Source organism: Vicugna pacos, chromosome X, assembly GCF_048564905.1.
Source record: "Vicugna pacos chromosome X, VicPac4, whole genome shotgun sequence".
In the NCBI taxonomy this organism is placed as follows: Eukaryota; Metazoa; Chordata; class Mammalia; order Artiodactyla; family Camelidae; genus Vicugna; species Vicugna pacos.
This window is the reverse complement of record NC_133023.1, coordinates 107,371,444-107,442,198: the sequence shown is the minus strand read 5'-3', so window position 1 is coordinate 107,442,198 and position 70,755 is coordinate 107,371,444. Positions and strand designations below refer to the sequence as shown.

The 70,755-nt window shown below is 44.0% G+C and overlaps 3 protein-coding genes and 1 long non-coding RNA gene across 9 annotated transcripts; 2 read left to right on the top strand and 2 right to left on the bottom strand.

The window, feature by feature from the left end:
* The first annotated feature begins 7,714 nt into the window (after positions 1-7,714).
* Positions 7,715-8,692, top strand: LOC140691888 (uncharacterized). Its single transcript, XR_012067514.1, has 2 exons — positions 7,715-8,110; positions 8,312-8,692. It is a non-coding gene; the product is annotated as an uncharacterized lncRNA (long non-coding RNA).
* Positions 8,693-15,864: 7,172 nt separating this feature from the next.
* Positions 15,865-25,615, bottom strand: LOC140691986 (synaptonemal complex protein 3-like). Of its 3 annotated transcripts, none has more exons than XM_072956590.1 (9): positions 25,537-25,615; positions 24,477-24,661; positions 24,224-24,293; positions 24,017-24,051; positions 22,460-22,577; positions 21,495-21,594; positions 18,972-19,070; positions 17,069-17,173; positions 15,865-16,939 (listed from the first exon to the last, which is right to left on the bottom strand). In XM_072956590.1, the coding sequence occupies exons 2-9, from the start codon at positions 24,604-24,606 to the stop codon at positions 16,886-16,888; spliced, it is 711 nt and encodes a 236-aa protein (XP_072812691.1). In that variant the 5' UTR covers positions 24,607-24,661; positions 25,537-25,615; the 3' UTR covers positions 15,865-16,885. The 3 variants fall into 3 exon arrangements, with proteins under 3 accessions (XP_072812691.1, XP_072812692.1, XP_072812693.1); XM_072956591.1 differs by having other exon boundaries at positions 25,543-25,605; XM_072956592.1 differs by lacking the exon at positions 25,537-25,615 and adding an exon at positions 25,273-25,330.
* A 7,937-nt stretch (positions 25,616-33,552) lies between these two features.
* LOC140691917 (PWWP domain-containing DNA repair factor 4-like) lies at positions 33,553-43,615 on the top strand. 2 transcript variants are annotated; one of them, XM_072956390.1, is made up of 2 exons: positions 33,553-33,636; positions 39,960-43,615. In XM_072956390.1, the coding sequence occupies exon 2, from the start codon at positions 40,174-40,176 to the stop codon at positions 42,175-42,177; it is 2,004 nt and encodes a 667-aa protein (XP_072812491.1). In that variant the 5' UTR covers positions 33,553-33,636; positions 39,960-40,173; the 3' UTR covers positions 42,178-43,615. The 2 variants fall into 2 exon arrangements, with proteins under 2 accessions (XP_072812491.1, XP_072812493.1); XM_072956392.1 differs by having other exon boundaries at positions 33,569-33,655.
* A 17,223-nt stretch (positions 43,616-60,838) lies between these two features.
* LOC140692066 (synaptonemal complex protein 3-like) lies at positions 60,839-69,751 on the bottom strand. Of its 3 annotated transcripts, none has more exons than XM_072956861.1 (9): positions 69,673-69,751; positions 68,614-68,798; positions 68,060-68,129; positions 67,867-67,901; positions 67,387-67,504; positions 66,411-66,510; positions 63,871-63,969; positions 61,344-61,448; positions 60,839-61,198 (listed from the first exon to the last, which is right to left on the bottom strand). In XM_072956861.1, exons 2-9 carry the CDS (start codon positions 68,741-68,743, stop codon positions 61,145-61,147), a joined length of 711 nt encoding a protein of 236 aa, XP_072812962.1. In that variant the 5' UTR covers positions 68,744-68,798; positions 69,673-69,751; the 3' UTR covers positions 60,839-61,144. The 3 variants fall into 3 exon arrangements, with proteins under 3 accessions (XP_072812962.1, XP_072812963.1, XP_072812964.1); XM_072956862.1 differs by having other exon boundaries at positions 69,679-69,745; XM_072956863.1 differs by lacking the exon at positions 69,673-69,751 and adding an exon at positions 69,410-69,467.
* Between the last annotated feature and the right edge of the window lie 1,004 nt (positions 69,752-70,755).

Sequence of the window (70,755 nt, the reverse complement as noted above, 5' to 3'; positions counted from 1 at the left end):
GGTGTGGGCTCGGGTCAACAAGGGGGCGTCCCAGCAACCGCCAGGGCTGAAGCTGAGGACCCTGACGGAGGACAGAAGTGGCCAAACAGATCCCTCCCCTGCTGTCAGCCCTGGGAGGGCCTGCGTGTGATGAGCACTCGTGGGGCCTTGACTTCCTGACATCCGGGTCTCGGAGGGACTGTGGTCCTGGGATGAGGGGCGTGGCTTCGGGGGTTCCAAGGGGAGGCTACATGCTTCCTGAGTCAAAGTGAGGACCCCGAGGGACAACGGAGGATTCCTGCACCCGGGGACAGTGTTGGACATTGGAGGCCTTGGGGCAGGGTGAGCACCGGCGGCATTTCCTGACACCCGGGTCTCCGAGGGACTGGGGTCCTGGGGTGAGGGGCGGGGCCTCGGGTGGCCAGAGGCTAGACGACATGACGCCTAAGTGACGACCGTGAGGGAGAACTGAGGGCTCCCCGAACCCGGGAAAGAGGCCATCCCACAGACAGGGAACCTTGCTAGCAGCTGTCCGGAGGCCCGAGGGCAGGACGGGCCCACGTGTTGTGTCCTGACTGCGGCACCCTGGTCTCAGAGAGACCGGGGACTTAGTGTGAGATGGGGGGTGGGGGGACCCTCAGATCTGCAGAGGAGAGAATCCAAGGTCCCACTGGGAGTGAAGCTGATGACTGTGAGCGAGCAGTGAGGACCCTGGACCCCAAAACACAGTCGGTCCTGGGAGGCCACAGGTCGGAACAAGCACAGGCGGCATTTCCTGCCATCCGGGTCTCGGAGGGACTGGGGTCCTGGGATGAGGGGCGTGGCTTCGGGGGTTCCAAGGGGAGGCTACATGCCGCCTGAGTCAAAGTGAGGACCCCGAGGGAGAACGGAGGATTCCTGCACCCCGGGACAGTGTTGGGGCTTGGAGGCCTTGGGGCAGGGTGAGCACCGGCGGCATTTCCTGCCATCCGGGCCTCAGAGGGACTGGGGTCCTGGGATGAGGGGCGGGGCCTCGGGGGTTCCAAGGGGAGGCTACATGCCGCCTGAGTCAAAGTGAGGACCCTGAAGGAGGAAGGAGGGGCCCCTGAACCCAGAAAAGTGGCCACCCCACAGAAAGGCGCCCTTGCTTTCAGCCGTCCGGCGGCCCGAGGGGAGGACAGGCCCACGTGGTTTGTCCTGACTTCCGCATCCGAGTCTCAGACAGACTGGGGACATAGTGAAAGGGCGGGGGCCTCAGGTCTGCGGAGGAGAGAATCTCAGGGCCGCCTGGGAGTGAAGGTGCCGACCGCGAGTTAGCATTCAGGGACCCTGGACCCCAGAACAGAGCCAGTCCTGGGAGACCATGGGGCGGGAGGACCTCGGGCAGCAGTTCCTGAAATGCGGGTCTCGGAAGGACTGGCGTCCCGGAATGACGGGCGGGGCCTCAGGTGGGCTGAGGGGGGAATCTCAGCTCCTGCCAGGAGTCAAGGGGAGGACCCTGAGGGAGGAGTGAGGGGACCAGAAACCCCAGAACAGAGGGGACGCAACCGATCCTGCCCCTGCTGTCAGCCCTGGGAGGCCCCCAGGCGGGATGAGCACACGTGGTGTGTCCTGACTTCCGCATCCAGGGCTCAGAGAGACCGGGGACTTACTATCAGGATGGGGCCCTCAGGTGGTTGGAGCGCAGAATCCCAGGTCCCGCTTGGAGTCACGGTGAGGACCCTGAGTTAGCGCGGAGAGGACCTCCCACCCTAGAAGAGTGGGAACCTGCCAGAGCCCAGGCCTGCTGCCAGCACGCGGGTCCAGGGCTGTGCCACAGTGTAGACCCCAGGTCTCCCCTCCTTTCTCTCCCAGGGGCTCCAGACACCGGGAGGTGAAGGCCTAGGTCTGAGACACGTGTCCTCGGGTCACAGAGCACAGGAGGCCGGCAGTGTCAGGACTGAAGGTGAGGTGTGGGCCCTGAGTGTGTGCCCGGGGGCTCCTGGAACAGAGGGGACCCCACGACGCCAACATCCACTCCACCCACCCCCTGTCGCCCCCAAAGCCTCGGGCTGTGCCGGCTGCACCCTGAGGAGCTGCCTTACTTCCCCCGTCAGGTTCACAGACGACCGTCCACCAGGAGGAGAGCCCCTGTGAGGCCGAGGGCACCCCTGGAGAGGAGACCTGTAAGTGGCCTTTGTCAGAGCCCCCCAGGGTGGGTTTCTCAGCCCGGGCCGCTGACACTCCCTTTCTTCCCCAGGCCCGTGGGTCCCCATCTGTCACCCCTGGCCTCGCTCCTCTCAGCTGCCCGACACCACTCACCGTGCCTCCCGTTCAGATGCGTGACCTCCACCACACTGAAGCCGACTTTAAGGACCCAAGAGCGGCTGAGGATTCCATGGATGAGCAGGACATTTGGGTGGAGGAGGAGGAGGAGGACGAGGAGGAGGAGGACGAGGAGGAGGAGGAAGGCGGCGCATCCCCGTTGTCTCCCTCCTCCTCCTCCTCGTCGTCTTCCTACTCAGTCCTGTTCCTGGGCACTGGCGAGGAGGCGGCTGATTCTGGGACACCCAGTCCCACGCAGAGCCCTCAGGGTGTCTGCCCCTCCCCCACAGCCGTGGCAGCCCCTCCATGGAGCCAGTCGGAAGACAATGGCCTCAGAAACCAAGGAGAGGAGGGGCCCAGCTCCGGGCAGGACCCGGCAGATGCCGAGTCCCAGCTCCAAGATGCTGGCTGAAATGAATTTGATGATGGCTGAACGGATGGGCTTCCTGCTCCACAAGTACCGCACAAAGCAGCCGACCTCAAAAGAGGAAATGCTGAATGCGGTCCTCAGAGATGACCAGGACCACTTCCCTGTGGTCTTGAGCCAAGCCTCTGAGTGTCTGCAGCTGGTCTTTGGGGTGGATGTGAAGGAGGTGGACCCCAGGGAGCACTTGTATGTCCTGGTCCCCACCCTGGGCCTCACCTACGATGGCATGCAGGACGACGGGCAGAGCATGCCCAACACTGGCCTCCTGGTGATACTTCTGGGTGTGATTGTCCTGGAGGGCGACTTTGCTCCTGAGGAGGCAGTCTGGCGAGCACTTAGCAAGATGGGGCTGTGTGCTGGGAGGGAGCACTTCATCTACGGGGAGCCCAGGGAACTCATCACCAACGTGTGGGTGCAGGAGGGGTACGTGGAGTACCGGCAGGTGGCCAACAGCGATCCCGCTCGCTACGAGTTCCTGTGGGGTCCCCGGGCCTACACGGAGACCAGCAAGCTGCAAGTCCTGGAACATTTCCTCAGGGTCAATAGAAGGGGTCCCAGTTCTTTCCCATCCCTGTCTGAAGAGCGAGTGAGTGATGAGGAAGAGGGGGCCTGAGGCAGACTTGCAGCTGGGCTCCTTCTAGGCCCCTGTCCGGCAGCTTCTCCCGCCGGGCAGGAAGTGAGGCTGACTCTTCACTGTGTGTCTGAAGAGCAAGCAGTCAGCCTTTTAGGTAGTGAGGGCCAGGGCCGGTGGGGGGGAACACGGTGTACAGCATCTCTGGGCTCCTGTTCTCTACAATGATATGGAAATTCATCTTCATTTCCCTTAGTGATGCTTCAGATGTTATTCCTTTTAATAAATATCAATATACTTTATTTTATTATACAGTTTTTTTAAAGATTACATTTCATTTACAGTTCTGAGAAAATATTGGTTATATACCCCTTGTTGTGCAATACGTTCTTGAACCTTGCTTACACCCAATAGTTTGGACCTCCCGCTCCCTCACCCCTATATTGCCCCTCCCCCCTCCCCCCTGGTAATCACTAGTTTGTTCTCTATGAGTCTGCTTCTTTGTTATAGTCACTAGTTTGTTGTATTTTTTAGAGTCCACGTATAAACTGATATCATACAGTATTTGTCTTCCTCTGTCTGATTTATTTCACTTAGCATAATGTCCTCCAAGTCCATCCATGTTGCTGCAAACGGCAAAATTTTGTTTTTTATGGCTGACTAGTATTCCGTATGTGTGTGTGTGTGTGTGTGTGTGTGTGTATCCATTCCTCTGCTGATGGACATTTAGGTTCCTTCCACATCTTGGCAATTGTAGATAACGCTGCTATGAATATTGGGTGCGTGTATCTTTTCAAATTAGTATCTTTTTTTTTTTTGAGATATATACCCAGGAATGGAATTGCTGGGTCACTTGGTGGTTCTATTTTTAGTTTTGTGAGAAACGGCATACTGTTTTCCACAATGGCCACACCAATTCACATCCGCACCAACAGTGTAGGAGGGATCCCTTTTCTCCACATCTTCGCCAACATTTTTCTTCGCGTTCTTTTTGAAGGTAGCCATTCTGACAGGTATGAGGTGATATCTCATTGTGGTTGTGATTTGCATTTCCCTGATGATTAGTTACACTGAGCATCTTTTCACGTGCCTGCTGGCCACCTGCATTTCTTCTTTGGACAGATGTCTATTCTGTTGTTCTGCCCGTTTTTAGTTGGGTCATTTGTCTTTTTGATGTTGAATTGTATGAGCTGTTTATATACGGTGGTTATTGCTCCCTTGTTAGTTGTATCATTTGCAAATATTTTCTCCCCTTCAGTAGGTTGTTTTTTTTATTTAGTCAGTGGATTCCTTTGCTGTGCAGAAGCTTTTAAGTATAATTAGGTCCCCGCTGTTTATTTTTCGTTTTATTTCCTTTGTTTTAGGAGATGGATCGAAAACGTTATTGCTGTAATTTACGTCAGAGAGGGTTCTGCCTATGTTTTCCTCTAGGAGTATTATAGTATCCAGTCTTGAATGTAGATCTTTAATCTATCTTGAGTTTATTTTTGTGTATGGTGTTAGAGAATGTTCTAAGTTCGTTCTTTGACAGGTAGCTGTCCAGTATTCCCAGAACCACTTATTGAAGAGACTGTCTTTTCTCCATTCAATATCCTTGCTCCCTTTGTCGTAGATTCATTGACGGTAAGTGTGCGGGTTTTCTTCTCGCCTCTTTATCCTGTTCCATTGATCTGTGTGTCTGTTTGGGGGACAGTGCCGCACTGTTTTGATTACTACAGCTCTGTAATATAGTCTAAAGTCAGGGAGCATGATTCCTCCCGCTCGGTTCTTCATTCTCAAGATTGTTTTAGCTATTGGGGTTCTTTTCTTTTTCCGTACACTTTTTTAAGTTATTGGTTCTTGTTCTGAGAAAAATGCCATTGTTATTTTGACAGGGATTGCTTTGAATCTGTAGATTGCCTTCGGTAGTACGGCCTCTGGGTTGTATGGTCAACAACACTGATTCTTCCAATCCAAGAACACGGTATATCTTTCCATCTGTTGGTGTCATCTTCAGCTTCTCACATCAGTGTCTTGTAGTTATTGGAGTACAGGTCTTTGGTCTCCTTAGCTAGCTTTAGTACTAGATATTTTTATTCTCTTTGATGTGATGGTAAATGGGATTGTTTCCTTAATTTCTCTTCCTGATGCTCCTTTGTTAGTGTATAAGATGCAACAGATTTCTGTATATTAATAATAATATTTAATAAGCTTCAGTATCTTAGTTGGTGAATGATATTGATTACGCATGTATTGGTACTTACGCAGCTCAAGACTGAGTTTTGCTATTTTGTAAAACAAATTGGGAAAGCTTCCATCATACTTCGCGATGCCAAAGTAGATAACACCGCACTGGAATAGAAATTTACTTGGAAATGTGAGAGTGATCAGCACTAAACTCGGTGGGGTCAAGAGAGAGAGAAGTAAAAGTGAAAGATAGTTAATTATTGGCTCCTTATCCCTTTTCTTCTGTCAGTCTATAAAATTATAATTATGTGTGTATAACCTGGATTTGTCTGGCTCAGTTAAGAAAGGAGGAGAAAGGCAACCTGAATCAATAGGATCCCTGCTCACCATCTCAGTTCATCCGCAGACGTACACCGAGCCTCTGCTCTCTGGAGGGCTCGGTGTTAGCAGTGGGGACACTCGGAAAAGCAGGACAGCCCACACCTAGGATAGTCTAGGAGCCGCAGTCACATCGGGAAGTTGGTGACATGTCTCCTGAGTCCCATAGGGCAAAGGAAAATAGGGCGAGGGGGTGGGGGTCCGGGAGAGAGCACCCAAGTGTAAGTGCCCAGCGCCAGGGCAGTTCAGGGCTTTGGGAAGCTGGGGTGGGGGGAGGGCGGGGCTCCTTCTGTGGGAGGTGATGGTAATGAAGCTGGGTGTTGGCGGCAGGCAGACGTGCAGACGGCACTTGTTAGTGGTGAGAGGAACGTGTCAGGTGGGAGATTGCTCTGAGAAGCCCTCTGGGATCGTGGATACATCTCCTGGGCGAGAAGGGAAGGTGTACTTTGTTCAGGGATGCTTAGAGACCTGCTTATCCTGCCTGAGCTGCTAGAACACTCAGAATGCTCCAACTGCAGGGAGGAGTGGCGTTTAATGTGGCTCACAGTGTACTCAGTCTTGGCATATATAGTTGAAGAGGTTTGGAAACCGCCCCAAACTTGGGGTAGGATTTACTGGGGTGTGTTCTTGGAAACTGTCTGCTGGACACTTACACTGATGGGTCAGCTCCCCTCGATGGTCAGAATCCAAAGCCATAGATGAGGAATGGTCCTGGAAATCGCAGGGAGGAAACACCCACCGAGGCTGAATTCCAAACAGGGAATCCACCTCCGGCCCCCCCGACAGCCCTGGGAGAGCCCCGGGCACGGGGTCCGGATCTGACGGGCGCTGATGCCCCCTCCCTGGGGGGTGAGAGAGGTGAGGGCCTGGGTGAGGGAGGCCGGCTTCAGGTCTGCACAGGGAAGGAGCCCAGCGCTGCCAGGAGTCAAGGTGGAACCGTGTGGAGGGACACAGATCAATGGAACACGATAAATCCAGGTCGGTTCCGCTGTCAGCCCTGGGAGACCGCAGGCAGGGTGGCGGGGATCAGTGCCCCAACCCCCACCCCCGCTTCCCTCTCGGGGGTCCAGGCTGTGGAGGGGCCTGGGTCCAAGGGGAGCAAACTGAGGTGGGCAGAGGGAGGGGCCCAGGCCCAGCCTGGAGCCCAGGTGGGGAGCAGAGGGAGGGCTGAGGGACCCCCGGGGAATCCATCTCAGCCCCTGGCGTCCACGGTCCTGGGAAGCCCTGGGCTTGGTGGCCTGATGTGAGTCCACAGACTCCCCTGGGGGTCTCTGGGCAGTGAGGGCCTTGGTGTGAGGGTGTGGGCTCGGGTCAACAAGGGGGCGTCCCAGCAACCGCCAGGGCTGAAGCTGAGGACCCTGACGGAGGACAGAAGTGGCCAAACAGATCCCGCCCCTGCTGTCAGCCCTGGGAGGGCCTGCGTGTGATGAGCACTCGTGGGGCCCTGACTTCCTGACATCCGGGTCTCGGAGGGACTGGGGTCCTGGGATGAGGGGCGGGGCCTCGGGTGGCCAGAGGGGAGACCACATGCCGCCTGAGTCAAGGTGAGGACCCCGAGGGAGAACGCAGGGTTCCTGCACCCCGGGACAGTGTTGGACCTTGGAGGCCACAGGGCAGGGTGACCACCGGCGGCATTTCCTCACACCCGGGTCTCTGAGGGACTGGGGTCCTGGGGTGAGGGGCGGGGCTTCGGGGGTTCCAAGGGGAGGCTACATGCTTCCTGAGTCAAAGTGAGGACCCCGAGGGAGAACGGAGGATTCCTGCACCCCGGGACAGTGTGGGGCCTTGGAGGCCTTGGGGCAGGGTGAGCACCGGCGGCATTTCTTGCCATCCGGGCCTCAGAGGGACTGGGGTCCTGGGATGAGGGGCGGGGCCTCGGGGATTCCAAGGGGAGGCTACATGCCGCCTGAGTCACTCACACTCCTAATTTGTCCCTCACTGCTTCCCTTTCCCCTTTTGGTAACCAGAAGCTTGCTTTGTATATCTGTGAGTCTCCTTCTGTTTTGTATATACTTTTTGTTTCTGGATAGTGCTTTGTGATGTCTAAGCCCCTCCAGTGCTACCATTGGCTGGGGGAGAGCCTTGCTGACCAAACAAAGCTGAAGGGTGTGGCCTCTATCCTGGGGAGGGGCATATATAGGGGGTCTAGGAGGCCTGCAGTAAACCACTGGGAAGCACTGTCATGGTGAAGGTGACTAGGAAACCACAAGCACTGGGCACAGTTGTGGAACAACCTACCCTAAAGCACCAAAAGGAGGAAGAAGAGGAAGTCCACTTGGCAACACCAGTCCAGAGGCAGTGCGAAGGTGAGATGACCGCACCCATGCTCCACCACTTCTTCCACACTGACTACCCTCCCACAAGACCCCTACCCCATCCTCACCTGGCACAAACCCCCTCCTGAGACCGAATTCCTTTTCCTGAATCCCCTGTTCCCCTCCACCTCCACCCTCTCCCCCCCCGCCCCGCCCCGAATCAACGCCCTGCTCAGCCTGTTACCTTTCCAGGTGGCCCAGACAACCATGAGGATAAAAAGGTCCTTTCAAAGGAGTTCGAGAAGAAAAGCCTTTCCAAAAACCCCAAGTCCTTCAAGAAAACTTAAGAAAGCTAGAGGGTCAAAACGATGTGGCCATTATCACAGACAGAATGAGGAACTGAATCAAAATGAGCCAAAGCAGGCCCAAGAGAGCGTGGAGATCTCCACCACTTTGAGTGATGACCTGAGCAGCCAGCTAACTTCAGAACAAGGCCAGAGACCTCAGGACTATCAGCCAAGTCTCTGAGGTCTGGCCGCTTGAGACATGGCTAACTGCTTAGAGACAAAACCATGCACCAACCTTGTTCAGGCATAGTGGTGATTAAAATAAAATCAACAAGTTTGAAAACTGTGCGTGTATGTATGTGTGTGTGTGTATGTGTGTGTGTGTGTGTGTATGTGTGTTCTCTAAACGTGGGAAAGGAGGGAAGGGAAGAAGCAGGTGTGTGAGGAAGGGTGGAGGTGTTTGCAGGGTAGGGGGTGGGGGTCACAGTAAGCCAGACATCGGAGAAAAAGACTGGCTCAGGACTGAGCACTGAAAACAAAACTCAACAATATGCCATGGCTTCTTGTGAACTTTCTTCAAGGGAGCCTGTAACACTTAAACCAAGCATCAAGCTGGTACTAGAATTGTTTCCATCATCTTTACTTTGAGAGCCCTCTCTGAAACAAATATATTAAAAGGAAGTGGAAAATTTTTAAGTAAAGTAAAACCCACTAACTGGGGAAAGGTTATTTTTACAACTGAGAACAGAGGTAGTGCATATCATATTCCCATATATTAGGAACACAGAGGTCATTTCTACAAGATATATAACCCTGTATTTTTAGTAATTACGGTGTTTATCACTGTTGAAGCATAGTTTGCGAGCAAAAGGAAGAAGAGAATGATCGTTTTAAGAGGAATGAAATAGAATATCACCATGATTCAACTTCCAGTTGTTCTAACAATTCACACATAATGAATTCATTTAGTCCCTAAACAGAGATTTATTGAGCACCTACCATGGTCCAGGCACTAGGTTAGGGACTAATCGAAAGATAATAATGACTGTCATTAATGAGCGGTTTGGATATTTAATCTTTACACCAATTCTGCAAGGCAGATGAGGGTTATCTTATTTTGCAGAGGAAGACACTGAGGACCAGCAAAGTTAAGTAATGTGTTCTAGATCACCTAGTGTTGAGTCTAAGTTTGTCTGACTCCAAAGCCCACACATTCCCCACTGTGCGCCATGCTGGCAAAAAGAGCAGAGAAGGACTGAGAGGTTTTCTGAGGCTTTGAGTATATGGAGAAGGAAAATAGGAGTGTTTTTTGAAACTTGTAACATGGGACATGCACAAAAGTGGTAGCATAGTATAATGATCTCCATGTATTCGTCACCCAGTTTCAACAATGATCAAAATACAGTTCATTCTGTTTCACCTATTACCCCCCTCCAAATCTGCCACTGCCCCTGTCTCCACTCCTAGATATATTTTTACTCACAACCCACCCTACAAAATAAGAATACTATCAACATACATAAAATAACAAGTTCACTAATGTTATATAATACCTGGTCAATGTATTTCTCCAATGATTTCCTAAGTGTCTTGCTCAAATAAGACTTCTAACCAGATATCCAGGCTACATTTCTTTGATATGTTTTATAAATTTCCCTTAATCCATAACAGTCCTCCCTTCTCTTGTTTCTTGTCGTTTATTTGTTGAAGAGACTAGGTCATTGTCTCATTGGAGTCTGGAAATCCTGGACATGGCAGATCACTCCCGTGCTGTATTTCTTAACATGGTCTTCTTTCACTGGTGTACACCCTGAACTGATAGAGCTTGAGACTCCATCAGATTTGGGTTTGGCAAAAGCACGTCACACGTGGTGCTTCGTATTTCCTATTGCATACACAGCCCATCAGGAGATAGTGTCTTTGTGTCTCTTTTTATTGTGATATTAAAATTGAGCAGTGAGCTCAGGTGTTGTAAGCCTGCCCCATTCATTACAAAGTTTCCTATCACTGGCTTGATCATACCCTTTATCATCTAAATGGAAACTATTTTGAAGAGAGGGTGAAGGAAGGTATAGTATGAGTAATGATGACAGGACAACCAATGTAAATCAGGACTTGCCCCAAGAAAGTCATGGTGCAGGTTCCGTGGACATATCAACCTCTACATAATGGATTTAGCAGCCAGGGAGGGTTGCTATTACCTAGATCCATTAATTCATTAGGTGTTGGAAAATGATTTTTCCCAACTTTATTGTTTTTGTATATTTTTTGCCTGGAATTCTACTATAAAGCATAACTTTATACCTATTTGATTTTTCTAAAATATGGTTCATATAAGAAATGTAGAACTAATGCTCTATTCTTCCTCCTTCAGAATGATGGGCTGGTGATCCAGCTCCAATCACTTAAAGTGACCAAGGAATTTTTTTTTTCTGTATTGTAATGAACTCATGGGTGTTAATGCATTTGGGACTCAAAGCACTGCATTTCTGCGTTTATTACTCCTTTGATGCTCACATATTTCTTCCTTTAGCCATTAGGAGCACTTTCACTCTGCCTCTTGTGTTCTTTTGACACAACCTCAACATATATCCTAGCTTTGGGGTAACATAAGATGTTCCAGGCTCATCTTGTCCATGTTCCATCTCAGATCTGGAACCAGCTCTTTCTCCAAGGAGCTCTGGTTGGTTTTAGAGATCGTAATGTGGACACTAAGGGTACTCACTGCAACTAGATCCTTGCTTCTAGGCCTTGGCAGGGGACACAGCTAAGAAATACATTTCTGTGAGAGTCCACACTGACAGCTTCAGTTCATACTGAAATGAATTCACATTTGATATTTCACAAGATCCTGCTACTTCCGTTCGAATTTAAGATTAATTTACTCAATTTGGTATTATCTCTTTTCTTTTACACTGAACATCTAAGGACGCCCACATAATTACTTATCCCCCCCTTCATTCTTACTATATTTCTATGCATACATATCAAAAATAACAATTGCTGTTGGTGTCGTGATATCATGTACACATACACACGGAGAGAACTGATGGCTACTCTGAAGCTTTATTAAGTTACAGTCTTATATAGCAAAGAAGAATGACAAGGGAAATGGTTAACAGGCAGCGTCTGGCTCAAGGTCAGAAGACCCTTTACATTTTGGCAAATCATGTTCGTGTTGGCACCAGCAAGCCTTACAACTTATCAGGGCGGAACGTATGAGAAACGGCTGCTTCACAATATTCTTCTTGGACTCAGGCGGTTGCCCCCCTCTGGGGATCTTACCCGTCCTTGGCTAACCAGCCTTCTCACCTCTGAGTCTGCAGCTTTTTATAACTTGTTTACCATTCCGGCCCAAGGCTCGTTCCTTTGCTCCCACAGTCAGGGGCCTACAACTGCAATAGTATTACTAGCAATATGATTACTTAATATAGCTCAAGATGCACTGTGGTTATTTTTATCCTTATGCTATTTTTCCCATTTGGGATATACAGGCAACTTACCGTGTTTTAAATTCATTTGAAAGAGTTAAATTCCGCAAGAGTAATTCATCAACTTGGTACAAAACTACAGACCCATTTGTTTCATTTTGGTTTTTAATTTTTAAAGCTTGTCTTTTTGTTTTATCATTCCACAAATCACTTATTGATTCTAGAACTCAAACCACACATTAGTTACTTTAAGAAAAGTCTAGCTTCCATTTCTGTACTCTCCACTCTGATCTCTCCTCTTCCACGTTTGTAGCCATTTCCATGTGTTTTCTTCGTGTATCCTGCTTTAAATATAAATATAAATATATATACACACATTTATACAGACACACACACACTCTCTCTCTCTCCTCTTTGCCCAGATAAATGATAGCATTATATACATTGTTCTGCACTTTTCTTTTTTCACATCATAATATACTCTGAAGATCATGTATACTAGAGAAGAGAGTTACCTACCTACTATGATTCTTCAACCATTCCCTATTGGTGAATGTTTAGGTAGGTTCCAGAATTTTACTAATAAAAAAGCTAATAAACAGTGTTCCTTAAATAGCCTTGAGCATACAGCATTTTGTATTTTGCTGGTATCTCTCTGAGATGGGTAGGGGAGGGGGGAGGTCCTTACAAATAGATGATTGAATCAAAGGATAAATGGGTATATATTTTGCTGGCTGTTGCCAAATTCCCTTGCACTGAGATTGTACCATTTTGCAGTCCCACCAACAATAGATGAGACTGCCTGCTTCCTCACACCCTGGCCAGCGCTGACAAACATTTTTTCAATCCAGTAAGTGAGGAACCATCTCGGTAGCAACGGCTTCCTTCGTTGTTCCCTTTCAAGATTTTCCTGTCCATTTGTGCCATTTTTACCCCCCTAGATGGACTGTAAGATCAACTTGTCTAGCTCTGGGGTGGGGAGGCGGGAAACAGCCTATGATACTGGAAGGCCTGGATATGTTTTTTGTTAGGAGTAACATTTTCATACATTTAAAAATCATACTCATTTCTGTGAATTATTTACTCACAATTTGTATTATTCTTCTATTGTGTTTTTGGCCTCCTCTCAATTTTAAGTAGCTCTTTTAGAATATAAAAGAATCCTAGCTTGTAAAATAATATTTGCATGGTTTCATTTTTTACACCTGGGTCACTGATCCATTTAGAATTTACTCTGGTATACAGTGTAAGGAATAGGCCCAATTTTATCTTTTTCCACATGGCTATTCAGTTACTCCAATGCCATTGTTTTTTAAAGCCCATTCCCCGCCTTGATTTGACATAGACTACATTTCTATATGTATTTGTGTCTATTTAGACACGTTATCATATGTTTCATTGTTCAATGCAGGCACCAATACCACACTGTTTAGTTACACAGATTTTATCACAGGTTTTAGTATCTGTAGGTGTGGCTCCCCTCCTTGGTCTTCCTTTTCAGGGTCTTCCTGTCTATTGTTTGCTCCTTTATTTCCTCAAATGGTCATTACAATGAACCTGTCTAGCTCCAGAAAAAAAAAATCTCATGGCATTTTTATTGTGATTGTTTTAAATTTACAAATTTACTGCGGAAGAACTGACTCTTTATAACATCGAGTCTTCCGATCCAAGAGTGTAGCATGTCTTTCCATCTGTTCAAGTCTATTCCTGTGTCTTTCCGAATGATTTCGAGTAGTCCTTATTTATATTTTGGCTATTTTTGTTGTTGTTGTTGTTGTTAACTGTTTTACCTAGGTATTTCATTTGTGCCAGTGTCAATGGAATCTTCCTTCTTATTTTCTAGCTGGTTATTCTTCTATATATGAGAACATCTGATTTCTGTAGGCTAGTTTTATTGCCTGTTACTCTACTAATATCTCCCATTTTTCACAGTGTTGTTTTTTTCAATTTATACTGCCTTTCTAATATTGTGTGTGTGTTTCCTCTCTCTTGTCTAATTACACCACAAGGTTAAACAGGAATGAGATACCGAGCATCTGTTTTTTGTGTCTGACTTTAGTGACCGAGTCTCTACTTAGTGCTTCCCCATTGGGGCTGAGATTTCTACATTTGAGTAGTTAAGGTAGTGTATCCAGCTATATTATTTGTGAGAAGTCACTGAGCACAACATTCACAGAATCCAATTCCGAAAAATAAGTGGCCATTCTACAGAGTGTGTGCTATCCAATACCAACTTCCAGTGATTAGAATACCGATGTGAACAAGGACAAGTTGAGGGACAGGTATAAAGCGTACATGCTAAGTAAGGTTATTACATTCACACTGTATTTACTAGCAAACCATTCGGCAATGGATATAAGAGGAGTTTTGTGGCTAGAATTCCTTTCTTTGGGCCATTAGGTAATACAATTTAACGACAAGGATATTTTACTGTCTGTGAAGAGAAAATTTAAAGAAAAATATGTATGTGGAACAAGAGTTTGTTTGATTGGGCTAAAGTACTTACGGTTTTACTTACGCTGTTACATATTTGCCACTTAATAGTTCTCCAGTTTTCAATCCCCTTTATTAGTCAGTGTGGATTCTGCTTGAAGAGTAATAGTTAAACACACAGGCTCTGGAATCAGGCTGTTTGGTAGAATCAAATTCTGGCCCCACATACCTGTTGTGTGACCTGCAATAAGTCGCTTAACCTAATTTTCTTCACTAAAATGAAGCCACAAAATTTCCACTCGGGTTTCCATGACTTTCAAGCATTAGCATTTCAGCCTAGCACTTTTACCTCTTGTAACTTGGCTTCTGTGATTGTGAAATGCCCTGCGTATTTCATACAGCTCCAACGAGGTTCAAATATGAAATACAGGAAAGTGCTCTAAAATGTAGTATTTTCAGCCAAAAAAAATGTAGGTTAATGTTTGATTTGGGGGAAAAGCTGTTGCTTTGGGAAAGACAGGCAATCATACTTTTTATATTGTCTTTTTGCACCATTTGTTCCATGACATATTTAGTGCTTTCTGCCCTCGAACTTCAAGACACCTTCACCTTAATGTCTTCAAGATACCATGTCATCAAGCACCTGATCAGGTTCACAAACTTAGTGACTGACTAGTAGCCCACGGAGAAGAGGAGAAGCATTAGGGGAACCTATGTGTGAGGGAACTCCCCCTTGGCAGGAGGCCACAATACCATCAAGTGGGGTCATACGTGAATGTGAAACAAAAGTCCCGCATTCTGTTGCATCTCCCTCAGTTATAAAGCCCCCAGTAACCGTCAACATTTAGGTTCACACATTTAGGTATGATCAGAGTGAAAGTACGATAATCTGTACATTAATTAGAAACATGACCAAGAAAATTTTCAACCCTGAGGATAAGAAAGGGAACCACTGTAGTCAGGAGAGCAATCTCTGTGTCTCTTAGAAATCCTCATCAGACACTCAGGGTTTCGCTGCTGATGGATTACATAAGCATTCAGGACAGGACGGATGTTAGCCCTATTGAGCGTGATGCCTTCTTTGACTGCTACAAACTGAAATGTGAGGTCGTGACACTGCATGAGTGAATGGCTTATAATACTACAACTGTCAAGTCAAACGATATTAGAAGAAATGACTTCCCTGATATTAGTCATTGTTCAAAGAAGGTGTTTAGCTACAGTGGAACAAAAGGCAATAGGAGCTATACTCTACCAATTAGAGTTTTAAAGGGTTACATGGGACTTTCAGTGATCTGTATTTAGTGAAAATGCATCTGACCAGCTCAGGAGAAAAATGAATCTTGCACTTGACTTAGGGGGCCTGTTCTTTGATATTCTGAATTTAAACTTTATTGTTACAAAAAAGTGGATGTTGTTAAACATTACCATTAAAAGATAAAACATTAACATAAACACAGTACACATTTAAGAAAATTTGTCTCCTAACAAAATGGTTATCAAAAAAGAAAAATCTTGTTTTTCAACTACCAGCCACAAGTTACTTCAAGTACACGTTTACCCCTTTGAAGTGGTGACAGAATAAAATAAGCGTCAGCCGTTCAATCACTAAGTACATTAAAAACACATAAAAAAAAGAGAGAGAGAGAGAGAGAGAGAGAGACATTCACTCCTCTCCTCCAAGTAGCTTTAAAATAAAATAACACATTGAAAACAATTTCAATAACTCAGAATAAGAATACAGTTAACTGACTTATTCCAAATATATTCTGAAACAATTCCATATTCATTAAATCAAATGTTCCCAAATGAAGATTTTGAACATTGTCATAGATTTTTCTAAAATGCCCGTTACATGAGGAAAGGTACAATAACTAATCAAGTTTTTAGATGAAAACAAAACCAGTGTTCCACATATTAACCTTGAACACAAAGCACTCTAGGTAATGCATCTTTAAGACAGGTTAATGAAAGACTTTTGATCCATGCTCAGGGCAGGTGTCATTTAATAGTGGACCAACGCCAAGTAAATGACATTGTGATGTCTTTGTGGAAATGACACATTCACAAACCCATGTCTCAGCACGGACACTTACATATCTAGGTCTGCTCTCTTAAAGATTTTTAGCAGTCCACTTTATTCAAAAACAGAATCTCAGATGCCTTTAATAATTTCTATAAGGCAATAGAGTAGATTTTCCTTTCAAATCATTTCCCCCCTGGAATTGGCTCTGTAAACCACTGAGTAAAGACATGGTGGGGGCGGGCACAGATAAAATAGATTTTCTAGCCTTCATTTTTCTTTTTCCTTAAGGAAGAACACCGTAACATTCTGCACTTGTGCTTTCTATCTTTTGGGGTTGATAACAGAATTGCTGGGGCCAAAACCTAAAAGTTACTTGACGGTGTTAGGGAGAAAACAACTCCACTGCTACCACAGGGTTGAAAGCTGGATACATGTACCTGTGGAATTGCTGCCACCCACATAACTGCGTAGGGATCCATTTGGTGGTTAACAGAAAAGGATGCTTACACTCACTTAACAAGCAAATGATAAACAAGATGTGCTGACTTCAACTAGAAAATTTTAAGCCACGGCAACGTGGTTTGATGTAGCTAATGTTACACTTGTATCATATAACTAACTTTAGGTTCAAATTCTTCCTTCAAAGTCATCAGAATAACAGGGATTGAAGAGACTTCCGAACCATTGCCAGCTCTTGCTGCTGCTGTTTCAGGAAAGGAAATATTAAACACTTGCATGTTATTTAGGTAACTGTGACGTATACTTTGGCAAACAAAACACCCGAATGCTCACATCCCTCCATAGTCCTTAATATCAAGTATACACTACTTACAGCTTCCAGCAAAATTTTGTTTTGCAGCTTGGCCATTTCTTGTCTAATTTTGCTTTGCTCATCAGTAAGAAGATGTTCATGATCCTTCTCTAACTCCTCCATACTCTAAAACAAAAAGCCTAGTTCAGTGATGAAGCACCACTTTTCATCTCACGTTCTAAACATGTACCATTAAATTTCAAAAGTAACAAGTCCTAATACTCAAAGGATACTCATTGTTTATTCCAAGTAAAAACATTATAACAAATACATGAAGATCAAAATACCCACTTGAGAAATCTTTCAGATGTCGTATTTGTGTCAAATATTATTAGTATCGTAGAGGTACAAGGTACGACAGTAGTACGCTTTGCTCAAACGATGGGTCAATGAACATTTAACATTTCAAGGTGGAGAAAAGAAAAGAAGGAGGGGAGGGGGAGGGGGAAGAGGAGGAGGAGGAGGAGACTGCCATTTGCATATCATGAAATGCCATAATTAAAAAACTCTCTCATAAGCTTTCTAAACACGAGGTAACAATGCACTCATACTGGCTAATAATCAACGTAACATGGTTCCATTGGAAAGAAAAAATGATCTGTAATATGATCTCATTAAGTTACAAAAAACACACCCATGTTCTAAATCTTTACTGTTCATTCAACAAATAGGGATCTGGTGCATCATATATGAAAAGTACTCTGTTAAGTGCTGTGGAGGAATTGAAAAACGAATACAGGATCTCTTCCTCATTCCAGTGATAATTAAAAACATGCGAATAAAAAATAACACAAAACCATTACAACAATTAAGGAAGCACATCTTGCCGTGGCCATGCAGTGGAAAATCTGATTGATTCTGATTTAACTGACGAAAGAACAAGATTTCACTAGGTAACGGAAAGAGGGAATTAAACGTAATCTAGGGCAGGAGCATAAGCAAAGCCAGGAGGTAATGATGACTTAGTGCAGAGAAAGCAACCACTCTGGAGGGGTGGGAGGAAAGAAAGAATGTAAGTATGGAACTACAAAGAGAGGAGTCTTGTTATGGGGGACACGCTGACTATCTAAGGATTTAAACTGGGAAGCTAATGACTGGTTTTCAGGAGGGAAAATGTATTTGAGCGAGATGAGTAAATGGAACATCCCATCAAAAAAAAAAAAAAAAAGAAAAAGAAGGGGCATATCCGGGATTCCACTGCCTCCTAAATAAGTACAAATAAGTACATAAGTTCCTCTGTATGAAGCAGAGGACGATGTCGGGAAGACAGTCTGCTCATGTGAGAAGGGGACAGTAGGTGATCCTCAGTTCACAAACTTTTTGCCCTCCTCTGGCTTTTTCACACTGTTATGCATCCAGGCCACCGCTTATGACTATACACCCGCATATAAAGCCATTTTTAGCCACTGGAGTCATTCTAAAAGCAAATATGCCATAAAACACTCATATAATATATTCGAAAATAAAAGAGATATTCAATAATCACAATTGCTACCTCCTATCTTACATAAACCAGTGAAGCAAACAGAAGTAGAAGACATGAGAACCTAATCGCAGACTTCCTACTTTCCATGATACAGTTATCCCTGATCTCCAAAAAAGAAAAAAAGAAAAAACAACTGACTGTTGAATACAAAATTATGATTAAAGTATCGATTTTAATCACAATATGTCTATTTCTAGGCAATATTCTTAATTTACCATTTCCTATTTTAAATAATATCACAAAACTATTAACAAATCCTAAAAATAAATTTAGCATTCATGGTAAACCAGGGACAATAAATCCAAATGGAAAATGGCTAAGAATTTAAAACGTATAACCAAGGTATTGTTCCCATAAATTATGAAACAATCTAACTTCTACTTCAAAGTAGACATTATGCTCTATAAGGATGAATTGGGTTAACCCAATACAACAGACCTTTAAGAGCTGGCCATACACATTTTTAATTTTTTTCAGTCTCTGGCTCTGAACAATTCTAGCTTGTTGAAAAATCTTTTGTTGCTCACGAAACAAGTTCTACAAGTGAAAAAAGAAAAACAAGTTGGGATAAAATGTGGTTAATTCAATATTTAGCAAAACATAATTCTACACTAAGTTAAAAGGATTATTCTTTAAGTCGGTATTTTTAAACATTTTCTGTGCTAACTTTTACAACAAAGCTTAGACATTTGTGTTTACCACCACTATACAAACACATGTAATAATACTATCCATCAGTCATTTAGAAGGATCTTTCCTTCTTTCTTTCCTGTTTAAATTTACTCTTTATTGAGGTAAAATTGTCTTATAACATTAAAGGGGATCAACTATATGCTGACGGATGGAAACTGGTTTTGGTGGTGAGCATGCTGTAGCGTATCCAGGAGTACGAGTACAATGCTGTACACAGGAAATTTCCTTTCTTACCCATGTTCAAAACATGCGTCTTAATTCTTGGTAGTTTCAAAATCCACAAATGGCCCTTACAACCATCTCCTTACCAAAAATAAATTAAATTATGCAATTATCCCTATTTAAGAATTAAGAAAAATTCTTTCCTAACAATATTCAAACATGTAATAATTCTTGGTCATTCAATCAATACCCGCACAAGATAAACCTTTCTCTTTTTTTGTTTTTTGCCTTCTCATCTTTCTTTCTTTGTTGTTGTTGTTGTTGTTTTTTCTTTAATTGAAGGACAGTTAGCTTACAGTGTTGTGTCAATTTCTGGTGTACAGCATAATGTTTCAGTCATACAGTTACATACATACGTTCCTTTCCCTATTCTTTTTCATTATAGGCTACTACAAGATACTGAATATAGCTCCCTGTGCTATACAGTAGAAACTTGTTGTTTATCCATTTTAAATATAGCAGTTAGTATCTGCAAATCTTGAACTCCCAATTTATCCCTTCCCACCCCTTCCCCCCCGCCCCCGCTGTAACCATAAGTTTGTTTCCTACGTCTGTGAGTCTGTTTCCGCAGATGAACCTTTCCATAATGCAAAACTCTGTGAGTTCTTTGACCTAATCTCCGAAAACAATTTTGTCCTCTCTCCTAGTTTAGCCATTCACTTACATGTTCTTTCCCTTGATCCTGTCACCCCCAACAACTGCAATATCTATATAATACGAAAAACAGCAAACTCATGTAGGAACTATATGTCAGGTCCTGCTCTGGAAGATTTTAAGAAAAATTATCACATAGGAACTCATCTACCTCAAAACAAACCTATGATGTAGGTAGCCTTATTATGTCCCCTCCATAGGCGAGGACACTGAGACACAGAGATACATAATCTGCCCATGGCTCCACAGCCAGTAACTGGACGAATCAGAATTGGACCCCAAACATCACGGGTTCCAGAGCCCAGGGTCCTGACCACTGTACTACACTGTTTCCCCACTTTTCCCAACATGCAACCTCTACCTCCCTATGTTTGTAGCTCACTCTCTTTTGTACCACAGCTCAGTACTCTTATCAGGACCTGACATCTGCACTGAGTACTTTTCACTGCCCCCTCTCTCCACCCCCTGTCCTCAGTTTCCTCCTCCCCAGCTAGAGCCATGGTCACTCACTATACCTATACCCTTGCATTTATACCTTGCCCCCTTTTCACTCTGTCCACATGCCTGGCTCATCCTAACCCTGGAAAATCCAATTCTCCAGCTGCTCAGCCACAACCATGCAGACAAGTCTCACTTTAAATTCGTGATCACTATGGCACTCATCTAAGTTGGACTGTAATGCTGTTCGGCAATGCTATTTCCCTAGTCCACACACTGACCCGCTGTCAGGAAACAATTCCAGGTCTTCTCCTGTGCCCTCAAAAGGCAAACATCTCCTCCACCATCCTTACCCCCAAATGTGATACAAGTCAGCCCGTTGAGAGTAAACCATGCCCTGACTGCAGTGACTGGTTCAGGAATAAGCAAATGATCCAAACTAGATGAGTAAGAGTCTTCCGGAGGAATTTCCCGCCACGCTACTGAGAAAGACTGTCTCAGCCCACTGGGGGTTTACTACACAGATAGCGAATTTAGGATTACAAGACACATTCTTGCAGATCCCATGGAGAAAGCCTACTAGGGAGATGGAGACAGAGCCCAGATGACACTGCTGGAACAACCTTTCCCCAGCCCATCCAGCTATATCTGGAGCTAAACTCCCCTCGACTTCTTTGGATAAACCAGGAAATTCTTCTTCTGTACTCTGGCAAATTTCTGTCACTTGGACCTGCAAGAATTCCAACCAAGAGACGGAGTAAAACTAGGGGCTTCTGTGAGTGTCGTGTGTGCCTGTACTTCTCTGATTTTCTCTGATCGGGGCCCAACCACATAGCCAGCAATGGGAACGGGGCCCTGGCTCAGGTCTATGGGTCTAAGACATGGCCAGGCTCTCCACTATGACTTGAGACTTGGTTACAGTACATTAATTATGAAGTGAAGCCTGATACTAACAGCTAGTTTTTCCTCTTCTTCTTTGGTTTTCTGCACACCCATGTCCCACTCCAGAAACAAAGTCAAAAACTGCTGAGAATATTCGCGATAAAGCTTCTGCCTGTAAAACGTAATAATGAGCAATGTCATACTTCATATCGCTAAGCAAAAAGTAAACACATTCAAAACAAAATTGATTTCTCATAAATTATACTATAAAGGGAGAAGGGGGCAATCACAGCTCAAATCTTCAGATGGGAAACAGCAAAATAAAATGGATGTTTTACTCTCATTCCTTGAGTATTTGTCCTGAACTATCTAAGATGGATGCTATCTCATATGCCTTAGCGCTGGAAAACTAAGGAAGATTTATTGCACTACAAATTTTCCCCAAAAATGCACTTTATCTATAAGGGTTTTTTTTTTCCATTTTCTCTTACTGAATAACATACTGGTTGTGACATGGTAAGTAGACTCAAATGAGGATATCATATCCACTTACAAGCTTTCCAAACGGGAATATTTCAATTTCCCCCCACCCTGCCACAATAAAGATTTTGTACAAAAGAATGGTGAACCCAATAAAGGTAAAGTTTAAAATTATTTAAATATAAGATTCACCTTTTCTACATAAGTGAATACAGCTAACTATCCCAAGACATTTGTCTTTTATTTAGCTAGCATACTCCAAGAAGGAAAGCAAATTTTTCTTAAATACTAAGAAGACTCAATTACAATTTGAAAGGAGAAAAATAGTTGTCTTGGTTGACCTCTAGTAATAACCTCTCCTTTCAATTAATTTATGAGGTTATAAGACTAAAGGAATTATTTGCTTAGATAAAAATCAAGCCACATATATTTTCCAACAGAGACTCCAATACACAGGGGATAACAGTATAAACAGTATTATTTTAATTGATCTGTACTCACAGGAAGTAAGAAATGACACACAGGTTCTGGCTCTAATAACCAACAATGTTTGTTACCTTTGTTCTTCCTGGCTTTTCCAAACATGCTCAATTTTCTGCTTAATGGTTTTGACAGAAGCATTGGTATTCATTAAGAATCTTTTTCTCTTTGCATGAAGAACCTTTTTAATGTCACCTATATTAAACATATATAAATGCAGTTCTTAACACTTAATGCTGATTCAGCAGTGCTGGAAAGACAATTAGCATTTTAAAAAAAGGCATCATGTCAAAAATCAAGATTTTTTTCCCTTCCTTTCTTTCTGTGAAATCTTTCAGTTACTAGTACCTCAATTCAAATTTTTATAACTGCATGTCTTTAAAAAAATGTGTCATGGAAAAAGAGCAAAGAAACAAAAGTTACTATTTTCCAAAATGTGTAAAAAGGATCTCAAAGACAGTCTTCCGTTTTCTTGTGAGAAAACAGTTATAAAGGCTAGTTTTTAATACATTTATAAAATATCCTCCAAAGCGAGGGACATCCATTCAGTAATCCATGGATTACTGTTGGAACGCAATACATGAAACACACAGTATCATTCTGTTTTTAAAGTGTCCAAAAGAGAAAAAAATAAGTAAATGGAAAGGCAAGAAAATTATTTTTTAAAGTTAGCCAATGAAGATTTTAAGTATATCTGAGTTAAAGTCAAAGACCAGGGAGAGTTTAAGGAAATAAAAGGAATTTATTCAGAAACATCTTCTATATCCATTTTTAAAGAGAAAAAAAAAGGACTTTTTCTCATATCATTCTAAAAAAGAAGCTTTGCGATTTGTAAAATGTTTAATACTTCTAAAAATGCTTTCCTAAGCATTTGATTGTATGCTATGGCTCTACCACGAATAGTTACTTTCCAGGGATCGGGACAGGCTGCACTATTACACAAATATTTTAGACATCCAGTTTACCTTGAATAAGAATCAATTTATGAGACAGCTCACACTTAAGCACCTTGCCTGTATGAATGATCCATTCAGAGGACTCACACCTGACTCGGACCCTTTGTTAATAAGAGTCTCGCCCTATAACCCAGTTAGTGTATCTGATATCTGACAGAACAATCTAAAACTTTTAAGTTTATGGTTCTGATTGTACATCGCCAGCATGCTAGCAAAGTTGCCTCTAGTTCTCCACTACACAGGTAATGTAAATATAACAAGAAAGGCTTATTTTACAGTCTTCAGGGAAACTTCTGCACCAAGGAAAAGAACTGGTAAAGTCCCAGAAAATAGCTAGAGTGAGAAAATTAAAAATTCGGATTAAAAACTGATATATACCTCACTCTGAGATACCAAGTGGGAAAGAGATGATTTCATTCGAATTCTTCTAATATCCCAGAGTCCATCAAACGGACCCACGTATAAAAATAAAAGCATCGCTCTTACCTCACCATGGGTAAGCATTATTCTCTCCACATCCGCAATAGAAAGGGAAACTAAGGAAATCTCTGAAGCCAAATCCCACTAAATACTTACGGAAAATCTTGAATCTGAGAACAGGGCATTAACACTTCCTATTACAAATGTTATAAAGGTTTAAAACAACCTATTTTCACCACAGTCTCTCCTAAAGCGTACCTTCAAAACTTTCCAACATATTCTGTAATTCATTCCTGTAAAGAAATTACATTAAGTTTTTAATTAAGGGTACCTAAAATATCCTGCCTGTTTTGACAGAAATATGTCATGCCAAGTGTCTTACATACAATACTTGTTACCTCAGCCCACCTTTACTTTTCTTAAAGTATCTTACCGGGCAAGCAAAAACAGTATTAAACACATTACCCCACATCTTCCTCAAATGTCCCTGGAGAAGAACTTATTTCCCCATAGTCATCAATGACTCGGTTGTTTCCTGCATTGAAATAAAAATGGAAAACATTTTTAAAATGAAGTATGGTATTTTGATCAGTTTTCACGGAGAAATATCCTCAGTGGGGAGAGTTTCAGGCTTAGTGCCACCAAGGGCTGTTAAAGCAGACATATGAAAGCCCCCGTGCGCTGTTATCCGCAAAGGCGTCCGATGGACCATACGTACCTTCCGGAACACCCTCTGACCCACGCGGCTCTCTTCTCTCTTGTCTCCCGAAGTCACAGGCTGCCATACCCTGAGCCTCCACCGGGGCCTTCGCAGCCCTCCCCAGGCGCTTCCTCTCAGCCGGCGCCATCCCTAAGTGTCTCTTCCCAGGCAGAGACAGCTCTCCTGCACCTTGTGAGCACAAACTTAAAGAAACGGGCACAGGGTCAACGAGCGATGCCCGGCAAGGGTCCTCTGCGCACATCAGAGTGTGCGTGCCCGCGTGTCTCCGGCTGGACCAGGAGCGGACAAAGCAGGTGGTGACTGCGAGCCCCTCCTCCGGGGCTGGACGGAGGGCTGGCGCCTGCGCCCCACACACAACCCACCCCGCGCCCGCGGACATCTGAGCGCCGGGCCCCTCCGCCAGATTCTGGCCCCTACGGAGGGAGGGACAGAGGCCGCCCCTGGCCCTCGGTTCCCGGCGGGAGGCCCGGCCACGGGCAGGACCCAACTAAGGGTCCCTCGGGACGGATGGGGGATAAACCAGTCTGCGCCTGGCCCGGGACGGTCAGGTCGGGGCGGGGGGGTGGGGGGGAGGTAGGAGGGGGAGGCTTCCCCACACGCCGAGTGGGCCCCAGGACGACCTCGCGGGCCCGGACTGACCCGCCGGGCCACCGGGCAGGAAGGACGGGGGCCGCGGGCGGACGGCCCCTGTGCACCCGCCCGCACCCTCCCGGGACGTGGGGACCGTCCGACCCGCCCCCGCCCTCAGGGGCCTCGCCCCGTCCTGTGGCAGCCCCGGGGGACGCCACCTCACCGGCCAGCCTGGCCGCCCCCGCTCCACAGCCGGGTCCCCTCACGTCTGAGGAGACGCCCCGTCCCCCCGCCGCCCGGCCGGCCCAGGTCGCACAGTGCGGCCCGCCGGCCTCCCCTCACCCCGCCCGCCCCGCTCCCCCCCCCCGCCCCCACCCCCGCTCCAGGCCTCCCTGCGGCCCCTCCATCTCTCTGCCCCTCCCTCCATCCCACCACCCGCCCCCGCCGCCGGCCCCGGCCCCGGCCCCGGCCCCGCCCCCGGCCGCACCAAGACCTCCACACCGCGACCTCCGCGACGCTCCTCTGAGGGCCTCCCGACAGCCCTCAGGAGCCAGCAGGCCTCTCCTGGGCGGGAGCGGCGCTGATTGGCCGGCACAGCGCGCACGCGGGAGGCGGGGCCTCGCCCGAGCCCCCGCCCCCTGGCCGGACCGCCCTCCGCGGAAGGTGCCCAGGCTGGGGACCTGCGCCGGGGGTTCCAGGACCTCCGTTCAGAGGGCGTTTCCCGGGCCTTCTTCCTGGGAAGTCACAAGAGGACACGGGAGCCAGGAACAGGTGCTCAAGCCTCCACCCCCCTGGTGACTCCTAGTCACCCTCCTCCTGGGGTCCTCTCCACTCACCCCTTCCCCTTGCGGAGGAATAGCCCAGCCGCAGGCGCGTACTGGGGGAACCCTCCCACCCCCGTCTTCCAGGTTTGGGTTTTCGTCTTTTAAGGACACGTGTGTGCATCCTTCACCATCCTTGCTTACTCTGGCGCTGTCTGCGTGTGACGCTAAATTGCAGCCCATTCTCTCTGGTATTCTGCCCCTTGCTCTTTTCACTCAACGTGGTGTCACCAGCGCTACCTGTATTAGGACCTGGAGCCACAGTGCTTTCATTTCCCCCGCCGCATCCTAGACCGTTGTGGAACCACGCCTCAGTTCGCTCCTCCGTTTTCTGGTTCCTGCACGTCGGGATACTTTCTGCTTTAGAGCCCCGAAAAGCAGTGATGCTGGGGATATTCTAATGTCCGGCCCACGCGCAACATGTTTTGCAAGCTTAAGGGAGTGGACGGCTGGGTCGTCGTCGCAGGCTAGTGAGTACGGCGAAACTGTTTCCTCCCTTCCTCCACCGGCTGGCTGAGCGCTCATTGGCTCCCTAGACTCACCAAATACTTGGTGCAGTCAGACTTCAGGTTGCCACTTTAGTGGGTGTGAAATTCCGTGTGTGGGGGTGGGGTGGGGTGGGGTGGGGGTATTCTTTTGCGTTTCTCCAGTCACTTATAAGGTTGAGCTCTTTTTTCTTTTGATGCTTATTGGCCATTTCAATTTCCTTTTCCAGGACAGGTCTCGCTGGCTGTCATGACCTTTTTTCAATTCGGCAGGATGGCTTTCTTAGAGCTTTGTAAAAGCATTTCATATATTCCAGGTATCAATTTTGTGGCTTTGCCTTCTTATTGTAACAAAATATAAATAATGCAATTTTTTACCATTTGACCTGTGTTTTACGTGTAGAGTTCCGTGGTATGAAGTACAATTTCTTTGTTGTACCACCATCACCACCATCGTTCTTTAGAATTTTTTTCATCTTTCCCAGCTGAAACTCTCTGCCCAGTAAACACCTATTCTCCATTGCCTCCTCCTCTCAAACGCTGGCAACCACCTTTTTACTCTCTATCTCTATGAATTTGATTCCTCTGGGTACCTCATCTATACACCATTTATCCTTTTGTGGCTAGCATATTTTACTGAACATAAGGCCTTCAAATTCATCCATATTGTAGCATGTGTCAGAGTTCGCTTCCTTTTTAATGGCAAATAGTAATCCATTGTAGGCATATACCACTTTTTTTTTTGCCATTCATCTGCTGATGGACACTTAGGGTACTTCCTTTTTATCTATTGTGAATAATGCTGTAGGAACACAGGTTTTGGAGACAAAAGCCACATTTATGGATGGAGGGCTTCCTTGAGCTGTAGCACCAGCCCTGGATTGTCTATTCTTACTGCATGTTAACAGGAATAAATGAACCCCCTGTTTGTCTAATCCATGATGCAATCGAATGCAGTCGAATGCAATCCATAAGGATAGAGCAGTGCATAAATGAAATTTATTTTTACCCAGCTTGCATTAGGTATGGCAGACTAGTACAGTGACATTTAAACCCCAAACATGCATAATGACTCAAAACTAGTTCCCTTACTTCTTCTGTAACATTACCGGGAGAGTGAACAGGTCCTCCTGGTGAGCTTTATCCACAACACTTCTATAGGGACGCAGGCCACGGGAAACTCTGCCACCTTCAACATGTGGCTTCCATAGCTGTCCCGAAGGTGGCTTCCTTTGCCCTTTGCTAGAAGGGGAAAAGAGCACGGAGGTGCTCCAGGTACGAGGTTTTTACGAGCTAGGCCTGACAGTGGCACACGTCATTCTCACTGGCATCCCATTGCCTGGATCTCAGTCACATGGTCCCGCTTAACAGCAAGGAAAGCTGGGAAATGACACCTAGATGGGGCCCCAGGAAGAAGGGGAGAGCGAGGATTTAAGTGGGGAGCCAGGTGTCCCTGTAATCTACGCCTTTCCAAAATTAATACAAAACTTGATTGTGTTGGGTTTTTCAAAAGAGAAACTCACAAAAGTGTTCTAAGCGTGAACTGAAAATCCAGCACGAAATTGAACAAGGCTTTGCCACTTATAAACTGTGAGACGTTGAACTAATTTCCTGACTTTCCTAAGCCTCGGTGACTTTCTCACCATCCTAGAGGCATAATAATAGCATTTGTCTAATAGTATTTCTGGTGAAATTAAGTGAAGCAATACATAAAAGCTCTTATGACTGGGACGTGATGCTGTACACCAGAAACTGACCCATTGTAACTGACTATACGTCGATTAAAAAACAAATTGGCATGGCCACGTGACTTTCCTTGGCCAAGAAAACATTAGTGGAAATGTTCTGTATCACTCTGAATGAAAGCATTTGAAAGGTGGTATGCAATTTCTCCATATTCTTTTCTCATGCCCGAGAAATTATGGGAGCACAGTTCATAAGGAGGTGCCACAAGACGAAAAAAAGCTGGCGTTCTGAGCTATGACATAGCCCTAGAATAGACTATGATTGAGTAAGATATAAACTTTTGTCTTATTAAGCCATGAAGAAAGCTCTTGTAGACACTCAATAATATAAAGAAATCACTCAAATGTTGATAATAGTATACTAACGTTTATAATTAATTATAATTTATGTCATATTATACTTACGCTTATATTGCGATGACTATTATATTGTCATTATTGTGGCCACTTTTTTAGCGTCTGGTATACAACTTCCCGACTATCAAACATTGAGCGTGAACTGGTGCCTGCTGTATATTTCAGGGCACAAAGAATTAAATCATTAGGATTCGTATAACATCTTTATTAAGAAATGTGGATCTTGGCTGGGAACGATAACATTTATTTCAAATACAAGAATTATTTAGAATATGTCAAATATCACAGGCATTCTTATTCTTTAAGGCAATATTTCTCCAAAAAAATAGTGAAACACAGCAACAGATATTAGAACAAAGGGAAAACACCCTGTGAAGACTGGTTGACCACTCTCTCTTTCTGTCTTTCCACTCTCTGCCTTCCTTTGGCTTCCCTAGCTGCGTATTCTCCTAATACCGTCTTTCATTCTGGCAACTTCTCGTTACCATTGCTAGCTCTTTCTCCTCAAATGAGCCCTCACACGATGGCATGCCTCAGGACTTGGCTTTACTGAGTTCTCTTCTCAATTTATACTCTTCCCCCAAACACTTCCATATATGCCCACGATTTCAATTACCATTTACATCAGATGACTCCCAAGGTGTGCTGCATGGAACCCCCCCCCAATATCAGAATCATGAGAAGGGGAGTGTTAAAATCCAGATTCCTTGGCTCTATCCAAGGTCTACCCAAGCAACTCTGTGGATGGGTGCTGGGAATCTGCATTTTAAATAAAACCTCCAGGTTGCTCTCAACCCCTTAAAGTTGGAACCACTGTATTTGTCAAGGAGGGACGGCCTGGCTGACATCAACATCGTCCATCTGGCGGCTTCCTAACACCGTTGTCTTAGTTTTGTGAATGCAGTCCATGGATGTTAGAAAAGTATTTTTTTTAAAACCTGAAAAACAGGAAAGATATAGGAACAAAAGACATTAATGGAGCATCTGTTGCAGGAATAACCAAGATTGAGTTATAACATCTCTTGCCCTTTCTAACACCAAAGTTAAACTTGTCTGTATTAAACTTTTAAGGGGAAGTCAAGTTGACGCCTTTCAAGTCTCATCCAACCACGTGAAAACAGAGGTATTGGATGACTCCTCCCTGTAGGTGGTTACACCGTGTTTTGATTTGTTACAGTGGCGCCCAGAGGATTTAATGAATTTTCAAGTCATCCTTCCAGAGGTTAGCTACTAAAGAGCATTCCACTTTTCAAAAAAAATAGTTTAACATGGAGCCAGTCTTTGTTAACCTAAATTCTACTGTTAAGTCTCTGTTCTAATTATGAAAGCAATAAATAATCACTGTAAAATAATTTTTTGAGTATAAAATTTATGAAGGAAATTAATCCAAACTTCTGACCACTATGCAGAAATGCTGCCCATTTTTGGATTAGGTTGTTTGTTCTTTTCTCATTAAGTCGTATGAGTTGTTCATATATTCTGGAAATCAAGCCCTTGTCAGTCTCACCTTTTGCAAATATTTTCTCCCATTCCATAGGTTGTCGTTTTGTTTTGCTTGTGGTTTCCTTCGCTATGCGAAAGCTTGTAAATTTAATTAGGTCCCATTTGTTTATTTTTGCTTTTATTTCTATTGCTTGGGTAGACTGCCCTAGGAGAACATTGCTGAGATGTATGTGAGATCATGTTTTGCCTATGTTTTCTTCTAGGAGATTTATTGTGTCTTGTCTTATGTTTAAGTCTTTAAGCCATTTTGAGCTTATTTTTGTGTATGGTGAGAGGGAGTATTCTAACTTCATTGATTTACATGCTGCTGTCCAGTTTTCCCAGCACCGTTTGCTGAAGAGACTGTCTTTATTCCACTGTATGTTCTTGCCTCCTTTGTCAAAGATTAATTGACCTAAAGTTCGTGAGTTCATTTCTGGGCCCTCTATTCTGTCCCATTGATCCATATATCTGTTTTTGTACCAATACCATGCTGTTTGGATTACTGTAGCTCTGTAGCATTGTCTGAAGTCTGGGAGGGTTATTCCTCCAGCCTCATATAATGCCATTTGCAGCAACGCAGATGGCCCTAGAGATTATCATACTGAGTGAAGTCAGAGAAAAACAAATATGCTGCTTATATGTGAAATCTAAAAAATACAAATGAATATATTTACAAAACAGAAACAGACTCACACACACAGAAAACAAACCTATGGTTACCAAGGTGGGGGGGGTGGCAAGGGATAAATTAGGAGTATGAGATTAACAGATGCACACCACTATATATAAAATAGACAACAAAGATTTACTGTATAGCACAGGGAACTTCAGTATCTTGTAATAACCTATCATGGGAAAGAGTCTGAAATACATATGTATAACCGAATCACTCTGCTGTACACCTGAAACTAACAGAATATTGCAAATCAACTATATTTCAATTTAAATAAATAAATACGTTTTAAAAAGAGAAGTGCTGTACCGTTTGAAGTTGGGGTATATTTTTTACTTTCATCCTTCTCCCTTCCTCTCTCTCCCTCTCTCTCTCTCTTCTCCCTACATTATTTTGTTCTAATATTTCACATTTTTGTACCTACCTTAATTTGCTACCAGCTCTGTAATACCTTTTTCCTTCCTGTATTTAATGACACAGTTTACTTCTTCCATCTGAGGTTTGCAAACAGTTTCAATACTTTACTCGTCTGATCACACTCTCACACTGCCTATGTCAAGTCATAGGTTAATGCCAAGCCAAGGCTTTATGTCTTACTTCTAATTCTCTTCCTCATAAAGCTCAGCACTTCACTGGCCCTTATAAGAACACCAGTTTGTTGGGTGGGGGATGATTGATGATGAGCATGCAAAGGAGTAAGAATAGTCTCTTCAGCAAGTGCTTCTGGGACAACTGTATATCTACATGCCAATGAATGGAGTTGGACACTTAAGTCACACCATACAAAAAAATGACCCAACAGCTAAATATAAGAGCTGAAGTTATAAAACTCCTAGAATAAAACATAGGCATAAGCCTCCATGACCCCGGACTGGGCAATGATTTCTTAAATATCAGACCAAAAGCACAAGCAACAAAAGAAAAAATAAATAAATTGGCCTGCATCAAACTGAAAAGCATTTTGCATCAAAGGACATCATCAAGAGAGAGAAATGATATCCTACAGAATGGGAGAAAATACTGGTAAATGAAATATCTGGTGAGACTCTCGTAACCAGAATATATAAAGAACCCTTGCAACTCCAGCCAAATCAGAATAAACAAACAAACAATATAAATGGAAAAGGGGCCGGAATGCATATTTCTCCACAGAAGACACACAGACGGCCAACAATCACATGATGATATGCTCAATGTCGTTAGTCATTAGGAAATGCAAGTCAAGCCACAGTAATAACTGCTGGCCCCCGTTGAGAGGTCTGCACTTTAGAAAAGGGAAAACAACAAGTGCCGTGGAGAATGTGGACACATTGGAAGCCTTATGCCCTGCTGGTGGGAATTTAAACTCGTACTGTGGCTGTTGAAAATGGTTTGGAGTTTCCTCCACAGCTTCAACATATAACTAGTGTATTATATGAGGGTGATTCCACCCCCACCCCAAGTTTAAAACAGACACTCAAAAAGCACACAGACATGTGTGTCCATAGTAGGACTCTACAACACAGCCAAAGGTGGAAGCAACCCCATCTTCCATCAACAGAAGACTGGATAAACACAAGGTGGACGATCCATGCCATGGACGATTATGAAGACGCGAGGGGAAAATGTTACAACGCGGATGAGCTTGGAAATCACTATTCCAAGTGGAATGAGCCATATCTGACAAAAGGTCAGATATGGGGTGATTCCACTGAGATGAAATATCCCGAATAAGCCAGCCCATAAAGACAGAAAGTAGATTAGTGGTTGCCAGGGGCTGGGGGGAGGTGGAATGAGGAGTGACGTCTTAACAGGTACAAGATGTCTTTTAGGACTTATGGAACAGTTTTGTAAGAAGACAGAGGTGCTGGCTTCCCAATATTGTGCATTTGCTTAATGCCACAGAAAGGAATAGTTTATAACATGGCGAGTATACTGGTGTGGGAATTCCAATTAAAATTTTTTTAATTAAAATATAACACTTTCAGACCGCTGTAATAAAATCTTCAAGTAGTTTGGGGGTGGGGGAAGTAAGAAGTCAACTTTTTACTTTACTCACTTAATAAACAATGTTAACCTTAGCAGTACATGTATGTGAATATGCAGTATGGGAAAAAATACTGTACTTTTTAGAAGAAAAAAAGAGCCGAAAACCACGGCACTGTTTGACATTTTTACAAACGTATTTAATGTCTACCTGAATAGGAAAGGGCTGGATTTTCTTTCCTGCTTCTTCATTCTACCTGTTACGATCTGTGGTTTCCGTGGAAGGGAACCAAGCAATCCGGATTCACTGATACCGAGTAGGGAAAGGAAGACCTCACTGGTCCACCAACAGGTCCTCAGGGAACAACCCCCTCCCCTGCCTCCCAGTGCAGGGTTCCCAAAGTGACCACTGGGAAGTGCTGAAGTCCAGTGTACTTCCATGATGTTTAATCAACCCCTTGAGAGCAGAGACACTATTAATTGACCTGACCCAAAAAATGGAGAGTAGGGACCAGAAACGTTCGTGCACAAGGTGAAAGTCACACGACTGAGGAGAGGCAGAGCTGAGATTCAAACCCATACGTGTGTTTCAGAGAGTCTTTCTGATTAGAAAAGATCAACCCTGAGTGCACCCCACTGTTTGCCCTCCCTGAAAACTAGGATCCTAAGTGTATGCGTCTCAAGTGGGAACAAAAGCTGTTTCCTTTCACTGTCCTCTGTCCGTAAGCCACTTTGTGAAAACTGCCCTGCCCCTACGGCCTATTCTGTGAGAACACCGGCTCTTGTGTCTGAGAGTCCATTTGTTCGTCTGTCCGTTCATTTATCCATTCATTGGATCGGTCTGGTTGTAACTGACTGAGAGCAAGATCGACGCTCTGCATCTGATGTACTAGTACTTCCTGGTTTCCATAGAAAGCTAACATCAGGGAGAACGTTGTGATGACATTCTGGTTTCCATGACAACCGAGGTAAGCCACTCTGTCCTGCAGGCAGAAACAGTTAAGAAGGACATTTACAGGCTGGAGAGATGGAGTAACTGTAGAAACATCGAGCCTAGTAGGTGTCTGCTATCAATGTGAGTTGTCTGTCGTGTGTGTGTGTGTGTGTGTGTGTGTGGTGTATGGTGTCAGTGGTGTGGTCTTTACTTGTATATTAAGAGCTCTAATCCCTCCTGTTTTATGAGAGAGGATGGCAGGTCCTCCTCTTGTCGGGGGCTAAGGTGACTGAATAACCTGTCTTAACCCAGCCCTGCTTCAGTGTCCTAATGTGACATCCGCTGTGTGAGGAGCTTGTCACCTGAGCCCTTGAAAGCAGAGACCCCAAGCATTCCTCATCCTACACCTCTGCTTAGCAAGGACTGCCTGTCGCATGAACCCTTAAAGATGTGAGTTTACTCATCATTTACACCTACTTCGAGGAAAGCATGTACTGTGCATGATGTGAGGGAGAAAAGTGGACGTCAGCAGTGAAACAAATGGGTAGGATTGGAGGAGGTGACGTAGCTTTGTGTAAACCAGGGCATGATGTCGTGCTCACCCTGAGCAGCTGGTACGCACAAACCAAGACACATGTTCTCTGCAAGTCACATTTCCTGTTAGCCCACTGCTAATTACGCTCAGGTAAATTGAATTAAGATCAGTGACTGGCTCCTTCTTTGTTCTATAAGCGTAAATACAATCTCCTTCACAAAAGGTTCTGGAGTTTGGGGTTGTATGTTTGGGAGTGGATGCCGCTGACATTACTGTTTGGGGAGTGTTTTCTGTGTTCCCCCCAAAAACGGGCCACAGCAGTAAGAGGACGTACAGTTGCACTGTTTGTCAGGGATGTGCTTTCAGGAGAAGCGGATTTCAGGTAAAGGATGTCCACACCTCTCACTCAGTTCCAGTCCTGTGTGCTGCTGAGTGGTGCTGAGACCAGGCTCTGCCAACCCCATTTTCCCTCCACCCTCTGGCTCCCTGGGAGGGCGGGCCAGTGGGGTCTCCGGAGGGCGGCAGGTGGTCTGCAAGGGAGGCACCTGGCTGTACCTTCCTCTCTGTTCCTGCCCCTCTCAGGGTCACCCCGATAACGGCCCTTCACACAACAGGGACATGGACATGGGATTTCAGTAGGGACAGTCGGTCTGTAATGCGGATTACCTCCAAACTCCAAGGACTGTCTCCATTGCTGCCCACGGGAAGACCAGCACCAGCAGACTGGTGAACTCTCTCCTAAGGGATCTGGGTCCCAGGGGTGAGGTGGGCCGGGGGTGTGGGCAGGGGCCTCCCCTCAGATCCTGACCCTCTGGTGCAAGATCGTTAGTTTTTCCCATCATCATTGGGAGGGGTCTCAGGGTTCACGGACCCCCTCCCCTGACCTCCTTGAGAAGTCTCACAGAGCTGGGCAGTCCACTTTGCTCAGAAGTCTGAGCCCAAGCTCTGAGGTCTCCTCCTCCAAGGTCATGGGTTCTCAGAAGTGCCGGCTATCTTCCCTCAGTTTTTCCAGAACTACGAATGCCCTATCCTTCCTACCCTGGTGCCCTCCTTCTTGTCTCATTGCTCCCTTCTTGTCCTTTTTGCCTCCAAATAATTCTATCAAGCTCTCTCTACTTGAAATAATAAGAGGACCCTATGTAATAAGGAGGTTTCTTTTATTGTCTTTGCTTTTAAGGTGTTTCCTTTCACTTTGGTTTCTGGATGTTTTTCTGTTACTGTTTGTACGTGTATTTGCATGTCTCCTCTGTGTGTGTGAGAGAGACAGAGACAGAGACAGAGAGAAAGAAGAAGAGAGACTACATTATGCATGAAGGTTTGGCACATCAAATAGGCCACGTGATACATTTCGCGATTTTTGAAAAAGTGTCTGCTTTTTCTCTTTCTGTATGCACAATCTGTACCCCACCCCCCTCTGTCTTCTTGGACTGTGATTGAATCTCTCTTCTGTGGTTCATTCTAATAATGACTATTTCCTTTAGTCTGTATAAAATACACCTCCAAGACACGTCAAACATTTCAAACATCTCCCCCTTGCATTCTATGCTATGGTATGGTATGGTACCCCCTTTCTACACTTGCTCTCTTTTTCTTCACTCCTGTCTAACGTTTCCTGCCCTATCTCCTCGAAATCTTTATAAAGTAAGATTTGGGTGCATGTGTACATGTAACTGTGTCCTCCCTGTACCATTTTACAGCGTGGTTTGAAAAATCCCGTCTGCCCTTGCCACCCACTTCCATCCCTGCTCCTCTTCTCTTTTCAGTGGAACCACGTCGTGACCAGTCTTTCTACCATTTAGACAAGGAAACATTCTAGACTTTTCCCCGCACTTACATGTCTTCCGCGTCCTGTGATAAGGTATATGTAGCATTGTTCTCTGCGTGAATATGTGTTTTACATAAGGCACCTACTTTGGACTTTATTGGTCTCTAGGCGTATTTTTCTATCTGAACTTTTCCTATGCCGGTACATGAAGGTCTGCATCAGCCTTTGTGTTGAACGTGTAACACACCTTTGTTGGCTTAGAGTGCACAGATTTGTTAGCCTTTCCCCACTGGGTAGCAAGCCCCTGGTGTACATGCAATGTGGTTGTGACGAGCTACAATGCAAACACTTACCTTGTGAACAAGGGCACCACTTACTCTCTGTGCACGACACAGGGAAGCCAGTAGGTGCTGACATACACGTCTCGTTCACTCTCCTGGACTTTAGTAATGACGGAGGTCTCATCTGCACGGAGAGAAGAGGCTGCCCTTCCTCCACTTCTTCACCCTAATGCCGTGCATGATTTCGTTAGTGTTATAGAGGACTCTGGGGGTCTCCCTGAGGCAGGTTAATAGGGACAGAGCATTGCTGAAAGAAAGTTGTTCTGCTGGACAAGAGGAACCCCCTGAGTCTGCAAAAAGAATGGGAGAGGATTCACTCTAGTCTTAACATAAGGCCCTGGTGAGAAACCTTGACCTTTGTGTCGTCCTTTGCTCAAGTGCTCACACTTCCCCTCCTCTGAGCAGATGGCTCTTCAAGCATAGACTAGGTGCTATGAGGCCTTATTTGTTAAGGAGCAGTTGCAAGGCAGAACCTTGTTGCCTTGAAGGTGTATGTGTCTTTAGAGTCACAGGTGACCATCTGTAGGTGAGAAACAGCTCTAAGTTCTTTTTATTCCTTTGAGAAAACTGAGGGCAGTTCATGATTTTTCAGCTTGGAATATTTGCCACTTGAATAAGATGTACAGAAAAAAAAAAAAAAAACCCCAGATCTCCGGGTAGGCGTGACCTCTATGAATGTAAGAAACTAATGATCCACATAAGAACAAAAGATAGAAATTCTCACTCAACCATCCTGCAAGTGGAATTCAAACCCAATGAAATCTTGAAATAAGCTTTAAAATAGTGTATGAAAGTTGATGGTGAATTTGTCTGGCAATGAAGAGGTGCCCCCCAACCGCAAGGATGTATTTTCTTTATGGCAGAAATTTTGTAAACGGGGCCTTTATAAGAATAAAAGGAACGGCCAAGTCATCCTTTTATGGAAATACATGTTGGGGGTCACTTCACGAAACCTGCTGCCTAAGAGAAGGAACAATGAAAAGGTAGCTATTGTAGGGAGGAGGCGTCTGGGTGAAAATGAGACAATTTCTGCCTCTGGGCAGTAGTGGTGGTGGTGGGGCTCATAGGGAGGAAAGCGTCCTCATTTCGAGACGGCTCCTTCGGAAGGTTGTTTCCTCTTCATTGTTCTTCAGAAGTGATCACAGCCCTCACTGGGGAAATGAATTACAGGATCGAGCTTCCAAAACAGTTCTTCCAAACATTATGGCTGTTGGTCGGAGAAAGAAAAGCTCTATGCCATCCAGTTGTCTGGTTGCTCACCTAAAGAACAAATGGATTAGATCAAAAGTTATACCAGGACCTAGAAAATTGAAGCTGGTCCATTTGAGGACAATTTCTTGAAATTGATGATGAGGTTATAGATTGCGGGGTTGCTGTTTAGACTGTTCCCCTTCTATTTCCTTCTGTGTTTTCTCTCTCTGCAGGCGCATTGATTGGAATGTAAAGTAAAACATTGGATGCATTTTCATTTCCAAGCCCAATGAGAATTTGGGGTTACTTTACAAGTTAATTCAGTATTGTTCAGTGTTCTGTTTTACCACATTGCTCCTGGTGTGCAAAAGAGGATCAATATTTACAGGTCATTATCTATCTATCTATCTATCTATCTATCTATCTATCTATCTATCTATTATCTATCTATATCATCTATCTATTATCTACCTATCATCTATCTATTATCTATCTATATCATCTATCTATTATCTATCATCTATCTATTATCTATCTATATCATCTATTATCTATCTATCATCTATCTATTATCTATCTATCATCTATCTATTATCTATCTATCTATCTATCTATCATCTGTCTATCTATCTATCATCATCATCTCTATCTATCATCATCCATCCATCCACCTCCCTGCATACATCTTTAGAGAGAGAGAAGAGAGTTGTATTCCTGTTAGCACAAAATATGAACAGAAAACCATCTGCAAGAATATGTACCTAATCTTAATGGGAGCTATTTGGGCAACGGGCCAAAGCATTTGATGGGAGGACCATTTAATATTTATTATTTTCGTTTAACGCCCTTCCCTTCTGATGTCCCTCCAAAAGATGCATTGCTTTAGTAGTCAGGAAAAAAAGTAACTACAGCTTTCATCTTGGTGTCCTTTGAAAGGACTCCATGAAAGTGTCTCATGCTTGGAAAGATGTACACAAAGGTAAATACAAGAGAATATTGAAAAGGGCCGTACAATTTTTAAAACCTTGTTAACAGAGCACATACGTATCCATAGAATAAAAATTCTACGGTCTGGGGTCTTATATGTCTGCGTGATTAGATGAATGGTGCTGAATGTTTCCTCTTTTATACTTTTAAGCATCATTTTAGACTGTCCCACGTGTGCTTTTAAAATAAGGAATGAAAAGGAGCTGAAAGGGACATCTATCCCGGAAGCAGAAACACTTGCATGCATGTGTAGAGGCAGAGAGCACGGATGATGTGCATCTGTGTGGGGCAACTTGGTGTCTGTCCTCGAGCTGAGTGTCAGTGTCAGTGTCAGTGTGTGTGTGTGTGTGTGTGTGTGTGTGTGTGTGTGTGTGTGTGTGTGTGTGGTGTGTCTCTAAGTGAGTGTATGTTGTCCTGGGATTGCTTTCTGGTTGGGGTCGAGGTGACTCTGGCACTCCTCTTCTGTGTGACGGGCTGGCAGGGCCTGCTGCAGGGAGACTGCAGCAGCCGAGACACCTGGTTTTCCTTCTCCGTTTTGTTCTCTGTCTTCACATGACACCTGTGCTATGAGCGCTGGAACACACAGTTCTCTAGAGCACACGACTTGAAGCCTGGTCCAAGGGAAAGTTTGTGCAGCTTATGCCCAGAGTATGTCTACTTAGCCATCATACCTTTCACATTCTGTCACTGAGTGTATGTGAACAAAGTCATACGTACCTGGATGTATTAGGGAATTAATACTTCATCTTATGACACATACCATGTTTTTTATCTCATCTATAAGTGATAAAATCTATAAGTGAATTATGATACGTATTTGTACAATGTATACAGAACAGTAGAACCTACTAGCAGCACATTTCTGGGTGGGAAGAGAGAGACTGAGAGAACAACTCCGTCTTCTGCATTGCACACCTCCAAACGGTTGAAATTTACGTAAATCAGTTTTTAAATACCAGGGCATCCCCACTGTAAAGAGAGTCAGGAAAATGATTGTGAAAAGCAGGCATTCACATGAAATGGTGATGGAATGTGGTCTTGAGGGAGGAAGTGTGGCCCCTGGTAATAAGAGCAGGTAAGTGCATGTGGATGCATAGGGACTGTGGGGGAAGCCCATACACACACCATGCTACTGACAGGGGGCATCTACAGGGGGCTGTCACCTGTATATAGCAGGCGCTGACCCCCAGTGCCCGCATGCTGGAGGAGATCACCTGGGGCCCCCTGGGTGCACAGGCAGTGAGTGCGGGCAGCACTAGCACCCTAGGGAAGACCAAGTGAAGCGTCCCCCTAGGATGGGCCCCAAGGAGCACAGAGGGCACAGGACATCCAGTAACACAAATGAGATCCCTTCCCCACACAGATGCTCTTTAGACACAGTGGTAACAAAAAGGGCAAGACGTGGGGTTTGGAGGGCTACAAAATTCCTCTGGCATCTCCCGTAACTGTTCCCCACACACGTGCCGTGCCTCCAGCCCCACCCTGTCCCACTTGGATGCACATGCTCTATATGTCTTTGCTTTATCTCTTATCAATACTCTTTGTCAACATTCTTCTAATTTCTCAAAAGGCATTTCCCCCCACCCCCTGCTGACGCTTTTCTTCTTTTCCTCCTCCATATTCCAGCATGTCCACTATAATCCGTCCAAAACAAGAGCTCCAGGGCCCCTAGGAGATTCCAGTGGAGAAGGACAGGCGGCATGCACTGTAAGCGCTTTTGTAGTCCTAAGCCAGAGGGTGTGCTGAAGAACACAGCTCTGGGCAGGACCCACCGTAGCTGTGGCTTTGCAGCCAGACCCCTGAGCCTAGGTTAATTACCACTGGGCACCCAAGTCAAATCATGATGGATGCCGAGTATGTCCTGTGCAGTTGGAAAGGCCACTTTTGGCCAGCGAAGGTCTTGTCCAGGTCCAAGAACTCAGTAGGAAACAAGAGGGAAAGGGCCTTTTCTCTAGAAGTTCAAATACTCTCAGTGGATGAAAAGGTCAAGGTGAAAAGCACAGATATAAAGGCCCTAAATGAGTCTCAGATTGAATCCGTCACCTCCTCACTGGCAGCCCTGTCCAAGACCAGTGTCCCACCAGGAGAGGAGGTGGCTTACAGAAGCGCTCTGACGGCGGCACAGGAGCTTCTGAACCAGAGAGCAAATCTGGGTCCTGTGAGAGCGTCGGGCACTCTGGAGTCCACAACGCGGTCTCCAAGGGGACCGAAAAAGCGACCTCGTAAAAAGTATCAGAAGCCCAGAAGGCACTTCCTGAGGAGTCCTAGGAAACGTGAGAACCCCAAATCACCCTTGGTACGACGTTCCAAGAGGGAGGATGCCCCTGACCGTGACAAACTTCAGGTGCACACAACCATCGGCCGTATTCCAAGGGAAAGGCAAACAGAGCCCTCAGGAAGCTCCAGCATGTGCCCAAACTTCCCGCCCCTGCCAGAAGATGACCACAAGAAAGAGGGCAGGGAGGAGAGTGACACCTCAAGAGTTATGCCCTTGCCTTGCACAGTCAGGGAGGAGGGGACCGGTGCTGAAGGTGGAGGCGTCCTTCCGTCCCTGCCACCGGGTTTCCTTCCCACTGTGCGCATGGCCCGGGAAGTCTTCTGTGCACAGGCCCTGGCTGTCTCCGCTGAAGGTGCTACCTTCTCCGGGACTGCTAAGGACCCTGGACAGGGCGCCTGGAACCCAGGTTTGGAAGGCGAAGCAGCAGCCTCCAGCAGCCCTAAGCCCAGGCTGCGTTACTCACTCCGACTAGCAAGTAGAAAACGGAAGCTGCAGGTACCAGAGTTTGAGGAAGGGCTGCAAGAATCTCAGCCTTCAGTGGACTCAGAGGCTAGTAACCCCACCAGTGCCACTGAGAACGGTGTCGGCGAAGCCACGGGACAGCCACCAAGCCTGGCTTCCCCACAGGAGCTGTCTCCCATTGAAAGAGGAATGATGGTCTGGTTTAAATTTCAGAATCACCCCTTCTGGCCGGCTGTGGTAAAGAGTGTCAGCCAAACGGAGCAGACTGCCAGGGTGCTCCTGATTGAGGCAAACATGCACAGTGAGAGGAGCGGCATCCGAGTTCCTCTTCAAAGACTGAAACACCTGGATTGTAAAGGGAAGGAAAGGCTAGTGAAGAGAGCCGGGAAACTGTACGGGCAAGGTGTGAACTGGTGTTTCTCACTGATTTCCCACTACCGAGAAGGGCTCGGTCGTGGGACTTTTGCTGGCTCTTTCCTGGATTATTATGCTGCGGACGTCAGCTACCCAATGAGGAAAGCCATCCAAGAGGGGGACCTGGAGATTGAGTTCCCAAAGGTGAATTATGCCGACCTGGAAGATTCCGAGGAGGAGACCTCCCTGGGCGGGAAGAGGCCCTGCAAGAAAATCCTCCCTGACCGGATGAAGGCCGCCTGGGACCGAGCCAACCAGAAGCTAGTGGACTTCATCGTGAAAAGGAAGGGGGCCGACCACCATCTTCTGGACATTGTCAAAGGCAGGAAGCAGTCCCGCTGGCTGGCATCCTATCTGAATTCCAACAGGTATGTCATCTGTGTCGAAACATACCTGGAAGATGAAGATCAGTTGGATGCAGTGGTGGGACACTTGCAAGAAATCTACAAACAGGTCGACAAGAAGGTGCTGGCTCTGACACGAGATGACAAAGTGAGTTTTGTCCTGGAAGTTCTTCTGCCAGAAGCAATCATCTGTTCACTTGCAGCACTGGATGGATTGGATTACAAGGAGGCAGAAGCAAAGTACCTGCGAGGGCCACCTGTGCATTACCGGGAAAAAGAGCTCTTTGATGAAAACATCTTAAAGGAAATGAGAAGGAGGTCAGCGAGGAGGAGCAGGGCGAAGTAACTCTCCCCCCGCGCCCACACCTTGGCAGGGAGACTTCTCATCATGCACATCATTAGCGAGCATCCCTGTCTGTCTGAAAGGGATAATCCTCCCAATGTCTGTGGCATGTGAACACCTTCTGGAAATCCAAGGCCTCGGGAACGCGCTGAATTCCTTCTGGATCCATCCCAAGCACTTGAGGGTGGCATGGTCATCATCATTCCTCGTTCCCAGACCCCTCACACCGCTCATTTATTAAGATGCTGCAGATAACCGGACTTGCCTCTACTTGCCCCAATGTGTAGTTTTCCAGGTATCTTCATAACACTGCTTTTGACTTTTTTTTTTTCATAGTTCAAAATAGGATGCACATTCTTTTGTTATGTGAAAAAGCCCTGGTTTCAGATACTAAGCAACCGTCGTTTTCAAAACCTAAGGTGTATGTTTTACAGAAATGTCACATGGGTTTCTCATTCTTCCTGTGATGCAGTGGTACAGACGACTGATTGGATTCCTTCTCAAGATCACCCCTGACTTTTCCCGACTGTGCTTGCTCGTTTGGAAAAATAGCCCTGAGAGGTGAAGCCAGTGACAGAGATGTTCCCTATATATTGTTGCAACCTTCCAACGGTTCTTGGAAAAGCGATCTGAAATCCAGACAAGGTCAGTGGACCATCTGCACGTGGTCCTCATGGGAGTGAATGCAGTCTCAGCATGCAGTCAACGTTGTGTCAGCCTGTGCAAGACTGTTAACTCTACATTAGTTTCCCTGAGATTGCATTTCTGGGAGTATCTCTTCTTCAGCGGCTGAGTGGTTTCCCAAAACCGACAGGCTCCTGGCCATCCTCCTAAGTGACAGGGACTGGATCTGCTACACATAGCCGTCTGTCCCCATGTGGAAGACAACTAGGGCCATCGTATACACAGTCCAGCTACTCTAGACCCGGGAGTCCAGGCTGACTGTCAGGCACCCATCTACTTGACATAAATTGTAGGAAAGCAAGCTCTTTGTTCTGGACCTGTGTCCCCTAAACAACAACAACAACAACAACAACAACAACAACAACAACAACAACAACAACAAATCAGTCGTTTGTCTCAAACCAAGCAAGCTTGATCTTTGGACTTACTCGCTGACTGGCTCCGACAGGTTCTGACACTGTAAATGCAGACCAGTAAGTCATTCCAGGCTGCGTGAGCAGTGGTAGATGGACCAGGATCTGGGAAGTGGGAACTGGGTTACAGAAGAGTCTCCATTCGGCTAAACACAGTTTTTGTTGGAATACAGGGAAACGTGCGTGATTAAGAGGTAAATTCTGAAGCCCATGAACTGTCATCCTAACTTGAAACAGGAGATTTTGTTGTCGTTGTTGTTGTTGAGTGGAGAAACAGATGTTAAACAAGCTAGCTTCCTTTTTAAAAGCTGATGTGAAAATAAACATTAAAGGCTTAACGTGAACCTGAGTGTGTTTTTATTCTTAGATTCAACTGTCACTCACAGGTCCAGGTTAAGTGTTCATGTGGCCTCGTGATGTGTGTGTGTGTGTGTATGTGTGTGTGTGTGTGTGTGTGTGTAAAATTTGCACAGGTCAGCTGTTTTGATTCACGGTAAAACCATGGTATCGTTTACCTCAAACCTCTGCTTCATCATATTTCAGATTGTACAACTACATAGTTGGAATGTCTGAAAAATTATGTGTGTGTGTGTGTGTGTGTGTGTGTGTATTTTCAGGATTTTGATGGATTAGTTGCCGTCTTTGAAAGTTCTCCAGGAACTTTCTTCTCACTGTAAGGAAATACTCACTTTCATACTCATTTTTTAAATTTTAGTCAGGGCCTTCCAGATCATATGTACTTCAGGCCCACCAGAACCCGTCTGAACTCTGTCTGACAGAGGCCAAGACTCCTGGGGCATTTCTGCCTGGGCCAAAGCACATGACTTCCTCATGGTCCTGGGAAGTGTTTGGAAACACACCACCTCCACGCTCTACATGGAACTTACACCCTGAAACACCACACTTCATTTCTTCTATAACACTGTGTTTCTCTGAGTCAAATATACCTCCCAGCTTCAGCTTTCTCAGGGAGACAGATCTATCTCTACGTTTTCCTATTTTCTTCACTACTTCATTCTTACATTCATTCCCTTCACTCATTCATTCATCCATTCAAAGCATTGTGAGTTGGTAGAGCTTAAGACTCTGCTCTGAGGATAAATTCCAGGTGCCACAGGAAGAGCTCACTGTCCCGTGAGCTAGGGGACCATCTAATCTCCAAGATGATGGGGATGCACCATTCACCTTCTCAGTGAGAAATATTTATCAGCATCATGGACTGATGGCCTACATATGAAAGCAGAACCCCGTGGGTCCCCACATTGGTGAGTTCATGGGTGCCTGTTGGTTTATAGAGAAGGGAGAGTACCGGGGCCCTCTTGTGGGGTTGTCTCTCTGGGACATGCATCTCTTCTCTTCCCATTTGGACCGGGGCGCATTTGGGGTGTAGAGCTGGATTTGTGGCTGGCTGTGTGGACTCGGAGATCCCTTCCCACCTGAGTCTTTGTTAAGGTGGCTCTAAGACCGCCCATCAGAGGTGTGTGTATTTGATGGGAAAACCCAACCTTTTGGTCACCCATTGGAACCCACTGCATTCAGGAGATCGCTCCTGCAGTCAGAAGTCAGAAGGCTGAACGTTGAGCTCTGAGCCTCATTTTTGGCTGGCAAAGGTGAGTGGAGAAGGCATGCACAGCATTTACAGGCCTCTGCATCCATGGCTGAATCTGACAACAAAAGTTTGGAACCTCCCAGGCAGGTTCATCAGATCCCATCCTCAAGGAAGTCACAGCCCATGTACTCCAAATAGGAAGGTCCTGTCTGGGGCCCTAAGGGTGACCTGAGAGTCTGGGAGAGCCAGTCCAATGCCCCCGGCCCCTGGCCAGCCTTCAGTCTACACCCCACTCCCCTGCCCTTCTGCCTGACTTTGGGAGCACAGCCCCATTAGAGCGGGACCACACCTGACCCCGAGGCAAGCCATTCCCCACACTTCTCCATCACCTTCCTTGTCCTCATCAATTCTGTATCCACCTTGAGACTCCTCTGGGCCACAGAGGGCTCTCAGGGACACCGCCTCAGTCCCAAGTCAACCCAGAGCCTGCCTCCTTGCCCTGGACGATCTGCCAAGCTCACTGGCCCAGAACTGTAACCGCCCTGAGCCTCCCCTGGTCCCTGGAGGGGCCATCAAGGTCACTGCCCAAATGCCATATCCACCCTGAGCCTCGCAGTTTGGAGGGGTTGTCTCTGCCACAGCAGGCCAAAGGGCCTGCAGGCCGTCACCCCCATGCCAGTGCCAAGGCTGTGGGCTGGACCTACGGTCAGTTGCATTGCACACTGGGAATCAAACACACCCACCCTCGTCCTGCCTGGCACAAGGACTTCTGGCCTTACTGGCCAAGCCTGAGATGACCTCTGGGCAGTTTCATAATCAGTTCCCCAGTGATTGTACTAGTAATCCTCAAAGTTTGGGGGGCCCCTTAGGGGTGCTCAGAAAATGTCATCCTTCTGCAACCAGAGCACCCTGGGGTACCCAGCATCCACCTCCCCCCAACATACTGTAATTAATACTGCTTTGTGGTGTCTAAGCCCCTCCCCCAGGGCTACATTGGCTGGAAGGGGGCCTTGCTGGGCAGTCAATGCCTAAGGGGGTGGCTGCTCATTGTCCTGGGGAGAGGGAAATGAATGAAGGCCATGAACCTAGGATAGACCACTAGGAGTCTATGACATGGTCATGGCGACCCTAAAACCACAACTTACTGGCACAGTGACTGAAGAACCAGCCCCAAGCAACTAGGGAGGAAGAAAAGGAAGGTGCCCCCTCAACCCAGGTCCACAGGTACTTTCAAGGTGAGGTGACCTCACCCAAGCTCTTCTTCCTCTTCCCTGTTGACTCCCCTCAAGGCTCCTTCCTTGTCCTTCCCTGACATACACTGCCTCCTCAGCCCCCACCCCTTCACTTGAAGCCTCTGTTTCTCCAAACCAAATGGCCTTCGTGCTCACTTTGCTGTCTTTCCAGAGGCCCAAGACAACCATTTGAGTCCTAAGAACCATACCATCAAAGCCATGCGTTGTTATAAATTCATGAACACCATCCCTGTGCACTTTCTTATATTTGCATGCTTGAGACACCAGGGATCTAATGCACATGCTTGGTATAGAAAGAAGCTTGTTTATTTGCAAAAGCCATGTTAACTCTGAAAAAAAAAAGTTTGCACAGTCTCAGTGGAAACAGCTCGAAAATCATGACTGGAGACAGGTCATTTTGTGTCCTTCCATTTCTTCCTAAGAGAATCTCGATTGGAGGAAGGAGCATATCAGCCAGTCCTTTGAAGAAGGGGTGTATTTGTTCCTAGTAGTCTCTTCTCTTCATTGTTCTTTCTTCCCCCAACCCAACCCCCTCTTTTCCTACCTTCTTTTTGACTGGGTACTTTTTACAACCACTTCTTCACTCCCTGTTTTGTTTGGGGGGGTTAACAGGTTCTATGGGCCCTTGGGAAGGTAGACAGACACAAGACCAGGGAAGTGGAGATGAGTTTAGACAGTAAGAGGAGGAAAAGGATTGAGGATTCTTTGCGGGGAGAGTAGGAAGAAAATGTGCGACATTAGTAAGCAGATATCTTGACTTTAATCTAGACTGAGAGGTTTGGCTGTATCCATAGCAGATGACAGTAATGGCAGTAAAAGATGAGGAACTAAGGTTGACTTCAGTGTAAAATATGGTAGCAATTCACTCATAATGAATTCACTTAATCCCAAAACAAAGATTTATTGAGCACCCACCATAGTCCAGGCACTAGGTTAGGGACCAATCAAAGGATAATAATAACTGTCACTAACAAGCAGTTTGGATATATAATCTTCCCACAAATTCTTCAATGTAGATGAGGTTATCTTATTTTATAGGACAGGACACTGAGGACCAGCAAAGTTGAGCAACGCGTTCCAGATCACCTAGTGTTGAGTCTAAGTTTGTCTGACTCCAAAGCCCACACGTTCCCCATTCCTGTACAACCTATGGCCAAAAAGAGCAGGGAAGGACCGAGACATTTTCTGAGGTTTTGAGTATATGGAATGAGGAATTTGGGAGTGGTTGTCGAAAGCTTTCAAACAGGCATAAGCGTGGAGAGAACAGTATGATGATCACCCAGCTTCGTCTATTATCAAGATAGAGTTCATGCTGTTTCACATATTACCCTTTGTAACTCTGCCCCTGCCCCATCCCCATTCAGTTATTTTAAAGCTAATCCTAGACATCCTTTTATTATAGCCCCTTCATACACATACTAGTTTCTTAAAACAACGTCATGCATGACCAGGCATAGCAAGTCATCAATAATTCTTAGCATTATCTAATGTCTGGTCAATATTTACATTTCCCAGATGATTTCATAAATGTCTTTTTATTCTCAGCTGGTCCAAATCAGGATTCAAAAAGGGTCTGCACCCTCCATCTCTTGGCATGTTTTGTTAGTTTCTTCTAGTCTGTTACCAGTCTCTCTCCTCTTGCTTTTCCTTGCCATTTATTTGCTGCTGAGGAAGTTAGGTCATCATCTCCTAAAATTCCAGAGATCTTGAATTTGGCTGATTGCATCCCCCTTGTGTTTCTTAACATGTTCTTCTAGCCACAGTTATTTTCTGTAAACTGATAGGCTTCAACAGATTCAGGTTTGACTTTTGGGCAGGAGTACATCAGAGATGTTGCTCTGTACTTCCATTTGCATCCGTGTCCCATCGGGAGATACTTAAAGACTCCCTGTCCCATTTTTGTGACATGGGTTCAGTTGTTATTAGCCTGCCCCATTTGTGTCAAAGTTCCCAGTCACTAGGGGGATCATTTATCACCTAAATGGAGACACATTTGGGAATGAAGAAGGGCGTGGTATTAGTAACGATGCCTGGACAGACAATGCAAACCATAAGGAAAACCATGGTGTATACTAAATGCAGCACATCAACATTTCACCTAATGGGTGTAGCAACCATTGGGGATTATTGTCTAGATCCATTATTTCGTTAGCTGTTCAAAATGGTGGTTTTTTATAACTTATCATTCTTCCTGGATTTATTGGCTGGAACTCTTACCATAAAGAAAAACTCCTGGTTATTTGGCTTTCCTGCAATATAACCCACACAAGAAAGGCAGAATTACTGCTTCATTCTTTCCCTTTCAGAGTGATGGGTTGCTGTCTTCCAATCTCTTAAAGTGAACAAAGATCATTTGGTGGGTTTTTGGTTTTTTTTTTGGTTTTGCCAAAAACTCATGTTTATTAGCTGTATGGGTGATTCAAACCAGGTGTTATTCCATTTGTATGTCTTTTCTAGAGAAACGTCCCTTCAAGTCCTTTCTCTACCTTCCAGTTGGCTCATTTACCAAAAGTCACACGCCTAGGAAACAGCAGCAGTTGGCCTTGAACTCTGGATCCCATGCTTTACCTACTGTGCTGTCAAACTGCACACAAAGGCAGCATTGTAGACTGTCCTCTAGGATAACAGCGTGGGGAGCTAAGGATACACCCACTCCAAATCCCCAACATTCCACCTCTCTTGCATTTGTAAGCCTTTTTGAAACTAACTTAAAAAATCTCAGACCCACTAATAACGAGGTCCCCAAGGATATGAATTGTTACACAGAATAACATTTTTCATCTGTCGTCTGTATCTTTCAAGTTTTGACTGTGTCTTCATGGTTGGAGTAGTTGGTGAGTGATTCCACTCTTCCTCTTCCCATATCCTTCGTAATTTGATACATTTTGATAATATCGTCTCAGCTTCCTTTGTCCCAGACTCAAGATATGTAAACTCTTTAGTTCGTCCTTAAAGAAACAAAAGGGCGAATGACACTAGGAGTTTAATCTCAAATCTATTGTATGAATGATGCAAATATGAAAGGAAGGTTCCTAGTTCAATCTCTATATGTGCCTTATGGTTTCACTTAGAGAAAAGCTGTACAGTAATCCCTGTCAGAATTCCTAGCTCCTTCACCTCACTAGTCAAGCCCAATGAAAATGGGAGATAACTTCATGTATTTCCACCTTTGTTACTGAAAAAGAGTGCAAAACTCTGATGAGGAGTTCCAGGGAGGAGTACTGGCTTTGGAATAATTTTCCTCTAGCAACATTCAGCTGTTAAAAAAAAATAGGCATGGAAAAAATCATTTCAATTTGTCTCTCCAAAAAAATGGGAGTGAATTCTAGCCTGTAAGACACATTATGGATGCTCAGGAAATGTTAGTACTTTTTTCTTTTCCCTCCACAAAGTACCACACATTCTAACCTGAGTATTTCTCCATGCAGCCTGGAGGTCTTGTATTGTCTGCCACTGACCTTGCAAAATACTGGATGCTGTTATTCACAAACCCTTTTCATTTGTCGGCTTCAATTCACTTTGCTTTTCCTCCTAACTGTCCCCAAAACAACTCAGTTGAGAGATCTCTTTGTCCACGTCTGGTTTTACTCTCATCTCTAACCCTTAAATTTCTAACAGTTTCATAACAAGAGTATCCCTTTAGCATCTGAAGACTCCCGGGGCATTCAAGTGAAGCTGTAAAGTAGGTAGAAGATACAGAGATCTGTAGCTCACCCTGGGTCACTAGCGTATACAGCAGTCTTTAGCATAGAAACAGTTGTTCAGAAAATACAAAAGGAGAAGGGATGCAACTATAGACAACGGTAGCATTAAAGATGAGGAGGAAGAAGCAGTCTAGGAAAGAGCCTGAGAAAAGCATTCAGTATCATAGGACAACCCGAAAAGAGCGTGGGATAAATGAAGATATAGCAAGAAGACAGAGGCTGGTACTAGCACAGAAACAGACAGATAGACCGATGCAACAGGAGAAAGAGTCCCAAGGTAAACCCACCCATATATGGTCAACTCACACTCAACAAGGGTGCCAAGAACACAAAAAGGCAAAAGGATGGTCTCTTCATTAAACGGTGTTGGGCAAACTGGAAACCCACATGCAGAAGAGTGAAAGTGGACCCTTATCTCACGCCATATACAAAAATCCACCCAAAATGGACTGAAGACTTGAATGTAAGACTTGAAACTGTAAAACTACCAGAAGAAAACATAGGGAAAAAGCTTCTTGGCATTGATGTGGGCAATGATTTTTCTGATGTGTACCAAAAGTACAGACAACAAAAGCAAAAATAGACAAATGGAATTGCATCAAAGTAAAAACCTTCTGCACAGAAAAGGAATCAATCCACAGAGTGAAAAGGCCACCTACAGAAGGGGAGAGAATATTTATGAACCATATATCTGATAAAAAAAAGTTCATATCCAAAATATATGGGGAATTCATACAAGGAGGTAGCCAACAAGCAAACAAAGGAAAAAACTAACAACCTCCCCCCACCCCAGAGACCACCCAAGTAAAACATGGTCAAAGAAACTGAGTAGATATTTCTCAAAAGAAGACATACAGATGGCCGACAGGTATACAAAAAGATGGTCAGCCCCACTAATCATCAGGGAAATGCCAATTTAAACCCCAAGGAGATACCACCACAAACCTCTTAGGATGGCTGTTATCTGAAAATGAAAGTTAACAAGTGTTGATGTGATGTAGCTGAAAGGGAACCCTTGTGCACTGTTGGTCAGAATGTAAATTGGTACAGCTCTTATGGAAAAGGTAGGTGGTTCCTCAAAAACTTAAATATAGAACTACCATGTGATCCCACTTCTGAGCACTTATCCAAAGGAAATGAAATCAGGATCTGGAAGAGATACCTCCACTTCCATGACCATCGCAGCATTATTCACAGTAGCCAAGACACGGAACCAACGACCTAAATATCCCTTGACAGATGAATGGATAAAGAAAATGTGGTATATACATACAATGGAATATTATTCAGCCTTTAAAAAGAAGAAGGAAATCCTGCCATTCCCAACAACATAGATGAACCAGAAGGCCACTATGCTAAGTGAAATAAGCAAGACACAGAAAGACAAATACCGCATGATCTCTCTTGTATGTGGCTCCCAAAAAACTCAAACTTGTAGAAGCAGGGATTAGAATGATGGTGGCCAGGGGCTCGAGGGAGGGGGAAATGGGGAGATGTTGGTCAAAGGGTAAAAAATTTCAGTTATGCAAGATGAATAAGTGCTGGGCATCTAATAGACAGCAATGTGACTCTAGTTAGCCATCATTTAATGTATACTGGAAACTTGCTAAGAGGGTAGATCTTGAGTGTTCTCAACACAAATAAAATGGTAACTAGCTGAGGTGATGGATGTTAATTAGCTTGATCTTGTCGATTATTTCACAGTTTATACATATATAAAATTATCAAATTTTACAACTTGAACATACACAATTTTTTAATTTGTCAAGTATGCCTCAATTTTAAAAAGTAAAAATTTTAATGATGGAGTGTTCAGCATTTCAAATGTGGTAAGGAAGTTATGCAAGACAGTTAATGATATGCAGTTGAAAGTTAGTGATTACCTTAAACAACGTTCATAATGGGACCAAACTCCAGACCACATCAATATGTTAAGAAGCAAACATGAGGAGAGGCAGAAACTGCAAACGTAGGCTACTTTTCCATTCGCTTGTATGTCATGGAGCAAAGGAAAAAGGATAGCTTTGAGGGATGAGGATGAGAGAAACCAATGTTGTTGGCTGGTTCGTGGTTTTTTTGAAAGAGACTAAAGCATGTTTATATATTGATGGCGATTTGTCCATGGACACCCAAAAACTGGTTAAGAAACTTAATTATAAGTGCTACTGGAATTTTCCCTGGTTTTTCAGTGAAATTGACTTTAGAATGTTTAAGCATTTGCTGTAAGTATGATGGTTATTTTTTGTTTCCTGATTACAGGAGTAATCCGTGATTGTTGTAAAAATATTCAAACCTAACAGACGTTCATAAAGTAGAAATTTGATGTTTTCTGTAATCTCAGAGAGAACTGCCATTAACAATTTGATACACACTATTCAGAGATTTCTCCCCACCTTTGCATACACTGCAGTTTACCCATGTGTGACCCTGAGTCTGTTCCCCTAATGGTATAGTTAGATAATAATTAAGGAATGGAACTAATGGTAAAAATAAGCCATGCCTGTTGATAGCTCTGCATCTTGGATGCTTAATTCTGGATTAGCTATCCTCCATTTTCAGGAATTTTATTGACAAACCCCTCACTATTGTTTTGTTTGCTCTTCCACCTTAGAATTATCGTCACTGAAATTCAGGTAGCTTGAATGATCGTCTTTGTGATGTCTTCCTTTTGACGGGCAACCACGTGGGCCCATGTGGTAAAAATGAGTATTAAAATTTACATTTAGCATTAGCACTGGAATTTGACACAACAATGTAAAATGATTATAAATCAATAAAAAATGTTTTTCAGAAAAGCACTTTAGAAATATTCAGAAGAACAATACTGCACTGCTCACTTTCTTCAAAAATCCCTGCACTCCATTTAGTGCTAGTTCCGTCTCTTGACCCCTTTTCTTCATTTTGTAATATTATTATCCTCTGCACTGTATTATGGCACTTTCCCCTGTGCCTGAACATATATACCACATAGAAGAGAATGACGCAATTTCCCTAATACAAAATTAAATGCACTAGTTGAACTGTCTTTTACAGGTCAAAATTTATCCCATAGATTAATATTAAAACAAATATATCCACTGTAACATCTGACATTTGAAACAGGTTTCTCAATATTGGGAAAGAAAAGTTACTACTTTGAATTTTTATAAGTTTCTATAAGGTGAAGCTTCCCATACTGAGAAGTGTTTTTATTTTCTGCTTGTTTGGTGACCTCAGTGTGTTGATAAAATTTGGCTCATAGGAGGCCACGGTCATAAATTCAATCTTTACGTGAGAAGAAAACTTATGAAAGAACACATCATTCGGATGTCACACCTGAAGTCCACAGAGGTGGCTAATGGGCTCATAATTACTTGTCCGTAGTGTTAAAAAATCTTAATGAGGGCATCAGTGAGCAACAACTAACATTTCTTTAGCACTTCGCATGTGCCTACGCATTTTGCCCTCATTGTTTCATCTGGCGCTCACGATAATCATCTGGCACAGGGAACACCATCATTTACTGCTCTACAAATAAGCAAGAATGACGCTGTTTTCATGAACACAGATGGTTCTAGATTTAGTCAGCATTGATACATAATTTGTTCCTTTGCTTGTTTGGGATGAGCACTGCTGAGAAAATCCTGATTCACATGGATTTAGCCCACATATAGTGGGCTGCCTGGTAGAATTTTACACTTTAGGCACAAAGTCGGAAAGCAAAAAACAGCGGGGAGGGTGGATGTGTGGACAAGACTGAAGGGCAAAGCTACTCTCCTTCTAATCAGTGATGTGGATATTTTGCAGAATTGCCAGGGTAAGCATATTTTAGATACCTGGGCAACAGTGTACTAACTTGGCAACCCATGTGTTTGTTGATGGCCTTCCACAGAGTAAAATGTGTATGGAATAGACCCCATTGTTATCTGTCAGCTGTTCACTGGTATGACACACTGTGTGTAAGTAAGACTGGCCCAGACCTCTATGGCCCAGCATGACCTCTGAGTAAAGCCACCAAGTTCTGTGGAAATCCGGAAAGGACAGCTCTGGTCTGGTTACTCTTTAGGCCGTGTGGTCCAGCTTACTGCACTATCGCATGCTGTCTGCAGTGGGAGAGATGCAAAGTCACAGCGTGATGCTGACCTTTTCCTGTATCCCTTAGGGGCACCAGCATCCTGTCACCCAAACAGCCTTCTGGCAATAAGGAGCTGTAAGAAGTCAGCGACTAGCCACTGTGGAAAACAGTGTGGAGACTCCTCAAAAGACTAGGAATAGACTTACCGTATGACCCAGGAATCCCACTCCTGGGCATATATCCAGAAGGAACCCTACTTCAGGATGACACCTGCACCCCAATGTTCATAGCAGCACTATTTACAGTAGCCAAGACATGGAGACAGCCTAAATGTCCATCAGCAGGTGACTGGATAAAGAAGAGGTGGTATATTTATACAATGGAATACTACTCAGCCACAAAAACCGACAACATAATGCCATTTGCAGCAACATGGGTGTTCCTGGAGACTGTCATTCTAAGTGAAGTAAGCCAGAAGGAGAAAGAAAAATACCGTATGAGATCGCTCATATGTGGAATCTAAAAAACAAAAACAAAAACAAACAAACAAGCAAAACAAAGCATAAATACCGGACGGAAATAGACTCATGGACAGAGAATACAGACCTGTGGTTGCCGGGGGGCGGAGGGTGGGAAGGGATAGACTGGGATTTCAAAATTGTAGAATACATAAACAAGATTATACTGTATAGCACAGGGAATCAGAGGAAAAAAATGTGATAATGAGTGTGTATACGTCCATGTATGACTGAACAATTGTGCTGAACACTAGAATTTGACACAACATTGTAAAATGATTATAAATCAATAAAAAATGTTTAAAGAAGAAAAAGAAGTCAGCGACTAGTGTGTTTGAAAAGTTTCCTTGCCTTGGCACCCTAATGTTTGAGTGTGACTTTGCTTAAGACGTGCACAACCAGGTGGTGAGAAATCCTTTTAATTGATGACTCGTGATATAAAGCCCTTGGTCCTGGGACACCGGGCTGGAAAAGACTCACACAAGGGGTGGGTTTTCCTCTGTGATGTCATCACACAATAAAAATGGTTGGCTGTTTTGCTCAAGGGAAACTATTGAGACCCGTGATATGTGTTCATGTTGTATTCAGGGAGACCAACTACTTTCCTATAAAGGAAGTTCTTTAATTATTGCTTTAACTGTTGTTATACATGACAATCTTCTGACATTGAGGAATTTCAGTATTAGAAACCTTAATAGGCTCCTCAGTCATGAATTGGAAAAGTCTGAGAATCAGTATTCCTATATTAAGCAGCACATTAAATGCTCTCTTTATCCTTATCTGCCTGAATCTTGAATCAAAGTTGTAACTAATTCTCCGCCTTAAAAATAAAAGCTAAAACATTTAAAATTTATTAGTGAAATAAATATACAGTGATTTTTCATCAAGTTACATTCACGTGAATTCACAGATGGATAATTCACTTACTTTCTTATACGTACCTCGTATGACCAAAAGTGAACTGCATCTTCAAGTCACTGTGTTTACTGGCCAGGTTCTTTTATTTTTAGACTAATATTTTTATAATTGTTTTAGACAAGTATATTGTTCCATTGGCAGCAGTGGTAAGTAAGCAATTGCCTGCTGAGGTCTTATTTATTTTAACAGATGTCAGGTAACACTATGCTTAAGAATCATTTCATCATTATGAAATCAGCATAATGAGACAGCAGCAGCCTCAATTTCTAAAACCTGTACAGTAAATGCTTCTGAAGTGTAATTAACATTGCTTCTCATAACCTGCAAATCATTGTATTGTGTGTAGAAATGGCCCACACTTCTACACACAGTAGAAGCTCTTGGTAGCTGGAGGCCAAGCTGCCAACAAACGACAGCCTCAAAAACACAACTAGGTACCTCAAAAGGAACTACACTTTTCTCACTCCTCACCCCCCCCCCAAAAGAAAAGAAACAGTGGAAGATGTCTAAATCTTTTTACTCTGCCACAGGACTACAGACAAGCTTGTTATTACCATGATGAAATGATCGCCAGCTTGCAATGGATAGCATCAAATTTGATGGGGGCAGCGCTAGTTGAAGTGGAAATTTGATGCATCAAGAACTGTCAGCCACTACTCAGGAAACAAAGGCCATCAGACAGGACAACCAAGCACAGGGTTCTAAGACCACTCTGCGTGAGAAGCAAGCAGACCTATGTATCTGTAGGTCTCTGAGAAGAGCACATCATTTGTATTCATAATGATGACTGTGGGTCACCAAGCAAAGATTAAATTTGCATTGATTACACTGTGCTTAACAAAGGGATGTGGATTACCCATACATTTTCCAAAATGGTTATAAAATACAGAATGTTAGGGCTTAAGCGAGTAACCTAATCATCCAAGGAAGAAGAATCATCATCGGTACCACCTCCACATAGGAAAATGCAGCGTTATCCAATTTGATATTTTGCTGGGATGTGTTATCCTCATGTTTGCTCTTCAGTTCTTGGTGGTTCTGAACAATCGTGTTGCATTTTTCTGCGTCTCGGTCGGCTTTATCAATTGGCTAGTATTACACTAGCACACAAGAGAGTACATGAAGGAAACCCTGCAGTGAATCTTTTGATAATTCGGAAAATCTCACCCTGTTTGTAAAATTTAACTTTTAAAAACTCTCTGTCTGGTCTGTGCTAAGTCTGCGGACCATTGGAGCACCCCCGATTATCCTTTACTTTGGCATAACTACACTATTCCTCAAATAAATTAATAAATTTGTATTCGTTCTTAGTCCATTCAGAAGTCTTCCATTCTTCCTGTGGTGGTGAGATGTAATTATTAACCCTCTGAGGTGACCAGTGAAACAGCTTTTCAGTCAATATTCTAAAAAGTGTCCGGAAACTAGAATATTTATTTGATCTGCTAACCCCAAAAATATACTTTCAAGGCTACAAAGCAATCCAAATTTAATATATAGAGGTGATCATTCAAAATATCTGAATATCTACATTAGAATCTCCTTTATGTACTTAGAGATGTATTACCATATGGAACTGGTAATACGTAGCTAAAGTATTAGGTAGGAAAAGATTCCAAGGTCAATTTTGTAAAGGCATGAACTGGCCTGGTTTACCCCAGTTGTGGGCACTATGGTGAACTGAGGATGCAAGCCCTGTCTACATAAGTCAAATTTGAGTTTTCTGTAAAACGCCATGTCAAACAAAGGCAGTGTGCCTTTAGGCATCGCTAGGACATCTGCAGGGGACAAAGCTGTTCACTAGTTTTTACAGTGGTGATCATTTCGCAATATATACAAATATGGAATCACTACATTGTACACTTGAAACTAACATGTTACATATCAGTTATACCTCAATTTTTAAAAGAGGGGGTGGGCGGGAGGCAAGAAGGAGTCATTCAAGTGAAGTCAGGGAGATAACATGAAGGTTTGTCCCTACTGGGTCAGGAAAATCCCCTGTTCAAAAGGCAAAGGCAGGAGGCTCCTTTTTCTCCTGGACTTCAGTTGCTGGAGGAAACCACCTGCCCTCCGGTTTGTGGGTAAACTTTGAAAAGAGCTATCTTTGAGGATGCCCCTACATTTTGCATGAACCACAGTTTTCTATGTGCCTCTCCTCAACTATGGTGTTTATTTCAAGACTTTTATATCCTTAGAAATAACCCCAAAAGAATAAGATAATTATCTGACAGAATGAGATGACTACATGGTAATGACTGATGGACCCTTCGGGTAGAAGATCCGTGGCTTCTTTGCACAGCAGAAAGTTGACAGAAGCTGGAGTCAGAAGGGCTGGTTTCCGTGGCTTTCAAGCTTTAGCATTTCAGCCTAGTCCTTTTACCTCTGTGACTCAGTCTCTGTCATTGTACGGAAATGCCCTGCATAGTCCATGCAACTCCAGTGAGGTTCAACTATGAAATACAGGGAAGCACTCTAAGATGTACTATCTTCAGTGAAAGTTTGTTAGGCTAGCGTTTGAGATTTAAGGGATACCAAGAAAATAGCCACTGCTTTAGAAAAGATAGACTTGTAAAAACCTTTTACATTTTGTTTTTGCTTCTAAAGGTCATGGCATCGTTTGTATGATGGCATATTCAGGGTTTTGTGCCTGTAAAATGTCAAGACATCTTCATTTTGATAGTCTTCAAGACATCACGTTGTCAAGCACCTGATCAGGTTCACAAGCTTAGTAACTGACTAATAGCCAAAGGAGAAGAGGAGACACCCCCAGTGTAATCCTCAATATTTAAGTTCACAGGTAGGATCAGAGTGAGAGTGCAGCACTCTGTACATTTAATCAGAAATATGGTCAAAAAGTCAATTTCAACCCTGAGGATAAGAAAGGGAACCACTGGAATCAAAAGAGCAATCTCTGTGCCAAAAAAGAAATCCTCATCAGACATTTGGGGTTACGCTGCTGAAGGATTAGATAATAAAATCAGGACATGTAGGATTTTTGCCATGCTCATTTTGATTGCAAAAAAAGGGTGACACTTATTCTGATGACTGTAAATTGAAGTATTATATCATGGTACTACATAAGTGCATGGCTGCACTTGTTGACTCAAACGATATTGGAAGGAATTACTTCCTTGACATTAGCCACTTTTGCAAAGTAGGTGTTTAGTTACTTTGGAACAAAAGGAAACGTGCATTAGTCTACCAGCTAGAATTTACAATTTAGAAGCTCTAACTGCAATTGTCTAAAATTTGTATTTAGTAAAAGAAATCTGTCTTACCAGTTTGGAGAGGGAAAAAAATGAATCTTGACATTTGCTTTAGGGTTACTTTTCCTGATATTCTGAGTTAAAGTTTCTTTGTCACAAAATAGTGGGCATTTAATGCTCCCTTTTATGAAAAATCAAACAGTGGCTAGGGACAGGTGACATGAAAGACAACTGCTCACTGAAAAAGAAAAATAGTACCCAAAGGTGAACTCTACTGTAAAGTATGCACTATGGGTGATAATAACGTGCCAATGTAAGCTCATCACTGTGGGTGTTTGGTGACAGGAAGTACATGGGAAGTCTCTGTAACTTCCACTCAGTTTTACTGTGAACCTCAAACTGTTCTAAAAGATAAAGTCTGTGTATGCATACATATATACACATACATACATACATACATGCATATGCACACACACACACACACATATATATATAGAGAGAGAGAGATCTATTAGACTATATATATATGATTATAATGTACATAAATAATATACATGCTGGCACATTTTATATAAATATGTAAGTAATGGCAAAATATTTCTCCCCTTGAGCATATCAGCCAAAAATGCTTCAGGTAGGTATTTACTCATTTGAGGTTGTAATGGGATGAGAGAAATGTCAAATGTGTGATCACTAAGTACATTATGTACTGATCATTGCCTCTGCACTCTCACATAAAATTAGGTTAACACTAGAACTCCCACAAGGACCTTTGGAATACTTACTTTGCCTATGTGTCTAATGGCAAAATTCTCAAATGAAGACCTTCTGAGAAGTCCGAAATAGAGCTTTACATGTATATACCAACACATGCTTTGGGTTAAAAGGAGAGTCCTTTACAAAAAAGAAAGAAAAGAAAGAAAAGAAAGAAAAGAAAGAAAAGAAAGAAAGAAAGAAAGAAAGAAAGAAAGAAAGAAAGAAAGAAAGAAAGAAAGAAAGAAAGAAAGAAAGAAAGAAAGAAAGAAAAGGAAGGAAGGAAGGAAGGAAGGAAGGAAGGAAGGAAGGAAGGAAGAAAGAAAGAAAGAAAGAAAGAAAGAAAGAAAGAAAGAAAGAAAGAAAGAAAGAAAGGAAGGAAGGAAGAAGGAAAGAAAGAAGGAAAGAAAGAAAGAAAGAAAGAAAGAAAGAAAGAAAGAAAGAAAGAAAGAAAGAAAGAAAGGAAGGAAGGAAGAAAGAAAGAAAGAAAGGAAGGAAGAAAGAAAGAAGGAAAGAAAGAAAGAAAGAAAGGAAGGAAGGAAGGAAGGAAGGAAGGAAGAAAGAAAGAAAGAAAGAAAGAAAGAAAGAAAGAAAGAAAGAAAGAAAGAAAGAAAGAAAGAAAGGAAATGCAAAATTGAGCAATTAAACTCTCTCTGTAATGTCATATAGTGGATAACGGTGGAGGATTCACTTACTCCTATATAGATTATTAGAGTTAGAAAAAGAGAATCTATACTGGCTTGCTTTTAAAAAGTTGGAAAACCTTGAAACAAAGAGGAGAGTGGTATTAGGGGCCAGGATTAAAGTGAAAAACACACAGAAAAACAAGAAAAAGTCACTCCTCCCCTCCAAATGGGAATATTTTGTTTTGAATGATTCATGAAAGCAATTTCAGTAACTCAGAAAAAGAACACATTTAACTGACTCCTTTCAAATATATTCCAAAACAATACCATGTTGATTAAATAACATGTGTCCAAATGAAGAGAGTGTTATGTCCTTAAATGCAAAAAAAAATGCCCATTACAAAAGGAAAGGCACAAGAATTAATTATTCAAGTTTTTAGATGAATTCAAAATCAATGTTTCACATAGTCAATGAATATTAAACTTGAAAACAAGCACTCTAGGTAATTTGTATGTAAAGACAGGTGTGAAACACTTGGACTGTAAGTAATTATGTGTATGTATATATTAATGAAGCACTTTCAATCTGTGCTAAGGGCAGGTGTCATTTAATACTGGACCAACACCAGTTAAATGACATTGTGATGTCTTTGTGGAAATGACATATTCACAAACCCATGTCTCAGCACTGATATTTATGTAGCTAGTTCTCTTCCCTTAATGGTTTTTAGCAGTTCAGTTTATTCAAAAACAGAAATTTAAGATGCTTTTAATAATTTCTATATGGCAATAGAGGAGATTTTCCTTTGAAATAATTTTCCCCAGTGGAATCGGCTCTGTAAACGAATGAGTAAATACAAAGTGGTGCACAGATCAAATGGATTTTATAGTCCTTGATTTTTTTCCTTAAGGAAGAACAATGTAGCCTTCTTTCTATACCTGTGCTGCTGAAACTTTTGGGGCTGATACAGATGCACTGAGGCTAAACCTAAAATTAAATCATCTTTATTGCTAAAAGTCATTTGACAGTGTTAGGTACAGAACGTCAGCATTACTGACAAAAAGGGCTGAAAGCTTGATACATATAATTTGGGAATTGCTGATTATAGTCACAAACTGTTTCTGTTTCATGTGAGTTTAAACAGAAAGGAGGGTCTTGCACTTCACGAACAGGCTATGATAAACAGGCTATACTGACTTGCGCTACAATGTTTAAATGACTGTAATGTGATTCAGCGTGGCTGATGTTACATTTGTGTCATGTAATTTAGCTTCCACTTCTTTCTTCAAGGTCCTCAGAGTAACAGGGTTTGGAGATAACTTTCAACCACTGCCAGGTCTAGGTGTTGCTGTTTCAAGAAAGGAAATATTAAATATTTGCATATTATTTAGGTAATTGTTATACGCATTCTGTAAAACAACAACAACAACAAAAACTTTACCCCAATGCTCACATCCCTCCATAGTTCTTAATATCAAGTATACACTACTTACAGCTTCCAGCATAATTTTGTTCTGCAGCTTGGCCATTTCTTGTCTAACTTCGCTTTGCTCATCAGTAAGAAGAAGTTCATGATCCTTGTCTAACTCCTCCATACTCTAAAACAAAAAGCCTAGTTCAGTGATGAAGCACCACTTTTCATCTCACGTTCTAAACACGTACCATTAAATTTCAAAAGTAACAAGTCCTAATACTCAAAGGATACTCATTATTTATTCCAAATAAAAACATTACAACAAATCATGGAGATCAAAATACCCACTTAAGAAATCTAAATGTCGTTTTTGAGTCAAATATGATTATTATAGCGGTACAACAGAAGTACCCTTTGCTCAAAACTGTTAACAAACACTTAAGGTCACGGTGGAGCAAAAAAAGAAAAAAGAGAATGACAGTCCCACAGAATGAAATACCACAACTTAAAAACTCTCTCATAAGCTGTCTAAACACCAGGTAACAATGCACTTATAATAATCAATGTAACATGGTTCTGCTCGAGAGAATAAAATGATCTGTGATGTGACCTCATTAAGCTATGAAAAACAAACCTACGTTTTAAATATTTATTACTCATTCAACAAATGGTGATCTAGTACATCCAATCTGAATAGTAGTCTTCCAGGGCCGAGGGAGGGGGAGTTTCCAGGCCTACCTGGGTTTTTTAATTTTTTAAATTAGAGATTAAAAACATCAAACACAAACACTTTATAGCAATTAAGGAAACACAACTTGCCAAATCCATGTAATGGAAAATAAGATTGATTCTGATTTAGTTGGCAGAAAGAATAAGATTTCACTAGGTAAAGGAAAGAGAGAATTAAACGTAATCTAGGGCAGGAGCATAAGCAAAGCCAGGAGGTAATGGTGACTTAGTGCAGAGAAAGCAACTACTCTGGAGGGGTGGGAGGAAAAAAAGAATGTAAGTATGAAACTACAAAGAGAGGGTTTTGTTATGGGGGACACGTTGAATACCTGAGGATTTAAACTTGGGCAGCTAATGACAGGTTTTCAGGAGGGAAGGGATACCTGTTGGAAGATCATGTTGCAGAACTGCGAAGGATGGATTGGAGAAGACAGAAATCAGGAAACAGTGTAACAGTACAAGCAAGGAATGGTGAGGTCCTGAACCAGGGCAGCAGCAGCGGGAATTCAAAGAAAGAAATTAAACAGATACAAACTACTACACCTAAAGTAAATAAGCAAGAAGGATTTACTGTATGACACAGGGAACTACATTCAATGCCTTGTAGTAAGCTGTAATGGGAAATAGTCTGGAAAAGTATAGATATATATATAACTGAATCACTTTGCTGTACACCTGAAACTAACACAATACTGTAAATCAACTATACTTCAATAAAAAAAAAAAGGAAGAAAGAAACTAAAGTACAGTTGCAGAGGTGAAAATTGCAGGGCCTAGTAATTGCTGGGTGGGAAGGACAAGGGACTTGGAGGAGCCAAAGACAACACTAACGTTACTACCATAAGTGCTGGCCTTTAGTAATAACCTTTAGAAGCAATCTTCTTGGGTACTTTATCAGATCTGCACACCAATCAGTAAACGGTTCTCAGGGAGCATTAGAGCAACATCTTGTCTACTTAGATATGCCTTTAAAATAACTCCTTTGTAGACATATGATTCTAAAGTTCTTTAAAGAATATCTATTTTAAAAGCCTTTTGCTAGTTTACCTAAACCATCTCAATTAAAGAGAGTGACATTAACATCATGTTTTTGAATAAGATTATCATTAGAAAAGAACACTTCCCAGCCCTGCCCACCACCAAAAAAGAAGGGTAATGTGCAGGATTCCATCTATTCCTAGATAAGCATACACAGTACACACATATCTGCGGGGAGAAAAGGGCAATGTGCTAATGTGCAAATATCTCGGCAGATCATTCTCAACCCACAAACATTAAGTCTTCCTCTGGGTTTTTCATTCAGTTGTACACTTAGGCCTCATATGATTATAAGTTTATATAGAAGGTCATTATTAGTCACATATTCTAAAAGCAGATATGGCATAAACACTCATATAATACATCTGAAAATAGAAGAGTTATTCATTAATTACAATTGCCTGCTTCATATTTAGCAGTAACTGTTAACATAAGACAAGCAAAAGACATCTAGGAATGATTTATAAACTTCCTACTTTCCACTATATATTTGTTGCTGATCTCTTAAAAACTGATTGTTGAACAATAAGGTTATGATTAAACTGTAAATAAAGTATCAGTTTTCTTCATGCTACATATATGCTTAGATAAAATTCCCAGTTCACAGTTTCCTGTTTTAACTGACTCCCCCAAAACTATTAGTGAATCCTAAAACCAAGAACACATTTACTAATTTTGTTAAATCCAGAACAATGAATTCAAAGTGTAAAACGGTTAACAATTTAACAGAACAACCTAAACGTTCATTTCCCATACATATGGAAAGAAACATACTATCTTCTACTTTTACACACAGATTATTTTTATAAGAATCTAGTGTGTTACCAAACAAAACAGACCTTTAAGAACTGCTCATATAAATTCTTCATTTTTTTCAGTCTCTGGTACTGAACAATTCTAGCTTGTCGAAGAATCTTTCGTTGCTCTCGAAACATGTTCTACAAATACAACAGAATAGGAAAGTGATAAAATGTGGGTAACATTTAATATTTGGAGAGCATAATTATACATTACATTTAAAAGGAACACTCTTTAACTCAATGCTTGTTAGCATTTCCCATTTTAACAACTTTTATGACCAAGTTTAGATAATTGTGCTTACTACTTCTCTACAAAACCATATCATAATCCTATCTTAACAGTCATTGAGTAGGAGAATTTCTTTCTTACCAATCATGAAAACATGTTTTGATTCTTGATTTCAAAACTCACAAATGACCCTTCCAATAATGTGTTTACCACAGGTAGGCAAACGCCACCTAATGATCCTTCCAATCAGTAATTACAGAGGACCATTCTTTCTTAACAATACTCAAAACATGTATTACTTCTTGATCATTTCAATGTGCACACAGATGGCCCTTCCAATAATGCTAGCCTTTCTGCCCTTTGACCTCATCTCCAACAATAATCTTGACCTCTTCCCTACATTAGCCCCTCACTAGTCATTACACAGTCATACCCTGGATTCTGTCTTTCCCAGTAACTGCAACATCTACATGATCTTAACAAGAGCAAACACTTACATGGGAACTATTCGTCAGGTACTTTCCCAAACCATTTAAAATAAACTTCTTATATATGATCTCATTTAAAACTCAAAACAGCAATTCTCCAATGAAGACATAATGTACGACCGATAGGCACATGCAAAAATGCTCAAGATCACTAATTATCAGAGAAATGCACGTCAAAACTACAATGAGGTATCACCTCACACCAGTCAGAATGGCCACCATTCAAAAGTCCACAAATGAGAAATACTGGAGAGGCTGTGGAGAAAACGGAACGCTCCTACACTGTTGGTGGGAATGCAGGTTGGTGCAGCCACTGTGGAAAACAGCATGGAGATTCCTCGAAAGACTAAAAATAGACTTATTGGATGACCCAGCAATCCCACTCCTGGGCATATATCCAGAGGGAACCTTAATTCAAAAAGACACCTGCACCCCAATGTTCATAGCAGCACTATTTACAATAGCCAAGACATGGAAACAACCTAAATGTCCATCGACAGATGACTGGATAAAGAAGATGTGGTATATTTATGCAATGGAATACTACTCAGCCATAAAAATGATAAGAATAATGCCATTTGCAGCCACATGGATGTCCCTGGAGAATGTCATTCTAAGTGAAATAAGCCAGAAAGAGAAAGAAAAATACCATATGATAACACTCACATGTGGAATCTAAAAAAGAAAAAAAAAAGACAAATGAACTCACATATAAAACAGAAACAGACTCACAGACATAGGATACAGACTTGTGGTTGCCAGCAGGGAAGGGAGTGGGAAGGGATAAACTGGGAGTACGAGATTTGTAGATACTGACTGGTATATATAAAATAGATAAACAAATTTATTCTGTATGCCACAGGGAACCATATTCAATATCTTGTAGTAGCTTGCAGTGAAAAAGAGTATGAAAATGAATATATGTAGATCCATGTATGACTGAAAAATTGTGCTGTGCACCAGAAATTGACAGAACATTGTAAACTGACTATACATCAATAAAAAAAAATTCAAAAAAGCCCCACCAAACCTCAAAACAGCTCTACGAGGTAGGGACTCTTAGTGTGTCCCCTTTCATGGATGAGGAGACTCAGGCAGAGAGGCAAACAATCTGTCCTTGGTTTCACAGCTACCGCTGGTCAAACAGAATTGCATCCCAAACATGTATGGTTCCAGAGTCCAGGCTCTTGACCACTGCACTATGCTGTTTCTCCATGTCTCCCAGCGTTCAATCACTACCTCCCAGCTTGTAGTTCATTCCCTTCCTTGCTACATGTAGTTCAATCAATACTCTGTCGGGATCCTAAGACTTTTCACTGTCCCCAGCCCCGACTCTCATGACCTCCCCTTTCCTCCTTCCCAGCTTAAATTCCATGGTCAATCATTATACCTATGCCCTTGCACACGTACCTTGGCCCCTTCTCACTCTGTCAATCTGCACGGCTAAACCCCAACCTGGGGAAAATCCACCTCTCCAGCTGCTCTGCCACAACTATGCCAAGTCGTCTCACACTTTAAATTCACGGTCACTATGACACTAACCTAAGTTAGATCCCTAATGCTGCCTGGCAACAAGATTTCCCTAGTCCTCTCGGGGGGGGGGGGGGGGGAAACAATTCTAACCCGCCTTCTCTGCCTTCAAAAGGCAACAACTTCCTCCACCGTCCTAACTCCCAACTGGTAAACTTACTATTTCCACTAAACAGACAGAAGCAACCGAAACAGAACATTCAGGCTCCCATCACTACATCTTCCACTCTGGGTTCATGGGCTCTACCTTCTCTCCTGTATTATTGCCTGAGCTACTGCTACTCGAGACTTTGATACAACGAGCTAATGTGAAAGCTAAGGCTGATACCAACAGCTAGTTTTTCTTCTTGTTCCTGGGCTTTCTGCACGTCTATATTCCACTCCCGAAGCAAAGTCCGAAGCTGCCGAGAATATCGGAGATGAAGATTCTGCCTGTAAAACGTAACAATGAGCACTGTCATACTTCATAAGATATGAGAAAACATTAACCACACTCAAAACAAAACTGACCTGACACAATTTACACTATACAAGGAGAAGGCAGTGACAGCATAACAGCAGCTAAAACAGTCTCATGGGAAACAGAAAGGTTAAGTAGATGATTTACTCTTTAATTCCAAAATGACTATTCCTAACTGAATAACACAAATGCTATGTCACGTGCTCTCTACCTCCTGAAAACTAATGAAGATTTACTGTACTATAAATTTCCCATAAAAATTCATTCATCTGAAAGCAGTTTACTTTTCACTTCTTCTTACTGAGTAACTTGTGTGTTCTAATACAGTAAGTAGATTCGATGAGGTTACTACATCCATTCATCAGAGATGTCCAAACAGGAATATTTCACTCAAATACTTCCCCTCTTTGGCACAACAATGATTTTGAAAAAAGAACTGTGAACACAGTTCCGCTAAAATTGACGAACTTTTCACAATATAAGATTAACCTTTTCTACATAACAATACAATTAACTATCACAAGGATAATGATTGAAGACATTTACCTTACGTTCAGCTAGTATGGGTGTAGAATGAATATAAATTAATTTCATCTGACAAAAACTCAATTGTTATTTGAAAGGGGGGAAAAGGTCATCTTTAGTGGCTTCTAGGAAATACATCTCAATTCTGTTAAGGAGTGAGGTTACCGAACTAAAGAATTTATCTGCTTAGGGAAAAAATCAAGCAAAATGTGTTTTTCACTGGAAAATGCAATATGATAGTATTTGCCTTAGGTTATCTGCACCAGTGAACACTAAGAAATTATACAAATGTTGTTGTGGCTGAAAAAAACCACCAACTTTACCTTTGTTCTAGTTGTGTTTTCCAAACATGCCCAATTTTTGCATTAGTGGTGCTGATAGAAGCTTTCATATTCATCTCAAACATTTTTCTCTTTGCAAGAAGAGCCCGTTTAATGTCATCTACATAGAAAATATTTATTCATTAAAGATTAATGTTGAAAATTATTTTCTTCCCATATATTCAAATCAAAATGGGTAAATGCCGCCTCAGCAATATGCAAAGACATTTAAAAGGTATAAGACAGGCATCATTTCAAAAAGCAAGACTGGCATCACTGTTAGTATCATTTTCACTTCCCACATCAACAACTCAAAAGGCAAGTAACGGAAACCTGTAACGTCGAATCACACTAAATACCTGTCTAGAAAAAAAAAAAAGTATCTGAGGGCAACGGATGTAATCCAGGGATAAACATTTCCATTTATAAAAGCTATATAGTTTAAAACAATGTTCTCTAGTTGTAAATATCACTCAAACGTACCTTGAAATCCTTCCAGCATCTCCCGTACTTCATTCCTGTGAAGAAGTTATATCAAACATTATTAAATAAAGATACATGAAAGACCATACTTGTTATGAAAGAAATGCCCCATGCAAGGACTTCACAGAGAATACTTGTTACATGAGCCAAGTGGACTTTACCTAGCAGGTGAAAATTGCCATAAAAACATTACCGCAAGTCTTCCTCCAATGTTCCTGGAGAAGGATTTATTCCCCCATAATTATCAGTGACTCGGTTGTTTCCTACATTGAAATAAAAATGGAAAACACTTTAAAACGAAGCATGGTATTGTGATCAGTTTTCACGGAGAAATATCCTCAGTGGGGAGGGTTTCAGGCTTAGTGCCACCAAGAGCTGTTAAAGCAGACATATGAAAGGACTCACGTATGTGCAGGTCAGATGAAGTCAGATCAGGGACCGGGTCCTTTTTATGGAGACACTGTTACAAGCCTTTCAGGGTTTAATGTCAGCATAAATCATGTAGCCCAGAAGAGATATTTGGGAAAGAAGGGCCTGCAAGCATGAGGAAGAGCTGCCATGTAAGCTTCTGCAATCCGGGTGTCCAATAGGAGGATGGAGTGGGCAACCCCCAGGACCCGACACGGCTTTGCAGGCACATGGATTTCACTGGCTACAATGTCGAGGACTCAGAGCAGTGACCTGAGGGACACGGCCCCTGCCCCCGTGCGCTGTTATCCGCAAAGGCGTCCGATGGACCATACGTACCTTCCGGAACACCCTCTGACCCACGCGGCTCTCTTCTCTCTTGTCTCCCGAAGTCACAGGCTGCCATACCCTGAGCCTCCACCGGGGCCTTCGCAGCCCTCCCCAGGCGCTTCCTCTCAGCCGGCGCCATCCCTAAGTGTCTCTTCCCAGGCAGAGACAGCTCTCCTGCACCTTGTGAGCACAAACTTAAAGAAACGGGCACAGGGTCAACGAGCGATGCCCGGCAAGGGTCCTCTGCGCACATCAGAGTGTGCGTGCCCGCGTGTCTCCGGCTGGACCAGGAGCGGACAAAGCAGGTGGTGACTGCGAGCCCCTCCTCCGGGGCTGGACGGAGGGCTGGCGCCTGCGCCCCACACACAACCCACCCCGCGCCCGCGGACATCTGAGCGCCGGGCCCCTCCGCCAGATTCTGGCCCCTACGGAGGGAGGGACAGAGGCCGCCCCTGGCCCTCGGTTCCCGGCGGGAGGCCCGGCCACGGGCAGGACCCAACTAAGGGTCCCTCGGGACGGATGGGGGATAAACCAGTCTGCGCCTGGCCCGGGACGGTCAGGTCGGGGCGGGGGGGTGGGGGGGAGGTAGGAGGGGGAGGCTTCCCCACACGCCGAGTGGGCCCCAGGACGACCTCGCGGGCCCGGACTGACCCGCCGGGCCACCGGGCAGGAAGGACGGGGGCCGCGGGCGGACGGCCCCTGTGCACCCGCCCGCACCCTCCCGGGACGTGGGGACCGTCCGACCCGCCCCCGCCCTCAGGGGCCTCGCCCCGTCCTGTGGCAGCCCCGGGGGACGCCACCTCACCGGCCAGCCTGGCCGCCCCCGCTCCACAGCCGGGTCCCCTCACGTCTGAGGAGACGCCCCGTCCCCCCGCCGCCCGGCCGGCCCAGGTCGCACAGTGCGGCCCGCCGGCCTCCCCTCACCCCGCCCGCCCCGCTCGCCCCCCCGCCCCCACCCCCGCTCCAGGCCTCCCTGCGGCCCCTCCATCTCTCTGCCCCTCCCTCCATCCCACCACCCGCCCCCGCCGCCGGCCCCGGCCCCGGCCCCGGCCCCGCCCCCGGCCGCACCAAGACCTCCACACCGCGACCTCCGCGACGCTCCTCTGAGGGCCTCCCGACAGCCCTCAGGAGCCAGCAGGCCTCTCCTGGGCGGGAGCGGCGCTGATTGGCCGGCACAGCGCGCACGCGGGAGGCGGGGCCTCGCCCGAGCCCCCGCCCCCTGGCCGGACCGCCCTCCGCGGAAGGTGCCCAGGCTGGGGACCTGCGCCGGGGGTTCCAGGACCTCCGTTCAGAGGGCGTTTCCCGGGCCTTCTTCCTGGGAAGTCACAAGAGGACACGGGAGCCAGGAACAGGTGCTCAAGCCTCCACCCCCCTGGTGACTCCTAGTCACCCTCCTCCTGGGGTCCTCTCCACTCACCCCTTCCCCTTGCGGAGGAATAGCCCAGCCGCAGGCGCGTACTGGGGGAACCCTCCCACCCCCGTCTTCCAGGTTTGGGTTTTCGTCTTTTAAGGACACGTGTGTGCATCCTTCACCATCCTTGCTTACTCTGGCGCTGTCTGCGTGTGACGCTAAATTGCAGCCCATTCTCTCTGGTATTCTGCCCCTTGCTCTTTTCACTCAACGTGGTGTCACCAGCGCTACCTGTATTAGGACCTGGAGCCACAGTGCTTTCATTTCCCCCGCCGCATCCTAGACCGTTGTGGAACCACGCCTCAGTTCGCTCCTCCGTTTTCTGGTTCCTGCACGTCGGGATACTTTCTGCTTTAGAGCCCCGAAAAGCAGTGATGCTGGGGATATTCTAATGTCCGGCCCACGCGCAACATGTTTTGCAAGCTTAAGGGAGTGGACGGCTGGGTCGTCGTCGCAGGCTAGTGAGTACGGCGAAACTGTTTCCTCCCTTCCTCCACCGGCTGGCTGAGCGCTCATTGGCTCCCTAGACTCACCAAATACTTGGTGCAGTCAGACTTCAGGTTGCCACTTTAGTGGGTGTGAAATTCCGTGTGTGGGGGTGGGGTGGGGTGGGGTGGGGGTATTCTTTTGCGTTTCTCCAGTCACTTATAAGGTTGAGCTCTTTTTTCTTTTGATGCTTATTGGCCATTTCAATTTCCTTTTCCAGGACAGGTCTCGCTGGCTGTCATGACCATTTTTCA

What these genes read in the sequence shown, in the direction of transcription:
- LOC140691917 (XM_072956390.1), top strand. Translation starts at nt 40,174, where the DNA reads ATGATGGATGCCGAGTATGTCCTGTGCAGTTGGAAAGGCCACTTTTGG.
- LOC140691986 (XM_072956590.1), bottom strand. Translation starts at nt 24,606, where the DNA reads ATGGCGCCGGCTGAGAGGAAGCGCCTGGGGAGGGCTGCGAAGGCCCCG. An exon ending in ACATTTGAGGAAGATGTGGG is followed by an intron (nt 24,052 to 24,223) that starts GTAATGTGTTTA and finishes ATTTCTTTACAG; the next exon opens with GAATGAATTACAGAATATGT. An exon ending in TATGTTGGAAAGTTTTGAAG is followed by an intron (nt 22,578 to 24,016) that starts GTACGCTTTAGG and finishes TGTTTAATATAG; the next exon opens with GTGACATTAAAAAGGTTCTT.
- LOC140692066 (XM_072956861.1), bottom strand. Translation starts at nt 68,743, where the DNA reads ATGGCGCCGGCTGAGAGGAAGCGCCTGGGGAGGGCTGCGAAGGCCCCG. An exon ending in GTCAGAGGGTGTTCCGGAAG is followed by an intron (nt 68,130 to 68,613) that starts GTACGTATGGTC and finishes ATTTCAATGTAG; the next exon opens with GAAACAACCGAGTCACTGAT. An exon ending in ACAAAATTATGCTGGAAGCT is followed by an intron (nt 61,199 to 61,343) that starts GTAAGTAGTGTA and finishes TTCTTGAAACAG; the next exon opens with CAACACCTAGACCTGGCAGT.